Source organism: Prosopis cineraria, unplaced genomic scaffold (assembly GCF_029017545.1).
Source record: "Prosopis cineraria cultivar Desert tree isolate PC_DT_omini unplaced genomic scaffold, ASM2901754v1 PC6, whole genome shotgun sequence".
NCBI lineage: Eukaryota > Viridiplantae > Streptophyta > Magnoliopsida > Fabales > Fabaceae > Prosopis > Prosopis cineraria.
Genome location: NW_026555337.1, coordinates 6,968,327 through 7,026,278, shown reverse-complemented (window position 1 = coordinate 7,026,278; position 57,952 = coordinate 6,968,327). Strand labels below are relative to the sequence as shown.

Genomic DNA, 57,952 nt, shown 5'->3' with positions numbered 1-57,952 from the left:
TCTTAATGATTCATGAATCATGAATCTTGTGATTATTTCAGATGATTCACGAACTTTTTGAAGAATTTATCTTTCCAAATTAGGAGTGAATTTTTATTCAAAATTAATTACCCTCAATAAAATCAAGTTGTGATTTTGTGCAGTGAAAAAGGGAAGTAACTTTTCACTGAGAATTGTAATGTTCAATGCAAATTCTATCATTAGTAAATTTAGCTGAGCGATAGCACGCTAACCAAAATTTTCATAAAGAACTTAAGAGGAAGTATTAGATGGACATTAGTATTATATTGTAAACTGGAAAAATTAAAGCGGGAAAATTTTAAAAGACGAGGATCTTGATACAATTTTTTTAGCCAGAAATCTCGATACAATTTCAAGTACTAAAAGAGTATACAAAATTATTCGAATGAGACTCTGAATGAATTGAATTCAATCCCTAACCTTGTATATATGAGCAATTTCGGACATATTTACCTTTTGAGACTCTTGTAATATAGTTAGCTAAAAGCCCAAAACGAAGTCCATATATACTATATCAAAAAAGAAGGAGTCTGTGTATGTTTTTGCTGGGGGAAAAAAGTGTATGTATACTTCAAGCATCCCAACTTTACAAAGTTCTGTGTAACCATTATTCATGCATGCTCATTATTTTAGGAAAAGTGACAGCTAGATCTAAAAAATGCCAATTCAATAACATTTAATTTCTTAACCAATTTTTTAAAAAAAATAAGTTACAAATATTAATTTAAATAATTGTAAATTTAGTTGTTTCAATTATAAATAAATTATTCAAGTTTCAAATGTAATTTTTAATTTATAACTTAATCAATTTGTGAAAAGCCTTATTAATTTTAATATGAAATATATTTATATAAAGAAAAATAATCTATCAAGATCTATCAGAAAATAAAATAGTTATAACCACCCTAACTATATAGAATAATATATATATATATATATATATATAAGGGTTGATATGTAATTTAAATCCTGAACTATAGGTTCAATGATAATTTGAACACTGAGTTTTTAAAAAGTATATTTTAAATTTCAAATAATTAAAATTAAAATAATTTTGTCCCCATCGTTAAATTTACACAAATGTTGGTTATTTTTTTTAAAATTGGAATCTAATGTGGGATTTTTTTCAAATGAGGATGGGGAGAGTTGGAGAGTAAAATTTGATAAAAATTGTACATTTGACCCCAATTTTTTTAAAAAAACTAACAGACATTTGTGTAAATTTAACAATGGGGACAAAATTATATCAATTTTAATTGTTTAGAATTCATAATATACCTTTTAAAAGTTCAGCATTCAAATCACCATTAGAGAATTTAAATTGCATATTAACCCTTTATATGATCAAAAATATAATATTGTTCTATGTTGCCCCCAATAAGTTGGAGAATGTATGTCACACATGTTCAACTTAGATAGGAGATCATTGAAGAGACCAGCTTGAAGAGGCTTGGTGTAGATATCAACAATTTGATCTTTTGAGCGAATAGGAAGTAAATGGATAATGCCAACCTGAAGCACATCACAAACAAGATGACAATCCAGCTTGATATGCTAGCACTCATGAAAAGTAGGATTAGAGGCAATATGAAAATTATATTAATTATCACAAAAAACTAATGTAGGAGAAAGATGAGATATATGAAATTCTTGTAATAAAAATAGCAATAATTGTAACTCATAGGTAACAGAACTAGGAGCCCAATATTCAACCTTAGAATAGGAACAAAAAATAATGTATTGTTTTTTCAAGCACCAAGAAATCAAAGATTTGTCAAGAAAAACACAAAAACTAATAATAGAGCAGTGAGAATGAATATAACCACTCTAATAAGAGTTAAAGAAAGCCTTCAACTTAAGATCAAAGTTAATGGGAAAAAATAAGCCCTTGCCTATAGACGATTTAATATAATGAAAAACACGATGAGTAGCGCATGCATATGAGTGCAACGTGAATCAAACATAAACTAAAATAATTGCTAAACAACAAAAGCAATGTTAGAGTGTTTTATTGTCAAATAGAGGATACAACTAATAAGACGCTGATAAATGGATGAATTGTCAATATGAGTACTATCATATTTAAAAAGCTTGGCAAACTTATCCATAAAGGTAGAAGTTGGTTTGTAAGCAAAATAACCACAATGAGAAAAGAATGTCTAAAGCAAATTTCTATTGATAGATAGATATATCAAAGGATGTTTGGCCTATTTCCATACCAAGAGAATAGTAAAGCTGACCCAAATCATTGATTCTAAAAGAATGATTCCGAGTGAATGTCAAAGAGACAGAAGATGAAGACTGAGCAATTCCATCCACAACTACAGAAGCATTTAGAGTAATGATAATAGTAGAAGGTGAAACTATGGGTTCAAGTGCCAAATAAAGCAGAAAGAAAAAACAAGGAATTGGCTATGATATCATAATATAATTTGTGAAAATAATGATTATCCTATCAATTCTAATATGAAATATATTTATACAAAAGAAAAGAATTTATTAGAAAATAAAATCAAGATGTATTAAATAATAAAAATGTAAAAAAGTTATGACCACCTTAATTATATAGAATAAAACTTATATTGTTGCTTGTATTTAAATTAATATTTACAAATATTTTTAAAATTTTTTAAGATGGAATTATCTATGAATGGATGTTTTGAGTTAATAATGACGTTTTCCCCGTTTCCTAGTCCCGTACTCTTGTCGCTGACATTTATTTATTTCTCTTTTTAAATTTAATATTCGGTCTCAAATGACACAATTCCATCTCACCTCCACTGTTTTACTCTCGGTCGTCGCAGCCATCCTGAAGAAGAAAAGAAGAAACCTTCCTCTTAGCCTTGGTCAAAAACCTAAACCCATCACTTAAAAATTCTGTCCCTCTTTTTAATTAAAGAAATTCTAAACCTATTGACTTCATCGGACCGCCCACGTGGCCCCCATCAACGAAATAGTGTTATTTTTTAGGGTCAATAAAAGAGTATATTCGAATCCCGTCCAAATGTATCCTCATCAAATTTTTAATTTAAATAACCGAACGAATTACACTCGATTTAATAGGATCATATTTAATATATATTTTTCCTAAATCCAAACTTTACTGGCCCATGTTATGTAAAAACAGGAAAAAAATGTGTGTGTATTTAAAAATGGTCACATATATTTAAACACAGTTCAAATCCAAATAATATATATATTCACTACTCGAGGTTTAAAAAAAAAAAAACTCAATTCCACGCTTTTATAACGCAAGGCTATGTGGCCAAAAATATAATATATATATATATATATATATATAACCCCAGGCTCGCCGCGGGAGCAAGCCCGAAAAGAGAAGCAGAAATTGTAGCGTTTCGTAAACCTAAGCCAGACTCCGAGATGCCTGCCACCACCCATGGCTCGAACCCCGAGCTTCGATCGCCGCTGCTACCTCCGACGGACTCGAAGAAGTCTGCCGGTTATTCCGAACCGGAGATGGTCTCCATTGACGAGATGCTCCAGCGGTACTGCGGCGAGTTCGGGCCGTGGCAGCTTCGGCACTTCGTGCTCACGAGCCTCGCGTGGGCTCTCGAGGCCTTCCACACCATGGTCATGATCTTCGCGGACCGCGAGCCTGATTGGAGGTGCACCGATGGCTCGGGCTGCGGCTCTCCGTCGACGAGCGTGTGCGGACTCGGACCCGGGTTGTGGGAGTGGGTCGGGGGCCTGGAGTCCTCAACGGTCGCAGAGTGGGGTTTGTTTTGCGGGGAGAAATACAAGGTCGGCGTGGTCCAGGCCATCTTCTTCGGCGGCTGCATGATCGGTCAGTTTCTGCTTCTCTGGTTCACAATTATCTCTATTTTTATTATTTAATAGCATTTAATATTTTGAAATTCAGTTGATAGTATAACATGACAGCGAGAATTGCATAAATAGAAAAATAATAATACCGATTTAATGATATTTAGGAGTAAAATAATCCAGCCGTGGCTGACGACACGGTGACAGTAGTAAATTGAGCACGTTTCGAATGTTTCCATGCCTATGAAAGTATCCAGCTGATCGCAACGAGATAAGTATGTGGGCGAGGGCGTGGCAGTGACATTTTGCTTATAGATTTTTAGAGAGATATAGTTAATAAAATAATAAAGAAACGGGGATTTATATTTATGTACTGCCAAGCACAGACTTTATAAGCTCTGGATTCTTCTTTATAACAGACTGGTCATGAATTTTTCATGAATGTCTATAGAGAGGCGGACATAGCGTGGTAGGCATAAATGAGTAATATAAGTTAACAGATAAATGAACGAAAATAATTAAATTTATGTATAATGGTCAGAGTAGTCACGAAACATGGGGCTTCACAATGACAATTGTAGAATTAATTGAAGTTTGATCTTTTTAAAGTTACAGGCAATTGAAGAAGAAAAAAGTTGAGTGGAAACTAAAAGAAAGAGGTATAGAATAGAGTGATTAATGGGACCACAAAGGAAGGGGGGAGGAAAAGGAAAAGGATGCTTCTAGGGGAAGGATGAGAATGGCACAAGGGTCCAAAAGTGGGTTGTCGTCTTCCTCGCCTTGCGGGAGAATTCAGTGCATAGCCAGGATTTAATTATAAGAAAGGACGACAGTAAGAAACATAGATATTATTAAAATTTCAAAAAATAAAAAAAAAATGTAAAGGTGCTGAATGGCTTAGAATTACGGGGGTTGTAGTTTAGACCCAACTTTTCTTCTTCTTTTTTTTTTTTCCTCTTCACTTTTTATTTCAACCGTTAAATTTATTTTTAAACGATTGAAATTTGATATTTCATAAAATTATTATTATATTTATTTTTTATAAAATTTTATATTTTAATAATAATTTTATAAAATATTAAATTTTAATTGTTTAAAAATAAATTTGACAGTTAGATATAAAAAGTAAAGAGAGAGTGAAAAGAATAAGAAATGAAGAGAAGCCAAGTACTAATTTTGAGGTTGAGAGGCTTGTCGGAGAGCGCATCGATGCGTGATGACTCACATGTTAAGATCCCCGAATTAAATAATGACAGGTTGATTTCCGTGTCGGCTAAACTAATCAATTAACCAATCAAAAGGAGAGGAATTGCTTTTAGTCAATTTTTAAATTTTGATTAGTAAGTCTGCGTGGTGGGCTGGCTTACCTTGCTAGAGAGCTTGGTTGGTCCGGTCAGTAGCCACGTGCTTGTTCTGGATAATGAGGGGCATAGCTCCTGCACACATACTATCGGACGTAGGGTGTGTAGGGGCAGGGCCAGATCTGGATTGCAAGATGATTTAATATAAAAACTAATATTTTTTTAAAAAATAATTAAAATAATTAAAAATAATAATTACATTTAGACTAAAAAGTTATAATAACATAAATACATTGATTATATTTATCTTTTTAAAAAATTATACTAAATATGTTAAGATGGTCTTTTATATAAACATATTCTTCATAGCTTATTTTAATCATTAAGAATAAGGCAAGGAACAAAACGGAGACACGTCCTTCTTGAGAGCTCAAGGCTAGTAGGAATGATGGCAGGAGCAGCGGAGTGCATTTGCTTTTTGAAAGGTTTGCACTTTGCAGCATGTTTGAGCTTCTCTTAGCGTGTGCGCCCATAAAGTGCCTTGCGTTTTGCCCTTTTCTTCTTCGCAATTGGCTTCCCTCCTCATTTAAAAGATGATCCAAATTTAAAATATTATTATTATATATTATATTTATTAAAATAAAATTTATAAAAATTATAAAATAATTTTAATAATTTTTTATTTTTAATTTGGTCTAGGTTTAATTTAAAACGTTTAATTTAATATTAAAATTATGACAATTTATGTATATTTAAAAATAAAAAATTTAATAAAATTATTTTATAATTTTTATAAATTTTATTTTAATAAATATAACATATAATAATATGAAAAATCTTGACCCTGGATGGAACTGGATCCTTTCTTCTTTGTTATTGTGTCTCTCATTCGTTTCCAGAACAACACAGCTTTGAATGCACTCCACCTTCATCATAAAAGCTTCTGCACACAGGATCCCCTCAAATGTTTAGGTTTTTGTAAATGCAAGTAATGATAATTCCTTACAAGTTAGTGGATGTACCACACGATGTATCATGTTTTTTAAAAATTTTGTTTGATTCAATTTAACTGTTTTTTTCAATTATATTCTTACTTCATAAATAATACATTAAAATTTTAATTATCATTATTAATTAAGGTATAATTTATACTTGCTCAATTAAAAAATGAAAAAGATTTTTTGAGGGTTTAGATGCTAAAAAATGTGAAAAATTTTTAGTATTTTGAGTATAGACAGCAATTTAGGTCAAATTTGATGGGTTAGCTCAAAAAATCTTAAGAGCAAGACTTGAGAATTTAAAAGATTTTCTTTAGCTGCTTGAATAAATTCAAAGAAATCTGGGCTAAGCTCAAACTCAAATGCCTGAATTCTTTTTTTATTATTAATAAAATGATATAAAAATTGAAAATATTAATTTTTTAAAATAAGAATTGAAATTAAATAAAAATAAAAAATAAAATGAAATAATATTTAACAATTTGAATATATGGGTGCCTGAATAAGCCTAAAAGCTTGAGGAATTAGGGCTAGATTTGGCTATATGAACTTTTTCTATACGGTAGAATACTTTAATCTTAATCTAAATAAGATTAACCTGAATTGATCCCCGCCCAAATAAGCTCAATTATTGGCTATAATTTTGAGGTATACTTAATGTGCATTTTTTTCAAAAGTGCTACTAGTAAATAAATTACTTTATATTTTTTAAAGTAAAACACCTTATTAAATAGGAATAAATATAAAAAAGCTATGTTAATTTGAAGACAACTAATTACTTTATTGAAAGTTTAATTTAATTAAAAATGTTTTATATTTTTTAATAGAGAGAGTATATGATATTTAATGATAGTATAATTGAAAATATGTACATTTTTTAAGAGATTAAGATTTTATGTAACTTTTTAAAAGCTGTGAAATAATTATCAATGTTTTATATTGTGGTTTAGAGGGAGTAATATTTTTCTAAAAAACAAATTTTAACCTTTCAAAAAATAATATTATTTTTTAATTTGAGTGAAATTACTTCAGGAATTTTTTTGGAAAGCTGAGCTTTTGAGAATTTTTATTCTTGTTTTTTTAATCAAAGCACATGTTTATTGGAATGTTTTATTGTCCCCTTAATTTCCTCCATACCAAGCTAATATTTCGCATCACATTTGCTGAGATTCAGCAATTTAATTTTGGTTATTATGATTACTGTTGAGATTCACATCTTCTACAGTGCTCGTACATGAATTCTTTTATAGTTTAGCTAACCAAATACAACTTGAATTGTTTTTTGGACTGATGATAAATAATTATGAATGAAAGATTAAATTAAAAATTTGCAGACTTAATTTTAACGAAGACATTAATTTATTCTTGTCCTGTGTTTTCAGGTGCTGGAATATTCGGTCATCTCTCAGATTCCTTTCTGGGAAGGAAAGGATCTCTCACCGTGGTGTGCCTCCTCAATACCATCTTCGGCTGCTTGACTGCTGTCTCCCCTAACTACTGGATCTACGTCCTCCTTCGCCTCCTCACTGGCTTCAGCACTGGCGGCGTCGGCCTCTGCGCTTTCGTCCTCGCCAACGAGCCCGTTGGCCCCACCAAGCGTGGTTCCACCGGCATGTCCACCTTCTACTTCTTCTCCACCGGCATCGCCCTCCTCTCCGGCATTGCCTATATCTTCCCGGAATGGCGTGCTCTCTACATCGCCTCCTCCATCCCCTCCTTCCTCTTCCTCGTCATCGTTATCCCATTCTTATCCGAATCCCCAAGATGGTACCTCGTCCGAGGAAGAATCAACGACGCTATGAAACTCATGTCCGACATCGCCACCACCAACGGGAAGGACCTCCCGGACGGCGTTATTCTCGCGCTTGACGAAGAAACATCACACGATGACGTTTCCAGAGGCCATGCTCTAACCTGCAAGGAACAACAACCGGAGACCAAAGATGCTGTAACGGGATCCATCATAGATGTTATTCGATCTCCACTAACACGAATTCGCCTATTTCTCGCAGTGGCCATCAACTTATTGTGCTCTGTGGTGTACTACGGTCTGAGCTTGAATGTCGTAAATCTGGAAACCAACATATACATGAACGTTTTGCTGAATGCGGTAGCGGAGATGCCGGCTTTTACGATAACGGCGTTGATGCTGGACAGATATGGGAGGAAACCTTTAGCGATTGGGACGTTGTGGTTCAGTGGGTTCTTCTGTTTCTCGGGGAGCTTGATGAAAAACGTGGGGTTGTGGAAAGTCGTGAGGATGGTGTGTGGCGTCCTGGGTATATTTGGGATGGCAGGAACGTATAATTTGCTGTTCATATACACGGCGGAGCTATTTCCGACGGTGGTGAGGAACGCCGCGCTTGGATGCGCGACGCAGGCGGCGCAAATGGGGGCGATACTGGCGCCGTTTGTGGTGGTTTTGGGCGGAGGGCTGCCGTTTGCGGTGTTTGCGGCGTGTGGTGTCGCGGCGGGGGTGTTAGGGTTTTACCTGCCGGAGACGATGGACCAACCGCTCTATGATACGTTCACCGGAATGGTGAACCGAGGATGTGCCTCCACTGTGTGAATTGTGGCGACGATGATACTCTTTTATTTTCTAACTTCGCATATTAGTCCTTTATTTTTGTCAAACTTTTTTGGCCTTTACTATATTTAGTTTTGTCCCCAATGATGTATATTAAGAAATAAATTTTTCTCTCTTACAATCAAATATATGGGGAAAATGTTATCAGAAGTCAAAAGGTTGTACTCATCAGATAAGAGAGTTGTTTTAACAGTGAAAAAGCTTGATAAAAAGGTAAATTTATATATGATTCGATTACTCTTAATTACGACAATTTTATGTTAAAAGAAAAAAAAAATTTCTTCATTACTTTCAAATCATTGGCATGGAGAAATATTTAGATTGATCAAATACATTACATTTTTTGTACTCTATCTAATTAAAATGTTTTAAGTAATTTAAACAAAATTTTATGTGATATTTTTTAAATTAATTTTATTTTTATAACAAAATACACATTTGATTTCTTTTTGCCTATACTTTCTCTATTATTATTAATATCATAATCAATTTATATTTAATACTTTCTCTGTTAAAAAATATAAGGCATTTTTAATTAAATTTTACCTTAATAAAGTAATTATTTGTCTTCAAATTAACCTTATCTTTTTAGATTTATCCTCATTTAATAGATTTTTTCACCATAGAATAAACATAAATGATAAAGTGATTTATTCAATAGGAATATTTTTGAAAAAAAGATAATGATTACACCTTAAAAGATTAAAAATATTTTATATTTTTTAATATTTAACTCCTTAAAAAAGATCTTATATTTTTTAATGAAGAGAGTATCATCTAAATTTTCTATTTTTATTAGATAGTTTATAAATAATGTGGTGCATTCAATCTACTTAAACATTTCTTGTTTGGTATGACTGCTAAATAAATTTGATCTTAAATTTTAAAACCTTTTTTTTATTTCCGTTTTTTTAAGGTAGAAGTTATTACCCACCATCTCAAACAAATTATCTTATGCTATAGATAGCTAACTTCATTTAACAATATTTAAATCCACCATTTAATGAGCATCTTACATATGACATGATAAATTATTCAATTTAAATGAATAATTATTAGAGATCTTGTTATATGATACACATAAAGTATTGATTTTAAATTTTAAATTTTTGAAGGGGACAATGTCTATAAAGACTAAGGAGTATATCCCAATCCTGAAAATTGTTTTGAATTTTTTGAAGAGAAATATATTTTAATAATTTTAAATATTAATAAAATTTAATAGCCGTGATATTGAGAAACTGACAACCACTCACCAAATTCTAATCCACAGTTAACTTGTTTTGAGCACGGGAGGAACTGGTCCATTTTGTTTTTAAACACATTTCTTATCTCCAAATATCCTTACACAATTTTCTTTTAGAGATACGAAGACGACAAAATTTGCAATAAAACATCGATGAGGTAATTCAAAAAAACTCGTATGCAATTTGTTACATGCCTTAATTAAGCCTTCCATTACATTTTATGACGATACATAATATCAGAAAGATGAAACAATACAAGATGGAAGAGATTAGAAAAGCAACAATACCACCATTACCATGCACATTGGGAGACTTTACAATCGGATCTACAAATAAACACCAAATATATTTACAATTTAGCTTTCAAAATGTTGTGGAAAAAAATTAAAGAAACTTCATTTCCTCTCACAAGATGAGATGATCAGAACATGTATGGCATAGGATAAAAGGCCGTTATAACCTTGGATGCACCGGCTCTCCTGAAACATGCAAGTAACCCTAATTACATTGTTCTTAATCTAATATTTAAACGTCGTTAATCAAATCAAATTTGTATATACATATGTACACACACACACACACACATATTACCTGGATTCGTAATCGTAATGAAGCGCCTCGGAGGCGTTGGTCCTCCTCTTCCCTTGTTTTCCCAATCGGGTGGAATCGCATCTCCGCGTCGCGACCTCGTCGTCGTCTTCTGAAATGGGTACCAAGGTGGGCTTCCACTGAGCCGGAGCAGGCAGCCTCCTTCTCTTCAGAACACGGCGGGGCCGACAAGAAGGTGGAGGCCTGGGCGTCTTGGTCGGGCGAGGCACGAACGACGTCCGTTTGGGAACCGGCGAGCGCGGGGGAGCGCAGCCGCAACAGGAAGTGAATTCCGATAAGAACCTCATGAAAGCATCCCCTCCCCCACGCTGGGCCAGGTGAGAGAAAGGTGGCAGGAGATGGGTGTAGGCAGTGGAAGGGGCTGAAGGAATGGGGAGAGAATTGGGATTGCAGAGAAAGCTATGCCATGGAAGACAGAAGGTGGAAGGTAGCTGGGATTGTCTCATAAAGAGATTTTGTGTGGTGGAGAGTCGGAGTTCAGGTGGCGAACACCTGTTAACAGTGGTTGGATGTGTCCGTTATATATGTCTCATACCTCAAGAAGCAAACAGGCCGTGATAAAGGAAGCAGCTCTGTCCACCTCCAATTTGATGGGTTGATGATATCTTTTTCCTACTTCATAGGATGTTCATGTCCTCATGCAATCTATCTAATCTACTTGCTACCCCTCTCATCTCAGTCCCATGCATTGTACGAATGAGATCGAAATTCCTCCCATTCCCGTCTCTATTGTGTGTGTATTAGTATGTGCCATGATATAAGATATGCTATAAGTAACATAATAATGAAGATTGAAATTCTAATACCTCTTTTTTTTTTAAAAAAAGTAATAAATAAATTGAGGATAGAATTGAAAAAAAAAATATCGTTAATTTGACTATGTTGGCACTTGGCATCCGCTTGACATATTTTAAAATTATAAATTTTAAAAGAAAAAAGAAAAAAAATTAGAGGTGATAATTTGAATTAAGCCTGATAAACTAGTCCAAATAAATTTAAAAAATTTTAGAGTCAAACTTATCATATTAGAAAAAATCCTCTACTTAGGTCATAGAATTTAGAGGTTTGAGTTTGGTTTGATTGCTCATTTGTCTGTGTGTGTTTTTTTAATAAAAAAAGGGAAAAACTTAGCTTTAAGGTTCTTACACTTTGCTTGTGTTTTGCTTTTGGTCTTTACATTTTTTAGACCATTTACCTTCCTTTATTTTTCAACTGATGTGAATAAACATGTAATCCACTGAGCCTCGAATGATTGTATCTGTTCTCTTAAGCATGATTGCCAATTGCCAAATGTATAGAATACACATCCTAGATAATTATATAAGAAAGGGCCAGACATTACTTGACATTAAAGACAACTCTGTCACAATATAATCATGTGTGTTAGCATGATTATAGGCAAGTAACTATCTCATAAGCATGTTAGCATGATCATACATTATTTTATATGGTATCACATAATGGTTAAGCAGGGGCATGGAAAGGTTATATTCATTTTACATGAAATTCAATACAAATAATACATAATTTTCGCACACCCAACTTTATTGATGGATTAATTTACATGAAATTTTTTTAGAGCACTAAATTCGGGTAATTAAAAGTTCACAATCAACCTCAATTATGATTGGAGATAAGTTAAATTTAAATGAGAATACAAACTTTTAACAAGTTTAGACGGCATGAAGAACAAAAGGAGCAACTTAGAACAAGTAGAAACCAAAACCATGCTCACTCAAATAAAATGAAAGCTTTGGGACACAATGCGTACCTAGTCATTGTCCCTCAGGTCGCCAGCACTCTAAAGTAGTTCGAAACTCATCACTAAAGACTCATTGATCACAAGTCATCCAATTAGGGTACCGTGCGGAGAGATAGGATTGTCTTTTCTCTATGCTAATCACTCACAACTCACTCACAGCTCACACTGCTATTGATAGTCCATCGAAAAAACTTCCCTCACCAGTACTCTAGTCTTCTCTCATTCAAATCGAATGAAGAAGCTAAGTAGAAAGGGTGGTCTTTGAGTTCAAATTCAATTGTTAAGATAGGGGTATTTTGGTCAACACAACACGAAGTAAAAACATGAAAAAATTGATCTTGGTCCTTCGACAAAATTTGGTCTTTAGGACTAGTTTCCCTTCCAACTAGGTGATTTTCACCAATTTTTCCTTTTTTATTTGTAACTTTTTATTTACTTTATCATCCATATTACATTAATCCTATTATTAAAGTGTAACAGGTGCCTACACAATATAGGGTTGCGAGTGTGAATATTATGTGGTAAAATTTATGAGAGAAATAATCACACAATAAAAGTTGATCATTCTTAAGAATGTAAACCAAGTATTTTAAAATTAAATTAATATAATGTTAATTACTTATATGCTACATTCATTTCTCATTTAGTATTTTTTTTGGGGGTAAATTCTCATGTGGTATTTTGTGAGAATAAAAACTTCACATTTTATCATGGAGAAAATAAAAGATATAATTGAAGAGTGGTCAATTAATGTAATTTATTATATTTTTGTGTTTATATTGTTTCAAAAAATTTTACTTTTAAATTTAAAATTGAAATTGGTTGAAAAGAAAAAAAAAAGTAATTTTCAAAGGTTCTGGGCATTGATGTCTGAATAAACTCAAAACTGGAGATTATTAGAGTCAAACTTGATTACATGTAATTTTTTGTAAGTTTAGATATTTTAAGTTTTTCGATATGAATAAATTCAACTAGTGCATTACCAGCTGTAGAGAAAACATATCACGTACATTTGAAATCAGTCATTCTTCTTCAATCGATGAACACTGTTCTTCCTCATCAATGAACACAAGTCAAGAACACATCTATAAGTAGAACAAAATCAATAATAAAATGATCATCAGCGTCGATCATCAAACTTGAGCAAGAATCAACCTGATGCTTGTGGAATCACAACACATGGCTTGGAACTAAGTGAATGCAAAATTTTTCCTGAAACCAGTAAGTCACGAGTTCCGTAAGCAAGAAAACTCTTCCATGCACAACGGTGCCTGAACCCAGAAATGATTTTCGTCCGCCCCCATGGCTTTTCTCGCCGGACATAGAACAACTCAAATAGATTCAACCAGATGAGCATTTCAACTCAGATCAAAACAAACATTTTCAGCCAAAAATATTATATACAATATCCTATTCAAACAAACATACACAGCCTCAGAATAAATACGAAGACAGAACATCAGAATAATTTCTCAGTATGAAAAGTCTGGATCAAGAAGCGAGTCGAAATTGTTTGGATCTAGAAGCACTAAGTATGCTGCGTCATTATCGTCAGTGTGAATCCCCTGGTATCGTCGAAATGAATCCCCATATTATTTCCTTCCCTTCCCTTCACTCAAATCTCGACTTCTTCCATTCCTTCGCTCTTCAATCATCGTAGCTCTCTTAAGTTGTTGCAGTTCAGAGGCCTTAAGATCAGACCAATCTCAATCACTAGGTTCTCCTGTTCGTCGACTTCCCCCTCAAGAATCGCTTGTCGCAGTGGGCGGGTCGAGTGCAAGGCTCAAGATACCACTGTTGAATGCCCGCTTCTAATTTTTCACATAGGGTTTTGAAAAATTAAAAAAAAAAAAACCAGGGAGGTGAAGAAATACATGCATGGAAAAGAAAGATACGGAAAAGAGCCATTTTTCTTGCTAGAGAAAGAAGGCCAGAGAGGCAGATGAAGGGTTTGGTGAGGTTGAAGTCGATGAAGGTTTCAGAGGGAGGATGGCATTCTGATGTGTCCAGAGGAATGAGGATGGGATTGAAGACGTGGCAATAATAATGGCGAGATTTTTAATTTATATGTCAATTAGATCTTAATGGGAAGGTAACAATGTACCAAATGGAAAAATGTTGAAACAAACGTTGCACCAAAAAAATGTAAAGACGCCAAATGCTTCAGTGAAAATTTTGAGAGTAAATTTATGCCTTAATTTAAAAAATTATTATAAGAACTATCTATTGACTAATACTTCGAACTAAACAAAATTTTAAAAAAATATTTTATATTTTCGTTCAGATTGAATACAAACACTCTATTTATATAGAACTAAACACTTTTAACTAATTTACATATTCAATAAGTTAGCTAGTACCAATTAAAATTACCTATTTTTTGTATTTATCATTATTTAATGTTATTTCTACTAAAAAATTTTATTAATCATATTTATGAACATTTTTAAAAAAATTATATTAATTACATGTTGAAAGAGATGAAGTGTTTTATATTTTTGAGTATGATAATTAAAAAGTGCTTAATAATGGTGAAAGAATGGAATACACACACGCACGCGCGTCGACGTGCCAGTCTCAAATATAAATAAAAGGATGGCATTTCTGTGACAATAAATATTGCTTTTTGGAAAGAGAATGATTATGATCCTCTTTGACCAAAAACAATTTTCTGTTTTTCAAAATAAAAAAATAATAAAAATAAAATATTATTTTAAAAGTAAAAAAATAAAAATAATTTTTAAATGTCTTAAAATTATTGTTTTGAAGAATAAAAGAGAATAAAACAAAATATCTATCTTTATTATTTTTTTGCTCTCAAAACATATTTTATAAAACACTAATTTTTAAAACAATAAAATAAAAAAAATTTTAAACATGTCCTAAGTTCCTTGAAAATAATTTCCAAAATCTGGTTGGTAAAAAAAAAAAAAAGCCCAAAACCTGAGGCCCAAGTGATTAGTTTTGTCATTCTCACAACCCTTGATGATAATGGCTGCCACTCTGGCAAAAAATGAATGTTGTCACTCGTAACTTGCCCACGGACATATAATGCAAGCTACTAAAATTGAACTGTAGTTTGATTATAAATTTTTATTTTTATTTTGATTTGATTATTATATACTGCCCTAGCGAATGTTTACATGACATTCTCCAATTTTTTTGCACAACACTGCATTTTGCTTATCAGACCACAGAAACTATGCCTTTTGCAACTCCATCGATGTTTACTCTTCAATACATGCACACATAAGTCCTACTAAAGTTGAGAAGAGAAATGGGGTTTTCTGAACTATATTTAGATTTTTGCAGAGATTGTCGTAAACAGAAAGACATGTTCGGATTAAAACACCACTAGAAAAATCATAGCTATATATAAGCCATGGCTTCTTGACCGAGTGGCTGGGCTCCCAAAATAATAATACATGTTCCTAGACTAGAAATGAAGCAACCAATCATCAGTTTTCAGATCAGAATATTATTGACCTGGTATCAAGATAAAGTTAATACCACAGATATATATCCACCAAAGGTCCACTATAGCCATGTCAAAACTATTGCATTCCAATGAATATAGTTTATAAGGTTGACCTCCCACAACAGACATGTAAAAACTTAGGAAATAGAAGATTTCCCACGATTTTATGAATAATGTTCTTTGTGATCAGCAAATGCAACCAATTCAATGAAGTACAATCACCAGGTAAATGATAGGAATCACTACCGCCCATATGGAGGAGGCATAGGTTGTCCCGGCGATGGTCTTGGTTTTGCATACTCTGCAAATATCACCCAACCATCCAGAAACTGCAAACAAGGAAGGAAAAAAAAGTGAATCAATTTTCAGATGAGCAAGTAGCAACCAAGAATATCAACATCTGCCTAGCATAGCCAGTGATAGTTTGTTTAGTAAGACATGCCAAACTCAAAGCTAAGACCGCATCAAATATGCAGAACAACACAAAAGAAGTACATCAAATATATTAAAATGAGCAAGGCCGTAAAATATTATGTTTACAATCACAAAGCACAAGTTTATATCCGTTGTATTACCATTGCCATGTCAAACTAGCATATGTGACCTAAAACGTTCACATTATGATACCAGAAGCAAAAATTGTTGTAGAGTTTGAAGTTAGACATTGAATTCCAAGTGATGGTAGAGAAATGACGATTCTGAGGAAAACTCATATTAAGACTTGGATGCATATCATCATAGACGAGTGTGCAAAAATTCTGCATCAGTGGAGGGAAAGCAACGTTGCCATCTTCAGGCAATACGACTTTCATCGTCTAAGGCAGTGTGCTGAAATCTTAACTCCTATGTTTATTTATCTAGTCCCAGCTGAGTCAAATTGCAATTTTGTTAAAATTAAAACATTCAGACATACAAAAAAAAAAAAAAAAACAAATCCAGACATAGACACAGTAGACTTAAAAATAAATTCCTCATATCATCCCCATAGTAGTCCACCTCAAAGCACAGAATATATTCTTGCAGCCCAGCTTACCTTTCCATCCATGCCCTCAATGCCTTTTGCAGCTTCTTCTACAGTAGCATATCTTACAAAGCCAAATCCTTTAGAGTAACCTGATACTCTGTCAGTTACCACTCTAGCTGAAAACAGCCCAAAAAAAAAAAAAGGACCGTTATGGTTACAAAATGTAGAGTTTTGAACAAAAGTACATGTAGTGATACACTAAAACTGGTCATAGCTTAAATTGTGTAGGGAGGCAGCACAAACCACTAACAACTTCACCAAACTGGGAAAAAGCCTCCCGTAGCTTTTCTGTAGTAGTACGTTTGCTAAGCCCTGAAAGTGAGAAATATAGAATATTACCATACCCAACTCAAGCATTTGAAATGATGAAGTGTGTAACCAAGATAGTGACAAATATTATATAAAGAAAGCCATCTTAGCATAGCAACGGACAACTGTAACATCTTTAGCAACTCCTAGCAACACAACTACGTAAAAAGCTAATTATTTCCCCTAATATATCAAAACAAGAAAGTCAAAACTGAAAGGTTTGTCTTGCAACTATCCTAACTTCCTCTAAAAAAAAGGACAAAAAGCATAAGGTAATAACAAAATTCAGAGGTCACAAAGTGAACAAACACGTGATATTGTTGTGAAACGAGGGGGGAATCATAACAATTTCACATTTTTACAATAACCAGCTCGTATCTCATTAATTCAATTAGCCAACTTGATTATTTAATCTAATAGTAGAAATACCCATCAGGTTCCATAAATGGCACTCTCCAATAATTCATGTTAAAGCTATGGCAGCCTCCTGGTGCCGAGGAAGCTAAGGATGTGGGGAAATCTTGAGGTTAAACCCTATCAAAGGGGGAAAAAACAAGAAGGAAAACTGGAAGGAAAACATGGGCACACGCGCACAGAAAGTTATTAACAGCATGCTGTAGCTTACACACTGTTGCAGGAAGCTCGTCGACAGGGCTCTTGGCGCTAGGCCATGTATTTAACCTTGCAACTTTCAATCTTTCATGTAGCTTCATTACAATTATGCTGTATGAGCTATGCAGCTGTAATTCAGACTGCAGATAAATCAGACAAGGACAGCCCTAATTTTGCATAAGCTACTGCTTAGGGTTCATTATTCCTTGAATGATTAGAATTGAATGATTTAGCATTCATCAAGTCCCAATATAATAGGGCTTTAAGTAAAGAGGGCATAGGCATCTCATCCTCACTATTTGGTTGCCGAACAAACAAAAACCTCAAGATATTAAAACAAAGATTGAGGGATTGCTTAATGATGACAATGATGAGGATGTTGCATCTGAAAAAAGCAATTATTTTAGATATCATATAAAGATTGAGTTAAACATTGAAGTTATTTATTATTTAAATACTTCATAATGTGATTTATAGATTTTTGTGTGTGTGGTTTTCTATATATCAGTCATTATGAATAATGTCATTCTTTACATCAACATGCGCTAGAACTATGCATCATAGCAGTTTTGAGCCCTTTGCGCTATAAGTTCGTTATGCTGTAAAAATGACTACGCGCGCGCACAAATGGAAAAACGCCCTCAAGTACCATTTGGCATGTGGATAACTAATTCCCCAAGTATTTGTAAAACCTATTTGCAAAACCTATTCATATTCTACGTGCACGCAGATGATAAACCCAGTTACATTTTATATGGTACACACACATCTCTTGATAAATTTTCTCATATATGACATTTCAAGTACTTGCAAAATTAAGCTTTAAGCTTTACACTAACCAAATATCACCTCACGGCTTTCACTAAAACACTGGGAAAACAGAAAAAAAAGTACAATCTTTGAGGAAAATAAATCTAATCCATTAATGTTGATTCTTGATTGGAACAAAACGTATAATCAATTAAGAGTATATATCCAATAACTTCATGTAGTTTGACTAACTGCATTTTTCGCCTAGATTTAAAATGCGTCACGCAGTCTCCACTTCATGTGCTTCGGTAGATAACTGCCTTCAGCTATTTTCCTCAAGAAGAGCTAATTACAAATGATAAAGGGCAAGCAAAACCGACTACAAAAGGGCCACGGGCATAAATCAACAAAATATTACGATACCCTTTAACCAAAATTAACTCAATATTGAGTGGTGAAAGAAGTCACGATGGAAGACAAACCAGAGACGAAGAGGTTGGGGCTGGGCTCGGCCATCTCTCGAGCAGGAGCCGTCGCCGAGGGCGGTGGAGGAATGAAGGTTGAGGTTGGGGTGGTTGAGAACAGCCGCCTTAGACCGCGAGGCGCCGCTACTGCCGCTCTCATCGCCGCCATGTCCTCGGGTTTAAAGAAAATTGAGCTAAAACCCTGCGAGAGACAGAAAAATATTTCCAGTGTGAGCTCGAGGGAGATAGGGAGAGACATGGTGCGTGGGCCTTAAAGCAAATAGCGCCAAGTTTATATTTCTTATTTACCAAAATGGCCCTTCTTTTTGACATAGTTACCGAGAACTTTGAAAAAATGAATTCTCTAAAAAAAAATTGGGAACATGACAATAAAATTTTATTAAATTATATAAATAATAATTATATATTAAATATTATAATTTTTTTAAATTATTTAATTTTTTTAATATTAATATTTTAAGTTAAATGATTAAATTATTTTTTTTAAAATAAAAAATAATGTATGTTCTTATTCAATTTTTATGATTTATAAAATAAAAGATATAATTGCTTAAATAAAAATTTAATTAAAATTTTTTTAATTATTTTTAAAACTTAAATTTTAATTATAAAGAAATATCATGTAAAAATTTTTGATTTATAGAGCAATTTTTATAATTTACATAATAAAAATTGTGATTATTTAAATAAAAATTATAGTTAAAATTTTTTATTTTTAAAATTTATTTATGAATCATTAAAAAAATTTAATATGAAAATTTATAATATTCTGTTCAATTTTTATGATTCACAGTATAAAATAGTTATTATTTAAAAAATTATAATTAAAAAAATGAAATTAGACTTATTATTTTTATTTTAAATTGAGAATTTAGTTATTTAATCAAAATATTAACATCAAAAGGTACTTAAAAATTAAAAAAAATTATAACATTTTAAAATTTTATTATTATTTATATATTTTGGTAAAATTTTATTATATATTTTTTTTTACAAAATTTACAACTAACCTAAGTACCTAAGCATTTCTCAAAAGAAAGAGAGACATCTACACACGCACACATATTAATGCTATACTCAAATGTGGAGAACACGCTGCTAGTGACAAAATAAAAAGATGGTATTTTGATCCTAAATAAAAAAGGAAAATGCTAGCTAAAAAAAAAAGGAAAATGTCAATTCCAAAAATTAGAAAAATGATTAAGGATCTCAGCCATTTATTTGCTGATATTTAAAAAAATGTTTATATTCATCAATAAATGAAAATTTTTGTAGAAAAACTTATATATTTAATTTTAAATATTTAATGTGATTACTTTCAGTTAAATCAAGACATATGATTAATGTATGTAATGCTTTCTTTTGATGATTAATAAAATGAGTTTTTTTTGCAATTTTTTTTAGATTTGTTACATATTTTTTATATTTTCAATTTATATATATTACTAGTTTTTTTAAACTTAGTTTAAAGTATTTTTAAATTAAAAAAATTAATTAATTTTCTTAAATGGAATTCACCATTCACAATACCGAATGAACCCCTCTTAACGACAGCCGTTGGTTTCTCAAACTTGTGTCAACCGGAAATGCTCTCATTCTGCAGTCCCATGATTTAGAGATCCCCACGTTCTAGCCGATCAACGCACCACGCAACAAACAACTTGGCTTTCTTCCTGCCCTCTTAGGTTCGAAATGGATTGGGATTCGATTGTCACTGACAAAAACTAAAACTAACGACTCCTTGAAGTATCAAGATAGACTGGTAATTCTGGTGATTCCCCATGAAGCGTGGATACCAGGAATTTCCTCCTACCTCTTCCGGGCCACCTCAATCCAAAACTAAATATAACCCAGAAGGTAACAGTGATATTGAAAGGTAGTTCCATAATATATATATATATATATATGGATTCCCCGGTTTTGACTCTTCAGGCTTCTTTAGCTTGCAAATAAACCAATGACAAGGCAGAATTTCAGTCGAAGAATGGGGGCAAGGGGAAAATTGTGGGCTTTTGCATTTGATTATTGTCTATTTGTCTTGGTCTGGAATACTGTTTTAAGTTAATTCAATTGATAATATAATGTTCATTCTTGTCAAACTAACTCTGCTCTAGTAGGTTCTAGGCTTCTAGCTAGTAGTGGCTCAGTAGAATTCATTGGGGGTGATGGAAAAAGCACTAGCTCTACTTCTTAAGTGTATAATTAAGAATCCCAAGTTTCAATTCTCCATCTTTCTTTCCCTTTTCCATGCTTTTCTTCTAGAAACTCTGTAATACTCCGCTCCAGCAAGCAAAAGATGTGTAAAATTCAATTGTTGCATGTAATGGAAAAAGCACTAGCTCTACTTCCTAGCCGTGTATAGTGGAGCATCCCAAGTTTCAAATTTCTAATTCATTCCTTCCTTTATCCTTGCTTTGCCTGTAGAGAGTTGTAATTATCAAGTTTATCTTCTAGTTAAATTGTGTGTTTAGGTGATTCACAGTTTCTGGAGGATGAAAGCACGAAAGATTTTGTTCAGAAAGTAGCAGAGCATTACAGTTCAAGATCCAATCGGACTTTAGAAGAGCGGGAGGCTAGCCCAATAATTCATTTGAAGAAACTCAACAATTGGGTATATACTGCATTTTGTAACCATTAATTTATTATCATCAAAATATTTACAATAGTCTTGTGATTTCTGTATGTATTCTTTTGTCCTTAAACAGATTAAAAGTGTCTTAATTCAGCTTTATGCTCGTCGCGGGGATGCAGTCCTTGACCTGGCTTGTGGCAAGGTGTTAATGATTTCCAATGCCAAAATTCATCATCAATTCCTTTGATGAGCATTCTTTCTTTTAATGTTTTTCAGGGTGGCGATCTTATTAAATGGAACAAGGTGAAAATTGGTTATTATGTTGGCATTGACGTTGCTGAAGGATCGGTAAGTGTTACAATTTGCTGAGATTCTTTTATCTTTTCACTGGTTTGTCTTGCCAGATTTTTTCTTGACATATTCCTCAAATCACTCTAAAAGGTATTTGACTGAGGTGCTTTAAACTAGAGTCACCAAGACATTCTAGCAATGACATCTTTAAATTTATCTGGACAGGATTTATCATGTTTACCTCTCAATGCTGACCTCACTTTCAACAAATTTGCATTTACGAAGCTTTGACTATGTCTCCCAGATAATATAATTTTCTTCGTGAGTGCATTCATATTGCTTTGCTTTTGCCATTTATGTACTTACAGGATATAAAACCTTGTCACTAGTCAGCATCTCTTTTGGAATGATGATGATTTCATGCAAATGTCATCGCTCTAACCAGTGATAGTGAAACAACCATCATAGCCTTCATTTTATTTTTGGTGATATGTTTCTAAGATGTTACCACTCAAGTCCTTGCTCTTATGCAGCCAAAGTTTACGTACCTAATTGCATCAAACTGTTTGCAATTCTTCCATGTTGATAGTCCTCTGCACCAGCTCACTGAAATAACAAAATCTGTCCAGATTGAAGATTGTCGTATACGATACAATGGTGATGCTGACCATCATCAACAACGTAAAAAGTTCACATTTCCTGCCCGCCTCATATGTGGAGATTGTTATGAGGTAATTATTATTTGTGCTTGTTTATCTTTTAACTATGTTTCTTCCTTTTGTTTTATTCTCGGCAACTTTGTCATGTTATGAAAATAAAACCTTCACTTCTTAAATATTTAAATAACTCTTATTTAGCTTTAAATATCAACTCAGGTATTCTTACCGTTAGAAAAATTGAAGCGAACATTTGGATACTTATTTTATAATTTCATTAATAAAAAAATATAAAAAATATCTCAATTAGGGCTGGAATACGAGCAATTGCTTTGATGGTAATAACAGATATATAGAGAGATTGATCTTACCAAAATAACAGATACATATATTTTTTTGGGTCCAATTTTATAGTTTATTTTTTTTTTTTTTTTACATATTTTGTACATGTGTTCTTCAACTTTTATTGCAATTTTTGTTTTTTCCCCTTAATTTGAAATCAAGTTTCCTTGTTCTAATAATTTGTGGTTTCAGGTTCACTTGGATAAAGTTCTTGCAAATGATGCACCTTTTGATGTTTGCAGTTGCCAGGTGAATGATGCACTCCTATGTTAACATAAATCATTTTAATATTCATTTACAAATAGAATGTATTCAATATGAATGTAATACTTTTATTTGGTTTCTAACTTTTATTCTTGCCTTCTTGTTTTTGCCTCTTAAGTGATTTGTGCTTATCATGAAATTCAATATCTTGGTTTTGTCCTCTTAATGTAAAAACGAATGTTGTAAAGATGTCATTTTGTGGTATTTTTACTGTATATCCTGGATGCTTGCTGCTTGCTCACGTGCCTAAACTAGACCGCCATACCATTTCATTACCTTTTCTCACTTTGTGATATTTATAGTGATCGTCTAAGTGCTGCTAGGTTACAAATCTGTACTTTTGAATTCTGCAGTTTGCTTTGCATTACTCATGGTCCACAGAGGCCCGTGCTCGACGAGCCTTGGCTAATATATCAGCTTTACTTCGTCCAGGAGGCATTTTCATTGGAATAATGCCAGATGCCAATGTGATTATCAAAAAGCTTAGAGAAGGTTTTTAGTCCACCTACAATTTTAATTTCGTTGTCATAAATCATACCAAATTAATCTCTGGTCATTAAGGTTTTCAGGGAATAAAGTGTTCCTTATATGGATGAGGAAATTATTTAATTTACTATAACCATAGCATATGCAGGAGCTGATCTTGTTTTATGATACATTTCACATTAGCAGGAGGTCTTTTAAACTTTATATGTTCAAATTATTTTGTACCATTTTGTATGACACATCAGGTGAAATTTATCTTTTTATTTATAAGCTTACCTTTCTTGTCTTTAAAGTCAGCATGCTTTGTGAAAATCCTTATGCATTTTGCATTAGGGTACTCTGGCTTTGTCATGAACTTTTTCTATCCTTGCTACAATGTTGTGCTGTGGTTGCTCAACACATGATTGTTTGTGGGAATATATATCTCTGATGCACAGAGGGATTGATTAGCTTTTTTTGCAGTTAAGTCCTTTTGGTGTCTTTTCTTCTTTCTTGGTTTTGTTTTGGAGGGTTTCTTATGCTCTCTTTCTCTTATAACTCCTCTCTCTAATAAGTTTCCTTATTTTGACCAAAAAAACAGGACAGAAAAATGCTGTTGCATGGTATTTGTTTCATTTCTTTGAAGGGGAAAAAAGACTCCAATGAATATGTTTATCTTGTTTGACATGGTAGAACATTTCTGTAATTCCTCATTGAAGAATCTATATTCACTGTGAAATATGCAGCTGAAGGATTGGCTTTTGGCAATAGTGTCTACTGGGTGCATTTTGATGAAGAATTTTCAGATAAGGTGACTTTATTGTCTTTATCCTGTAGCTTCCTTTTCCCTTTTTTCCTTTGGGTAAAGGAACTTCTAATATAGGGAATAACTTCCTGTGTTTTGCTGGACTGTATATCTAATCTGACATGCTTCGTGTACTTCAGAAATTCAAATCTTCTAGCCCTTTTGGCATAAAGTACAAGTTTCATCTAGAGGTATCATACATGTTACATCCCTTTTTTTGATTCTCAATTAAGAGTTTGTCTTAGAATATGGGGATGATTTGATATTTCCATGTCAAAGTACATTGTTAGATGAGTGACTTGGTCATAGCAAGTGAACAATGCCCATATAAAGAAAGAACCTGCCCATATAAAGAAAGAACCTTTGTGTGTAATAATTGTGAACAGAGCTGTTAGTTGTACTTGTTTCAGGATGCAGTTGATTGCCCTGAATGGATTGTTCCCTTCCCCGTATTCAAGTCATTAGCTGAAGAGGTATTGCTTTCTGCAATAGTTCTAGATATAACCAGCAAGGATTGGATTGTATAAGCTTGAGCAATCTGAATAATTAATTCATTTTTGTCCTTAACAGTATGATTTTGAGCTTGTCTTTTCAAAGAACTCGCATGAATTTGTGCACGAGTTTATGAAAAAACCAGAATTTGTAGAGCTCATGCGACGGCTCGGTGCCTTGGGTGTTGGCAACCGAGATCAGAGTAAGCCTTTCTTTCCATCTTTTTCTGGCTCTTCATTTTATCTTATATATTTTTCAAAAAAACTTGTCCTGCTTTTCCAGCTATCATGAATTTAAAACCTATACCTTTTTTTCCTTATGTATATCAGGCACACTCTCACCAGATGAATGGGAAGTGGCATATTTATACCTTACATTTGTGTTGAGAAAGGTCAGCAGAAAACAATAAGTAGCCTGTTTATCATGATAATCCTGCCATTGTCAAATGTCAATATAGTGAAGGGAAAAAAATTGTTCATAAGTAGTTAATATGGTTTTTTAATTTGATATTCTAGCGAGGCCAACCAGACCAAACTTGGGCAAGTGGCAGTAGAAGAGACAGAGGGTTGATGCATATTTCAAAGGAAGACATAATGCATGTTAGGACCCATCATTAACATAAATAAATTGAACAATGATTGGATTTTCAACGAAGATAATGAATCAACACAGGTGAGGGAATGGTCTGCCCGGCATTGTAGAATACAGATCAATTCACATGTCAACTTTTAAGCTCTCGCCAATTATTTACAAAGCATTTCACTCATTGAATTTTGAAGTTCACAATATTGAATATTACTTTCACTGAAGCAAAGTGTTCTCATCAGGATGAGAAAAATCATAATTGAATTATGACTAAGAGGGACACGAAAACATAAAAGAACTATGACAGATTAACAGTTTTCTTTGTATTACTTTCCTGCAACACACTAACACTAAACTTAATTGTCGTGGGATAGATAAATTGACATGACAGCTTTCTATCATCAATCCCTTTTGAAAGTGTAACCAAAGTTAAATGTTTTGGTTTTGGTTGTTCATAACCTGGCCAAAAGTTAAAGAACAAAAAGGGGAGGGTGGGGGTGACATCATGATGTGCAAGTTGCCAATATGGTATGGTATCAGTACGTTTTGAGTACTGAAAAAAGTTGTTAATTGCATAGAAAATCCCTCGAATGAATATGAAAAAAAAAAACCCTTAAATTCTTTTAAATTTTGAAGAGATATCTACCAATGGCAATGTACGAGAGGTGAAAAACTAAAAAGTGAGATCGAATGCTAACTTGTTTATTGATTCTATCTTCTTCTATATGGTGTGGGTTGTGACTCATTTAGTAAATTTTGAGTATTTTAGAAGGAACTAGGAAGGGCATTATAAAATACAGATAGATAGAAGTCAATTTTCACATGTAGCAAGTTGAGGTTTCTTTTATGATTCTCTGATTATTTGCTACTAAGCCTCTTGTCTTCATTACACTTTTCAATTCTTTTAGCCGTTATGCTGTACATCTGCATAGCATTGTATCTTCTTATTTTTCGCATCTTTCTTTCTTCTTCTTTTTGCAGCTATTGTTGCAACTGATTTTGATATTGAGATTCCAATTGGATTCTGTTTCATAAAAAACAGTGTATATAGTTTACGCACGATAGATAACTGATATATGACCTCAATAGTGGAAAATACATATTCACGTACGCCCACAAGTTCCAGGAAAAGCAAAATTCAAGACACAATTTACATAATATTAATACTTAATCAGTTGGATAAGAGGCATCCATAGCAATACCACATAATCCCTCTTTGGCAGTTATATTTCTCTTCATCCTCATATACCCTTGCTCACCCCATTCAGTTCCCCATGAGTTCTTTAGTAGCCAATATTCAATCCCATTGTCAGCAAGGCCATAACCAACAACTGCTACACCAAGGTCTAACTCTGTACCACAATCTCCAGTGAAAACTCCACTAGAGTAAAATTGGAAAGAAGATTCTCCAGCATCAATGGCGGCTGACACAGGTTGGCCAGCGACAGCCTTCAATAGTGCCTCTTCATTATTGGCAGGTACATTCTCATAGCCCTTAATCTTGGCTACATGAGAGGCTTCCTTTTTAGTTTCACAAGTGGCTTCAACCCCCTTGTAGGGGTAGTTTGCCTCACTTGTAATTCCTCCATTTTTTATGATAAATTCAAAGCCATCTTCTATTGAACCTCCCACACAACCTTCGCCAATAACTTTATCACAGTCTATCACCTCCTGCACTGAGAGGGACACTAGTTTTCCTGTAGTTATTTGGTGAATTCCCTCAGTTGCTGCTACACTTGAAAATGCCCAACCACCTGGTTTTGTGCAGGCCAAAGTAATATAACTACACAAGCATTAAACCAATAATTCATAGTGTCAAAATGAAAAACAGACAAAAACACGTGGCCAAACATGACACAGGCACTAACTTACTGAAGAAATGAACGAAGTAAGGGTAAGACCATCTACTGTTGTGTGTTGTTCATCTTACCACATAAGCCTTGTGCCTTGACTGGAGTGACAGCACCTTTTTTCCTCCAGTCCACAGAAGCAGGAACATGAGTAACATTCTTGTAACTAAATGATGTTTCACTCATGGTCCTCAGCCCTTGGGACCTCTTGTAGCCGTTATGGGCAGCTTTAAATTCTTCATTGGTTTGATCAGCAAATTGATTAATGCTAAGCTGGTAGGGTTTGTTCCCAGCAGCATTGAAAGACTCGATAAACTCCAAGCTGTTCTTGAATATCAGAAAGCGTTTCCGCTTCTCTTCAGCATCCATGTAGACCTTACCATATCTTGCAATCCATTGTTCATATTTTTCTGATAAGGATGCCTCTTGGAGGGTCCGAGACATTACTTTAGACATCCAAACTGCAAGAATAAAAAACAGAGAAAGAATATAGTGATTTTGGCCTTCGGATTTCATCTGTTTGCGTAAACAATAGTTCAGCCTTGTTTGGGATGTACTGGAGATAATGTGAATTTGTGTGGAAAAGGCTAATTGTTTTTATAGAGATGATATGCTCTTCTGAGGAAATATTTTAATTTGAATAATCAACGGATTGGTTTATCACTGCAAATCATTTTTGATTGAGAAGGACATGTTCTGTTCCGTTGAAGATGATTTGCTTAATTTAAGGGCAGCAACAGTAAATATATAAATTATTCTTTTTCCACTTGTTTTTATTAGAAAACAGAAGAGGGGCTCTTGTAAAAAGTGTTCCAAATTACACGAGATCCTATAGTTTAAATTTTCTTAGTTTTGAATATGCCAACAATCTACTTAGGAAAGTTAAGCACCCGTCCCAAAGTTTCCATACAGTGACAAATATTCATAGTGCAAAGCTTATCTCCTGAGCTCCTTGACATTTCAGTATTCTTTGTGTTGGACATAAAGATGATGTGAAATCAATTTTCGTTTTCAGCCAACGAAGATTATTGCAGTGAGAGAGAGAGAGAGAGAGAGAGAGAGAGAGAGAGGAGGGGGGGAGGATGTGTATATAAAGAGACAAAGTTGGTTGGGTAGACACTTCATGTCTTTCATTTAAGTTGGTCAGCAAATTGTTTTATGCATCATAAGCCTATCTCTTTCTGAAATTAGTTTTAAACTTCAAAGAATAAAATGAAATAAAGAAGCCATAATCCATGAACTCAAAAGTAAGTCGGGCCCAGGGCATGGGAGTGAGGTTTGCAAGTTCAGATGGTGAAAGTCAAACTATGAAATGCTTTATTCCATGGCTGTCATTTTTGTTTTCTAAAGTTTGTTGTATGGAAAAGTTAAAAAAGAGTTCAAGGCTGTGCGCATTGAAGACATGAAAGGCTCGAAAGTGCAAAGGATAATGCTAGACACATCATTCAGGTTCAAGAATGTTACTATTATGTTTAAGGAGAATGACAATTAAGAATTTCATGAAAAAGTTAATATCAAATTAAGATTCCATCACAATTTAAGCTTTCAAGTTCAATATTCACTTCTTTCAGTTACCCATAGGTATTGGAGGCAAATTATGTTTTTGAATTCAATATTAAAGGCAATCATATTCAAGACATTATTTAGCATTAAATATAAGTTTTTCTTTTAACGAAAATTTAAATTTTGGTTCACCACGTTGCAAGAGAACAGTCTCTGTTGTTAAATTTAACTTCTATTATTTGGTATTCATTTTTTTTAGCACTGAAGATCTTTACATAAAAAAAAAAATTGGATTCAGCTTTCTTATGAGATTTTTAGTGATCATTCTCCTCCACACCACCACCAAAGGGCCAAAGGGGAACATCGCAACATAAAGCTTCGTTCCCACATTATTCCTTATGCATTTTCATGCCTTGGCCAGAAGCCCCCACCAACTTCTTAATTGAAACGTTGCCCCAAATTTTGAGCGTAATAGTAATTTCATTTCATTTCATTTAATCGTAATGGAATCCACATGCATAGAATTGGGATTCTTTATTTTACCCTCTCTTTCTACTTGAGGCGATCCATTTTTCCCTGCTAACCTGAAGAAATGCAATCCATCATTTCTAAATTCCTTCGATAAAAACGATGCTTCTCAGGTATTTAAATCTTTATGTCAATCAAGCTTGATAGTACACTTGCGATTCTAAAGATGCGCAGATTGATAGGATTCTCTTGATTATTTCTCCAAACTCATCACCGTCCCTGGCACTGCATGTTACTATAGCCAACCCTTGACCAAATTATTTGACAACTAACATGATTCAGCTACCAGAGGTAACTACCAAGTTCGCATCAGCATGCAGGCGCGGATCGGAGAAAATGTCTAAATGACACCCAGAAAAGTGTGCTGGAAGAGATTCTGCTATTCCCAGTCCGAAGATACATATATTAGAGAGTTCTCGAAAAAGGAAAGAAATTGCAAGTTCCTTACCTAACCAACCTTTTTCTTTTTTTTATTTTATTTTGGAATGAAACTTGAAACTATATCACTAACTCAAAAGGAGTACAAAGAACAGAAAACTACATCTAAAATCTCTCATCAACTACCCCCATCATAGGAATGGTGGTTTTTGATCAAAGACGTACAAATCATTATCATAAGAATGACAAGACCTAGCTAAATTATAAGCAATACAATCAGCATCCCTAATCAACCTTCCAAAACGATTCTTTTCCTCCTCTATGGTGCTGCATCGGACTAAAGTCAGAAACGGACAGAGAATTTTGGCAAATGGGGAGGGCTACAGGAGAAATAAACAGTTAAAAGATGAAACTGGTTTCGAACCAAGATATTGTCATAAGCAAGAGGATAAAACAAGGACACAACATTGACTATGATTATGTAAAAAGAAGCAAGCGGTACTAACATCACCGAGGCCCTTAATATTTGGTGGACTCTGGCAACCCCTACCTATATAGACACGATTCATTTTATGCTCCTAGCTTTCTGGAATCTGATCAAAAACAATGTACAGATGCAGGGAATAGTTTTCTATAACTAAAGTGGTAGACAGAAGCACCGATTTCCAGGTAACGCTGAGCAGCCAGTACTTGCATACATCTTCATATAAGGAGGGACTCTGAAGAATATTAGGCCATAACCTTTAGTTATATTGATCAACGATAGGCCATCCTTTCATTACATTTTGATTACTCGAATAGCTGACTCCTTCAATGTCTTTTTACACCTATGTTCCAGCCAAATGAGGGAAGCTGAGACCAATCTGCCGCCTAATATGCTCTGGGATGAGCCTATTTATCACTTCAGGCGATTCTCCAGACAGCTGCAATTAGAATACCTCAATTCATGTTCATCGCAGTAAAGAAACTTGTTGAGTATGTTACATTCAAGGGCAAGCTATAGTTAGTGACATGAGAAACTTTACGTTGAAAAGACATTCACAAAGATGCATTATAAGGATGAATGGTAAACATTGCAATTGCCTTGCATATGTCACACGTAATAAAAGGAAATCAGCTACATACTTCCTGTTTGAAATTGAAAAGTGGCGGCAGAGGACGACCATTGGGTAGTCGGGCATTGGGCTCCCGGAGCTCATCAAAGAAAGGATGCGCACATGCTTGCAGCTGAAACAACAAAAACCATCACTGAGATTTGAGAATCAAGCGAATTTTAGAAGAGTAATTTAAATCAAAAGACGTGCCACGACCTGTTTGGATCTTTTATCTTTTACTTCCTTTTTTTTTAATTTTTTCGCTTTTCCCCTTGAGAAGGGGAGGGAATAGTATGAGTTGTCCTACTCACCGCAGTGTAGCGAAGACTTGGCGAATATTGGAGAAGCCTTGATATAAGGTCGATTGCTTCTGGAGGCATTCGCTTGTGGAAAACCTGAACCATGGAAATAGCAATTAGCGCAATGCACCAAACACCAAAAACAAAGGAAGAAGTTCCAAGAATATATCTTGCTTTTAACAGCCAATGTATGTCATGGATCATGTTAATCCTCAGAATCTGTAGGAGATAGTTTCACTTATATAAATTGATTTCACATTCAGTTTGACAGCTTCCCCCCCCCCCTCTTCATCTGCATTTTGAAAACCGCATTTCCAGCATCGCATATCAAAAGAAAAATGAATGATCAAATAGCAAATGCCTTTACCTTGTGCCACGGATGAGCTTTAACCTGAGGGAATCTAAAATCTGTATAATTAGGGTTCATGCAACGAATTTCTTCTCGAGTTGGAGTGCCAAGAACCTACAAGAAGACACCCAAATAATGAATCACTCTAAAACTAGACCCACCCAACCATGGTGTCATCAACATAGAGACCAGGTTACCTTGATGATTTCAACAAGTTGGTCCACCTGATTTTCTCCTGGAAATAATGGCTAAAGAAACATTCAAAACTATCAGAAGTCAAATCAATATAACCAAAAATTCCAAATATGAAAAAATAAAAAATAAAAGGGAAAACAGCTCTTGAGTATAATATTACTAACCTGACCGAGAAGAAGCTCAGCAAGGACACAACCAGCTGACCAAATATCAATAGAAGTTGTGTATTCAGTTGCCCCAAATATTAGTTCTGGAGCTCGATAGTAACGTGAACATATGTATGAGATGTTTGATTCACCCTTGACCTGGTATTAGTTACAATTGATTAAATGAAATAAAATAATATAAAATATAAAACTATAGCAACCATACAATCCACAAGCCACGAACAGAACAACTCATTTCTCATACTTGTGCAATGTACAAGGGCCCCACCTAATTTATACACAACACAGCAATTTCATCATGTTGGTAAATGATTAAAGTACCAACAAAAATGCAAAAGTGATCCTGGCCGATAACCTTTCCCTCATTTACTGTTCTTATGACACGGAAAAAATGTCGGCTCGAATGTTCAGCCAAAAAAAAAAATGTAGGGTCAAGTTTTGTAGCAGCATTCACATTTCAATGGCCTTTTGCTCACAGGTCATCATCACATATTCACAGACATACTTAATTACAACTGCACAAACATACAAAGGTTAAAAGAGCTATGGTGACTGAGCAGCATATAAGATTTTATAACCTACCAGAACTTTTGCACTCCCAAAATCGCAAAGCTTAACTTGATGAGTGAGAGGATCAACCTACAAGCAGATATGCGATACATTTAGAATAACTGTGAGGGGAGCATCAAGGAGGTACATCTCAGAAATAACATACCAAAACATTTTGAGGTTTCACATCTCTATGGCAAACTCCTGGTACTGTATGGATGTATGCTAGTCCCCTAAAGATCTGAGCATCGTGTGCCAATTTTTATAAGAACAAGTATGAGCAATAAAAATAATTAAAAATAGAAAGGTAACAAGGAAGAGTTCATACTTGATATGTACAGAGTTTCACATAGATGAGAGGCATCCTTTGGTTCATACTAGTATAGTGTTTTAGAACTCGGTACAGTGTTTCAGGGACGTATTCCATAACCAAATTGAGAAAAAGTTCATCTCTGCTTGTTGTAGAGAAGAAACAGTGCTTCAGGGAAATGACATTTGGGTGATCCATCAAGCGCATTAACTGCAGCTCACGGTTCTTGTACCGCCTGTCCTGCAAGACCTTCTTTATAGCCACAGCTTCCCCAGTCTCCAAACACTTTGCCTTTATTATGGGTCAAGGAGAGCACAAAATGACAGAGAGGAAGCAATATGAGATATTTGACAGCAGAAAAGGCTTATAAGAATAACTGATATCCAGAAATTGATCTACACAAACCTGGAAAACAATTCCAAATGAACCAGTGCCAACAATGCGTTCTGCCATGTAACTTATGGTCTACAAACGCATCAGAGGAGATCTTAGTACATATGTTATGAAGAAATGAAAAGGAAAAAAGAATCATGGTTTTTTTTAAAAAAAAAAGAATAGGAAAAAAAGGAAAATGTCAATCCACAAATATTATCATCAATTTTCAACTTTATCGAACTATTACCACGATATATCAATTCCTTCACAACTTTCAAGACCCAAAAAATGAGGAACAAGTGATAAATCGTTGAAGGGAGAGGGGAAACAATTAGTACCGTACTACTGGAAATATTCTTGAACTTAAAGACTAACGTATTAACTTTAGATCCCCCCACTTGCAAAAGTAGTTCAGCCCATTCAAATAAGGAACTGAATAATTATTTAAAATAGGAATTATTAGGTCCAATCATTCATGCAATTGAAACAGACAAGTCGAGGATCGGCGATATATTTATTTCAAAAAATTGCAAGGTTCCGAACACATCCCACCTGCTTAGGTTCACCATTTTTCCCTCCAATTGTGGTGGAGATTATGTGGCCAGTGACTGCATCATTCCCCTCAAGGACTGTAGCTGACATTTCCTGAAATTTATAGCAAGAAATGGATTTTTCTTTATTATTTTTGGTATAGCAATTCTCCAAATATAGAATTTAGTTTGCAAGATTCTTCTTGTTACAATGTTTATAAGAACCCATTTCAGTTTAGCTAACTGTTACATTTTACTCCTAGTTTCTCTGAAACAATCAATTTGGTTATTTCATTCGGCCAAAAAAAACATTCTCTTGATATGATATATAATGTGCGTAGTATGTGCCATAGATTTGGCATGGCATAGCCACCAATGGACATGCATAAACTCAGCTAACTGGTAGTCAATATTTTCAGCTCCTGCTGAATTGCTGCATGATAACGTGAGATGCTGCAAAGAAACTTGGAGCAATATCTTGCCCAAAAAGAAAAAACAACAACAACAACAACAACAACAAAATAATAAGATAGAGTATTTAATCCTTGATCATAACTGAAGAAGCTTTGTATGATCAAATCAATGCTCAAGAATTAACGTTAGCTATTAGAATCAAATGAATACCAGAAAAATTCAGGCAGAATTCAGAAGACGAAGTTGAGGAAAGGGAAAGTATATAGATCACAAAGGGTGTATACAATGATAAATCTAAATCAGGTGTCAACAGGTCACAAGAAAGCATCACATGCCAAAGAAATGCTTTCATATCAACTACGACAACAAACAGAAAGAATCTGAGGACATCGATTCGCTTAAGCAAGCTAAAACATTCTGAGGAACAATCCACGACAACGGTAAGAAACGGAAAGGGCACAAAAAGGTAGACCAATACCAAACAATTTGACAGGAGAGTGCTCTTACGGAAAACGTGAAAGTGAAGTAACAGGAGAGCAGACGGCAATATAAGGGTAGCATATTTAAGATTTTAGAAAAGGAACTGAAGATCTAACTGTAATTATACCGTATGACAGACAAGATATACAGAGCCAGCCCTAAAACAAAAAAATCACGGCAGAATTAAGGTTGAGAGAAAGAAAGCTGACTGAAAATTAACAAAAAGCTAAATTATCATACTCGAAAGACGGTAAAGAATTTTCTGGAAGTGGAAGAAGTAGGCGATTCGAGATTCAGGAACACATCGCCTCAAGGCTAAGACGGCACTACTCTCAGCTCAATATATTCTAAATAGTAAGTACCTAGTCAGAATCTCTCCTCTATTATTTGTCAAGGGAAGAGAGCGTGAATAAATGTACAGGAATCTGCATTTTGCGCTCCTTTTGATTCCCTTCTTTTTCATCAGGACCATCAAACTAAAAGGCGCGCTAGCTGCATTTTAACAATAAGATCTCGACCTGAAGCATCAACTAAAACATGCCAGATAGAAAGAAAATCCAACCCCAATTTGTCTCTTCTCACAATCTCCTTTGGATAAAAAAAATATTAATAATAACCATCACTCTTCAAGGAATCCGTGCAATCACTCCGATCAGGAATCTCGCCGGCGAAAAGTCCCGGCGAGCAAGCTTTGTTCTCTGAACAAGCTTAAATCACCAATAATCAGTAGATCACTCGAACATCAGCTCATACCGAAGCTAGTTAGTTGCACGTAAGACAGCCAAAGAACCGGCAACCACCAGGAGCAGGAAGGTAGAGATAGAGAGTACGACAACATGCGTTTCCATACAATGAGAATAATGCTTTAACATAAGTACCTTGTCATTCTCAGCTTGCGTTGGCAACGGATGTGGAGGTTGGGGAGCTGCCGCCGCCGCCAGCGGTTGGTGCTGGTGCGGCCCCAACGGCATGGAGGACATGAGACTACTGCACAAACACTCTCTTCCCTTCTCCCTCTCCCCCTCTCTCTTTCTCCCTTCTTTCCTCTGCTTCTCTCTCTTACCCTGTCAAATTTTCTCTCTCCTGTGAGTCTGAAGGGAATAGTGTTGTTGAGGGCCAGGCTTGGCTTTAGATTAGAAAGAGAAAAGAGAAAAAGAGTAGACGCACTCGAATGCAAGGAGCGTGGAAAACACGCCTCAATCACAGTGGTCTACCTGTCGCCACCTTTGTAACGACCACTGTAATCTGTGATCTGGTGTGGTTGAGTACGCGGGAAGATACTCTACAGCCTTGCATTGAAAATCAAAGAGAGACAAGGGTCACATGGAACCTCCCTTGAAAGAGCGTATTATTAGTCAGCAAAATTAAATGAACATGAAATAGAGAAAAATTAATTGATGAGTTTAGGAATAACCAAAGCACAACTTCTCTATTGAAAAACAAACAGATTAAACATGTTTTTTTCTACAGGCCAAAAGATTTGTACGTTTGTAGGTCAAAAATAAAAAAATATTTTTATGTTTGTTTAATTTTTTTTACAAAGATTGTGAAATTTATTTATCTTGATGATCCTTCAATCTAATTATACATTTATCATTTTTCATAGAGTAATAAATAGTGACTCTGAAAGGCTAAGTCCTAATTAATCCAATAACCTTCTTTTGGGCTACACATTATGCTATTGCCAATGCCAATGGAATCTAAATATTTAAAAATAAAATAAAATAAAATGAATTGCACACCAACAACATCGTAGAGAATTGATGGCTGTTATAACAACTTCGTATTAGGATTTGTTTGTATATGAGATAAAAGAGTGAAAAGCCACACTTCCACCGAGTTATTTCGGTGATCATATTTATTAAAATTTGTTTGTATATATATATTAGAAACGAGAAAAATCACATTTCCACCGAGTTACTTGGGGAAACATATTTATTGAAATTTGTTTGTATATGTACGGGTAACGTGAAAACCACATTTTCGGCGAACACGTTACTTTTCATGTTTTTGCCGCATTTCCAAACACAACATTTGTTGGCTTCTTGAAACAAACTAAGAGGATAATTGCATCTCTAGTATAGTTTTGATAAATGTTCATATTAATTTAGTAGAGGTAAATATGTTACGAGTAAATTTGAAGTCTCTTGAAATTCAATGTAAAGTTCAAATGAAGCGGCCAAAGACTTATTACTTTTTGTCTTTCTTTAGTATATTTTTTCAGTATTGATATCATAAGGGAAGTTTTAAAAGAAGGGCTACATGCCCACTTTAATACGACATAAATGAAGGAATGACCTCGTAAGAAATAATATTAAAATAATTACGGTCAAGTTTCTTTATAAAACAAAATTAGAAATTTGATTCGTACTCATGGAAAAAGGGTTCGTTGCCATTTAAAATACATTTGGTAATCATTTAGTTGGTCTCGAGTTTAATACACAGGAATTAATTATTATATTTGACACTAGTTATGGAAACAGATTGAGTAAGCGTGATATGGATTGAAAAAGAAAATTTGAAATGGCATCCACAATGAAAGTTAAGTTTATGAGATTGAAAAAACATGTCGCAAAATAATTTTGGACTGGATATTATCCTGTCGGGGAAAGAAGCTGGGAGATCGTAGGAATAAAAATTGTCAAAAAAGTAAACATTTGGGAGAAAAATGACAGAATAGAAAGGCAAAAGGTGCCTAAGCCTTTGACAAGGTGCGCCTAGGTTGAGACCCCCAAAACCCAAAAGTAATTATTACTTTCCCCTATTGTAAACATAAGTGTCATAAATATTAATTTTTTAGAAAAAATGATAAATAAATATAAAAAAGAGTAAATAATAAATAAATGTAAAAAATATGGTGATTACTTTGAGATTTTAAACACTTATGTGACAGAATTTTGCAGCTCTGACCCAAAGCAAAATAATAATATAAAAAAACATACTCCCCCAATTTCAAAATAAACAGCTTTTAACAGTAATATACATATGAATAAAAATTTTATTCTCATAAAAATATATATTAATTTTTTATCTCTAGTTTCAATTTATGATGAACAAGAAAAATATCATAAATTTATAAACACAATAATATAGGTTAATAAATAAAAAAAATAAAAAAATTATAGATATTAAGTTACTTATATTTTGAATGAAGATTAGTTAAAAGAAAATTTTTGTATTTTGAACCAGAAGAGAGTGGTTGCTAATGCCTAAACTCAAGTTATTAATAATAAAAATAAAATTGTTAATATAAGATGAAACATTGTTGTTAATACAAGTATGTTCCCAATATTGACAACTTCAACAATTAACAACTTCAGTTTAAGTATGATCAAAATAATTGGTTATGAATTCAATTTAATCATGCAATATTAATAATCATGCTTTTTATATTAATAATATTATTTTTGTTATTGATAACCTTAGTTTAGGTTTAAACCATGCGTTTTATTATTTTGTAATGGGTCATTAACATAATTTTACAAAAAAAAAAAATAATGATTGACAAGTTCTTGAGACTTCAGAGTAATTGTTATATTTTGTGATACTGTTCTGTGAGTTGGTTATTTATAAGGAATTTTTTTTTCATTTTTTTATTTTTTTATCTCTATTATTTGATAATTTTTCATTCTATTCTCATTAACTTGACAATTTTACCCACATTTTTGTCTCAAATATATATTTTAAGAAAAGTGACATGTATTTTTTAATATAATAATGACAAAAACCCACCTTAGCTGATTTATTCAATTTCCGTGAGTCAGGCAACAAAGTCTTGCATTCATGACAGAAGTAATAATTAAAATGGTGTAATGTGATGGAGGTAAAATGCGTTGTCATAGTGAGATGAAGCATCTTTGGAATTCTCGGCTTCATTGCTTCATTTTTTGTTTTTGTTTTTGTTTTTGTTTTTGACCTTGAATGCTGCATTGCCTTGCACTTTGTTAAACGATTGCGTCAATTACTCAATTATATATTTGAGAATATGGTTTTCTATTCATAGCAATGCTAGAATAAATTTCAACAACACGTAACATAAGGCCATACTTGTAATTGTTCAACAAAAAATGATCATGTTATTTAAGGTAGCCTAAATAGATGGTCTATCATAGTGTTAAGGTCTTAGAGCTTTAAAAAAGTGTAACTGTCATGAAAATCATGATGTGATTCCTTTAATATAAATCACATTTAGACTCATTTGTAAAATTGCAGTGATAAAAGCATCTAAATTAGTCTATTTGTTAGCTAATTATTTTGTGAAGCCCAATGATTGATAGAGACTTTTTAGATTTCAAGGATTGGATTTGTGAGTGGTATCACTCATTCAATAAGCATCTTATGTAATACAATAATAATTATAATTTAATCAAACAGCTATCAAAGATTTTAATATTAAAAAATTACTAAATCTCAAAATTTTAAAAGGTATAATGTATATAAAAAGTGTTTTGATGATGGAAATTATTTTTAATTTTTGAAAAATATATATCTTAATAATTTCTAAATATTGGTGAAATTTAAGAAGTATAATTGAGATATACTTATTGAGTACGTGAATTCACTAAATCAAGTCCACTCATTTTTTTAATAAAAAATCCTCTTTTTAAGTTTATGAGTGCACCGATGCATGAATTTTGTTTGGGCAACTTTTTTCTTTTATGTCTGCATTTTTTGTGTTAGTTGCCCTTCATGTTAATTCAAAAAATAAAACTAGATATTGGCCAATTTCTCCAAAGTCCTTTCGTATTTTATCCATTAAAATAGTAAAACATCACTTATTCATTTTTTTTTCACATAAACTAAACTCATAAAAATCTCCCCTATCTTTTCCTCCCCCTCTCATTATAAAAATCTAATCACTTTTCATTAAAAATGAAGAAATCAAAATCCAACGTCTAAAAAATAAAAAATAAAAAATAAGAGTATGTAAAATGTCTAATCAAAAATTTTTAGTTATTTTGATAAAATAAACTACTTATAAGTATGCCCAATATAAAAAGTTTAATTCATACTCTTGTAAAGTTTAAAATATGATTTTTCTGAGTCTTTGGAATAAATTATTCCCGAGTCTCATACAATATATTTAATTACATGAATGAATCATGAAATTCATAGAATTACGCACAAATCGTAAGTCCTTAGAGTGTAAATAAATTATCAATACAATTATAAAAATACCCCTTATCCTTTAAGAAAGGAAAGTATCCCTCCACTAAGGGTGTTGGCTTCCCTCCTCGGCACCTCCGCTGAGGACATTTGAAATGTCTAAATTTAATATTTTAAATTTTAAATTTTTTAAAATAAAAAATTATATAAATTTTCAAAAATTTAATAAATTTGTTTATTTGTCTATACATTCTAGATTTAATATAAATAGTTTATATTTAATATTAAATATTTTATAAATTAAATTTTCTAACATATTTAATATAAAACTTTTTAATAAATTTGTTCACTTGTCTGGACAATTTAAATTTAATATAAAAAGTTTTAATAAATTTGTTCACTTACCTGAATAATTCAGATTTAATATAAATGGTTCATATTTAATATTAAATATTTTATAAATTGAGTTTTCAAATATATTTTGAGCCATCTAGGTTCAATATTAAATTTTTTATAATTTTTATAAATTAAATATAAACTATTTATATTAAATCTAAATTATTCAGACTGATAAATAGATTTATTAAAATTCATATAATTTTTTATTTTAAAACATATAAAATAAAAAAATAAAAAATATTAAATTTAAATCGTTTAAATATAAATTCAGATTTAATAAGAGAGTAGGAGGAGAGGAGAGAAACCGAGTCCTCCACCATGGGCCGTCGTCGGCGATGAAACGGGAAACCAGTGCTGTGGCCCATCGAAAAGCCGACGGCTGGTAAACTACAGTGAGGAATGGTCATGGGGAGATTCGTAATTGTCAGTTTTCCTAAAAAAAAAACATAAAATGCATATCAAGGTTTTCCAATGGGCTCTCACTTTTACGTAATTTTCATTGTGTTGGGCTCTAGTTGGCCCCTTTACCATCTCGCAACATTTGATGAGCTCTCTCAAGTCTCAACTGAACTCTCGCGCGAGCATCCATGTAGTCATCCAGTTCCGAAAACAAAAACACACTACAATATATCCATATCGTATCTACAATATTTTAAAAATATGTACCTTCTAGTAAAAACATAACTAGATATTAAATATATGAAATGATATTTTACTAAACAAATCTTAAAATATTGATTTATCTAATTATTAATGTTCAAATGAATTAATTCGATCATTTTTACGATTAATTAGACGCATCTTTTATTATTTAGGGTCTAGAAGATGAATCATATTTTAATTAATGAATAGCTTTGTGAATGGTGCAGTTTTTATACTTTAGATCGATATTGATGATTATTAAAATTAGAATTATAGTAAAAAGCTTGTTGATATAAAAAATCATTCTAATTAACCGTATAAAAAATAAAAAAGCAGACACTTGGAAATTGGAATCATTCATTGATTAAAAAAAAAGACCCCCAGCTTACAGTACTTGATGGACTGTGTTATACATAAAATGCATATATGATATATATCCAAGATCCACCTAGTCAAAGCTTGTGACTAATAGTAAGACCTTGTATAATAATCATAGTTGATTAAATAATTAAACCCCTAACCTTAAATACAGCCCTTGATTACTCAATTGCTGTTCATGACCCAAAAAAAAAAACCAAAAATCACGGACGGACCAAATCAGTTCACAACCCTACAATTCTTTCTGATCTCACCCCGGGACCCAGTGAGAGGAGTGATACTGCTCATCTTCACCATAGCAGAAGCAAAGTCCCTGAAGAAGAGCGCACTGTTGGAACTGTAGGTCCTAACCAGAGCATCTTGAGAGCCACCATTGAAGAGCACTTGGTCCGAATGGAACAAGCCACGTCGAGCCACGAGGTCCTTATAGTAAGTGTTGTCAAATCTGTTCGGGGTAAAGTCAAGGGGTGCCAATTTGGTGTCCCCACCAGTTCTAGGACATGTGGCCCTTCTGGTGGCTGCAAAACTCCGGTCAATGTTCTTCTCGTTGTAGATGCGGTTCCTGAAGAAACTGCACTGTCCCTGACCTATGCTGTGGGCGCCGGAGAGCACCGTCATCTCCCGCGCGGTCAGACCTTTTGCGGCGAACATGGAGATCAGGGTCGACAGGTCCGACGACGGCCCAGGGATCTCGCTGTTCGCTTTGCTCTGGCTGGCCGTCCTTGCGTCCCTCCGGCCCAGAGGCACTGCCCATGAGGGTCCTCCTAGCTGCAACCCAACGACAAGGCACAATTATTGAGCGACAAAGACGTAATTTTTATAATTAAATTGTACAAAAATCTTATCCGGTTACTTATCTCTTACAAAATTTAAATAACGAACATTAATTTAAATATGCACTGACATTTAATTTATATTAGTCAAATTTATAGATGAAGTGTGACACATGAGAACATTAAATATTATAAAGTTTTTTTTTTTGTATATAAGTAAACAATTACCTTAATTAAATATTTGGGCATATAATTCATGATATGTCAAATTTTATAAGCAAAATAATAAATTGACTAGATAACATCACACATATATATGGACAAAAATAAAGCATGATATAAGAAATTGACAACAAAAATATTGAATTCATATAATTATTATATATCATATAAAGTTTCCTTAAAAAAAATTATGTGAATAAGTACAATTTATGGGGGAAAAAAAGACCAAGTGATAGAGAAGACACATGCACGAAGGATATATGAGTATGACATATTCTTAAGTTACGTTGCGTGTTAGATTTTGGAGGACCCACTCTAACGGAAATATAATTAAAATATAATTAATTTTAAAAAAGAAAGAAAAAGAAAAGTGACGATGGCAAGTGCGGAACAAAGCTCATACAGATGGAAAATGTAAGGGAAAAAACAAACACCAGTTAGATACTTGTAATGTGCTGTGAAAATGACCTGAACGTACTGGAATCCACCGATATTAATATTGTAAGATCACCATTCATTGAATCCTCAGCCAAACTTTTAATTTAATCATACTTAATCCATTTTTTATTTTAAATTAATAGATAGACTTTTTATGCACCCATCGTCCTTCCACGTCGTCATCATGATCTGAAAGAAAATTTTGACATATTGTGCATGGATTTTACATGCATGCAGATAAAGGCTACAGCTACATATTGTTGTATAAAATAATTAATATATTCAATTTATCCAATAAGTATTATTAATTACCAGAAATACACCCTCCCGTGCAGCGAGTGCCAAGATATCAGCGCAAGACACAGTGCCCTTGCAGGCAGCTTCGACGTTGGTTTTGATAGCATCGATCACTTCATAGCCTCTTGCCGACAGGTTGGGTCCGGCGTTTTTCTCTCCGGTGAAGCTTCCTGTGTCGTCTAGTAGGATTCCGGCATCGCAGCCCTGAAGAAGTAAATTAAATCAGTATCAATATAATGTTAACATGAAAGCGTTGATATATGATAAAGAAGATGCTTGGTTGATTACATTTACAAAGCAGTCGTGGAAAAACAGGCGGAGGATGGAGGCGCCGAGACGGGCTTCTCTGGCGAGAGCCTTCCTCATTGTGCTGCGAACGATGGCCTGAAGGTTAGGGCAAGATCTGGCGTAGAAGTTGGGAGAGAGCTGAGCATTGGAAGAAGAAGCCAAGAGAGAAAGGATTGAGAGAGCAAGTAATAAGAAATGTGTGAGGGAAGCCATAGCTGGAGCTCGAAAACTGATAAGAAGAGAAAAAAGAGAAGATGAAGATTTGAGTGAGTAAGCGATAGAAGGAAGAGATATATTTATAGGAGAACAGTGTCAAAGTTGCGTGCTGGTTCCACGCGGTTTTGCTTCCTGTGCTGTCTGAGAGAGCAAGCCAAAAGCAAGAAGGCTGCTGATAGATAATGTCAAAAGAAGGCTTTTTTATAAACAAAAAATATTAAATATTCTTTTTAAAATAATATAACTTTTAATTTGTATCTTTTCAATCACCCATTTAATTTCAATTCAATTCAACTTAATCTTTATAATTTATTGAGTTAAAAAATTATAAAAATTGAGTGATATTAAATTAAAAAATTATACTCCCTTCGTTAAAAAATATAAGGCATTTTTAGCCGAATCTCACTTTCAATAAAGTAATTACCTACTTTTTAACTAATCCTATCTTTTCATATTTACCCCTATTAAACACCCTATACTCAATAGAGACACTTAAAAAAATAATGATTACACCTCAAAAGATTAAAAATGCTTTACATTTTTAAATATCAAACTCTTTAAAAAATGTAAAATATTTTTTAAACGGAGGGAGTAAGAATTAAGTTATTTTGAATCAAGAAATTTCAAAATGGAGTTGTATCAAATCAAAATTCAAAAATTGAATAATAATAATCAAGAAGAAGTTGAGAACAAAAATATATATATATATATATATATTTATATATTTCTTTTTTTAAAACAAAGTAAGTTGCTGACGCGTTAATTAAACCATGACCGCTGGATTTAAGTGTGGATGAGTTTGTGAGTAGACCCTAAAGTTACATTTGGGCTTGCTTCTAATCTAATTTCACGTTTGGTACGGCGAGAAATATATGACGGGGTAGTATGACAAAAACTCACGGGGAAAAAAAAATTTATAATATATTATTAAATTACTTTTGTGTCTTTTCTTTCCACCCCTCCTACCTCTCATGGCTAACTATGGAGAAAGAGAAATTTGAGAAAACAAGGAAAATGAGATTTAATTAAAAATTATTTAAGTGAGTCTCGCGCTTTTTTCTTATTATAAAAATCATGATGCTCACTTTTAAAACGTTTGTAATCTGCTAGTTTTTCCTAAACATATTAAGAGTAATATTTTCATATAATTCACACGAAAGGAAGCTTATCAAATCGTGATGCTCACTTTTAAAACGTTTGTAATCTGCTAGTTTTTCCTAAACATATTAAGAGTAACTTTTTCATATAATTCACACGAAAGGAAGCTTGTCAAATTTGACTGGTTGACTCTTCAATGTAGAAAGCAAATTAAGATAATAAAAATAAATTTAAAAAGATGCACACATGATCCTTCAGCCTTCTGGGTTCATTGCTTCATGCTTTGTTTGGAAAAGCGTGATCTTATTAATTAGGTGTGAAGATTTTCTTCATGGAACACGCTAAAGTCTAAACTATATATATTCCAATTAATTGCCAGAGCAGGTTTTAATTTTATTATATATAATATATAATTATCACATGGTAGCAAAGAAATTAGGATAAGTTAGCTGGATGAGGAAGACGTTTTCGTTAATATAAGCTAAATATACGTGTATAAAACTTAGCCAATGCCCCCTTTGTTAATCTTATATTTTCTACACATGCACACACATTGTGTGTATTAAATTATGAGACACTTTATAAAATAAAATTATTGTTTTACACTTTTTCACTTGTCATAATATAAATTAAAGGGTTAAATATCCATTTGACTTCTAAACTATATGTTTAGGAGCATATGGGATTTTAAACTCGTTTTTTGTTCAACACTCTTTCTATCATTGACAAAAGTTAACTTTAATGATTAGTTAATCATAAAATAACAGAAAAGGACTTCCAAAATTATGGAAAATGACCAAGAAAATTTTCTTGGTCCTTTTCTGTGTTTTTTGTCATTGTTTGTAATTTTTAGATCTTGGATTAAGGTTCAATTTTGTCCATATACTTATTTTTTAAGAGCATTAAATATCTTATATTCTTAAGTGGAACAATTTTATCCCTAAGTTATTTTTTGAAGGAGCAAAAATCCCTTTCCATTAATTAACTGTTAATTTTTTTGTTAATCATCTCTCCATTTTATTTCTTGTTAAATAACTTTTTATAGCATGTTAATAAAATAAGTGATATCTTCTAATATTAATGGTTGATTAATGAAAGGAAATTTTTGCTCCTCTGAAAAATAGTTCAGAGGTAAAATTATTTTACTTAAAAATATAGGGTGCTCAAGACTCTTAAAAAATAAGTATAAAGGTAAAATTGAACCTTAACTCTTAGATCTTTTGCTGTAATTTTCTTGATTCTTTCCTAACATTTTTTATCAACTAACAATCAAAATTAACTTTTGTTAAAGGTAAAGATTATATTATACTATTTTTAAAAATTAAGAGAAAGTATTGCATAAAAAAGAGTTTAGGATCCTGTACATTTATTAACCTATAATTTAAGAGTTAAATTATCCTTTAACCCTAAATTAAATAATTTAGTTACACGATGAAAACAATTATTCAGAAATAAAATGACCCGCGAGTCTAAACTAAATATAAAATTTTAAATGATTTTAAGAAAAAAAGAGAAGTAATTTTTAGTTCTAAACATTAATGGAAAAATGCTTGAAAAACGCCTTCTAAAATTTAGGATTGCCCCTTTGTTGATAATTTCAAGCGACTACTATTTTTCAGATGGGAAGTAAAAATTGGTCAATGAAAGAGTCTTTTTAAAAAATATATAAGAAAAGATGTTTTAGATAGATCTCTTTCCTTTTCTTTTCTTTTCTTTTTTTTTTTACAATTTCCCTTAATAATCTTTTTTATTTTTAGATAAAATTGTATACTTATTTTATTTAGATGTTATTTGTAGCTTTCTTATTCTATTTTGGATAACTTTTTTTTTTACAAGTTTTTTTTTCTATATTTTTGTTTCATTCCCTTCAGTTCATTATTTTGAACTGTGCATGTATTGCCGTGAGCTAATCTGAAAACGATGGCTACTTCAAAAATTAGTCAACGATGGCCTTCCATGAATTCACCTATGTAAGCCGCAGCTAAAGTTGAAAAAAATAAGTGCTTGAATACGCCTTGTACATAATTCAAGAAACATGACAAGTATAGGAACCAGTAAAAGTACTAAAGAAGCAAAGGTAAACTTTATCTGTACACGAGTAAACTTCCCTTCCCCTCTTGCTGTTCACATGATCTTTGACTTATATATAATCCTTCTTTAAATTTTGCAGGACATTTGTCTATTAGAAATGAGAGATTATTATACATGTTTACAAATCTCAAAGTCAATAAAATCGGATTTTATTGAAGAATAAAATGCTTTTAATCCTTGCCATGCCTAGTTTCACGCCTACGTGCATTAAAAGAAATATAATGAGATATAAAGGAAATGTAAATGTAAACATCTATGAGATGTACACTTCATTATCATGTTCATTATCTCTTTTCTTGTTCTCCTCTTCATGAATATATTAAAGGGATCTATATATAGTAGAATCCAGTATGCGCAGCTGTAGAACTGTAACTTTGGGAGTTAAAAACCCCTTTTAAAAATTTCAAGTCAACCAAACACGTCTCAATATTAAAAGTGGGGAATAGTACGTCTCCCTGCTTTTCGCCAACTTGTTTGCCTGTCTGTCACTGGTGGCGGCCAAGTTGATGACCAATATAAAAAAATTGAAAAACAATTATACTCACACGTGAATCGCTTACAGCTTAACCCGATTTTAATTGTTTTGTACATTATATATAAAAAAAAAAACAAGAAGAAGAAGAAGCTAAGGATGAATTTCATTTCAACTTATTTATGTTTGATATATACTAATCACAGATAACCATGTCGATGCATTGATGTTATGCTGCCCCGCATGTATCTAATTGATAGATACATTGATATTTGATGATAGAGAAAAAGAAATTGATTCGCTATCTAATAATACAAATATCGTTGAGAATTAAATAGACATCGCAATACTGATGGCATATCCTGATGTACTAATAATTCATGATTGATTAGTTCACAAAAATACAGAGCAAGCCAAAATGATTGGATGAGAAGATGAGTCAACTTATTTGTCTAATGACTTTATCTTTGCCACATCTGTTTCTTGAGACCATCATGTCACGGATGATATTTCTGTGACCGTGTAGAGACCAAGATAATGAACGATCCGCTGGTTAACTTCGCGCAATATGGGTAAAGGGGGCGACATTGGCATTGGGGGTGTTCTGCCTCAGTCTTCGGACTGAGTGCACAACTGGTCGGGGGCTAGTGCCGTCTCCCTGATGAGCCCATGGCAGGGCGAAACCAGTGAGATCCGTATGTAGTAAGGCTTGTCCTGAGGATCATGGGGTCTTCCAGGACGCCGCACGGGCGCCGTGTACTGCGCTAGACTCTCAACCCGTGACAATCAGCTGGCTTGCCGATCCCCATGCTCATATTTTATTTTAAACGTGATGTACGTTACATATTTTTAAATTTTTAAATTATTTTAATTTCTTTTTAAAAAGTCAATAATAACGAGACTGATCTTGTTTGGTGATCTGGTTATATGAATAATAGGATAACATTTAATAGATTAAGTTTATTTTGTAATAACATTTAATTCCATTTAGTAATATACTTCCTCTATATATAGGTATTTTTAACCAAGTCTTGCATATCAATAAATATTTATTATTTAGTTGAACTCATATAAGAACATAATTTTACCCTTAATAATATCATAATAGTGGTAGGAAAAATATACAATTAATAATATATTTTATTTTTCAAGGCAATGGTAAAATTGTCTAATTATTCAAAAATGTCATTATCACCTTTCATATTTAGAGATAAAATAAGTTTTTAAAAATATTTTATATATAAGAATGGAGGGAGTATTTAATATTTTTTTGCGCATCATGTTTTTCTTCTACTTAACTAAACATAAGCAGAGAAAACTATTTCTTAAATTTTCTTGTCTCTTCATTTCCTTTCTCTACCTGACCAAGGATTAATATTTATGAATATATCTATAATACACACAGACACAGACTCATGTAATTTGCATTGTTCTGGGCTCTTGTCTCCCGTACCGCTGGGGAAATGACCTCGATCATAATTCATGCCAATATCCATATAGTCTTAACAAAAAATAAAAACGCGCGCGCATGCATACATACATACATACATACATACATACATACATACATACATATATATATATATATAAAGAATGTTCTAAACGAAAACAAAGCATATAGTAGTCAAGCTTACGACTAATCCTAACACCTTTTATATACAATATTTTTGAAAATATTATTTTTTGGTGACAAATCATCCCGCATTCAAAATTAACCACATCCTTCTTCAATTAGTTAATATTTGAGTTGGATTGTGCTATATATAGTAGATCTTTTAAAAATTTATTTTTTAAAAAAATTAATCATTTGCTTCTTGAAATATTGATCCAATTATAACTTTGTTCTTAAATTTTAACTTGTTATAATTTGGTTTATATAATTTTGACTTGGTCATAACTTAATTTTTCAACTTTGAACAACTGAATCCCTATAGTTTTCGCCTTTTAAAATATTATATTGATCTTTATGTTTTAAAAAATAAAATTATAAAGATTAACATTATATTAAAATTTACAAATAATATTTTAAATTACTAAATGTAATGACCTCTATCATTATCCCACAATATACTCCTTGATTAATGTTCTTATCCAAAGAGCCAACCAAGGTTTATGTAACCTTTAAACTAATAAACTGGACTTGGTATCCCACGCATGGTCAATATGAAATTTAGAGTAATTAAGTTAAATGAAAATGAGTAAGGAAAATCATTACTACATTGAAATTTGAAGCAACAGGGTAAAAGAAACAACTCTAGGTCTCATTGTGCCATCTCGTCATGGCTAACAACATTGAACCACATTCGCTGTGATGAAGAGTATAGAAGCTACTCGCTAAGGCCAACTCCCTTTTGACATGCTTGCTGTGGCCAACGACTACCTTCATCATGGTGAGCCTTGTGCCAGCAGACTCACTTGATAGCATGCTCTTAATTATTCTTCATATTCCCAAACCTTACTACATAGACATCTTATTAATATGAAACCAAAGCCCATCTATTCAAAATAAGTAACTAAGCTATTAGATTTGACTTCAAGCCCTTTCAATGCAAGGTGAAGATCCTAGGTCACTATGTGCTAACTTGAGTCCTAAAATCCTTTGCACAATAAGAGTGCCTTACCTCTTAATTCCAGTACCTTCATACACAAAAATATACTCTTGCATAAATGTTCTACTTCTTAATATAATAAGCCATACAAACTCTACAATTTGGCATAGCACTTACATATTTACATGGTTGGCTTCCCTCTTAAAAATGGAGGCCAACGACCACAAAATTGTCCAAGTTGGAAAACTAATAATCTCATTACACAATAAATAAATTAGAGATATCATAAATTATCCTCTAGTTCTTAGGCATATAAGCCTCTCCTTTTCCCTTCACCTTCTTGTCCTTTGGAAAACATTAAGTAACGAGAGTGAGATCTAACAATCTTAATAATTAAGAAACTTAAAGAGAGCATATTAAAGTGTGACAATTACATTTAGAACAACCAATAACATAAATAAGCACATCATTTCATGAAACACACTTTACACAAGTATCATGCTCCTGATTATGTAACCACATTATATTCCTCCTCATATCATCTGATAGAACTCATGAGCTATTAGACCATATAGGCCTAGTTTATATGATTAAGACTAGCTCCGCTATCCAATTGTGAGGGGTTATTTAGCTAAAAGATCCCACACTCACTCTCAGAATAATGAGTTTCCCTTACTCAAATTCTAAGGTGTCATAAATTGCCCGACCCATACTATCCAGTTTAGGATTACTAATACTGAGCATCGTGTTCAACTCTTGCCATACTTGAAGGCAGTAGGCAATACTAAGAACATTAGTAAATATGTTTGCCAATTACTATGACAAACTCAGTGAAGGTTACATCACATGAATTTTCTCTAAGTCTAGCCCTCAGCTATCTAGAGTGAACTCCCACCCATCACGTGCATGTTCACATATCATTATGTAAATTACTTATACATAACACTATACAGCATGCTACAATTCAAGAACTATGATAACAAGTATTATACCATCATAATTATGTCTTAATTTCACTCATGCTAAACAACTTATACAAATTATACATGCTTAGTACTCAACAATCATTTCATGACTTCATAACCAATCCAGGTCCAACCTTCTAGCACAAGTTTCTTAACATCACTGCATCTTACATAAATATGCTTTAATCACAATGTCATTCCAATATCATAATTCATAGCACGTAATCATAATAAGTCCATGTTACACATTAATCACATTAATAATATATCTAAATGATGATATTGAGGACACAATTACATATGATCATAAGTTTCAGTTACCTCAACTCTTGGGTTAACCACCCCAAGAGTGCAACTTTGGATTTTGGAGCAAGCTACCCACCAACTCAAGCTCTGGAGTACTATACTATACACATAAAGCCATAAAAACAACATTAATAACTAACTATTATTAATTAATTATCAATCATGATTAAGGCTTAATCTATCGCTAAGAGTAATTAAGCCTATTTAATTCCAAAACTAATTTCCATTAGCTTGTTAACCTACATCAAGCCTAATAATCATTGCCAATACCTTGCCTTAGCTTAAACTTAATTTCTTAACATTAAGGTTAATTCTAAGCCCCTCATTAATGGCATTAATTGCTGTCAACTACTAAAACTTAGGTGATGAACCATTAAATAATAATAATCACTTTCATTAATAACCTAAAAGTTGCTATAACTCAACTTTAGTTTTGATTCTCCTCCTTATAGAGACAAAACCACTAGAAATGCATAGAAGAAGGGAGGAGAAGAGTGTCTGAGACTTATCCAAGGCCTTGTATGCTTCAAACTACTTTTTAGAGCCTTAAGAATGAAACCCTATCAAAACTTCTCAGCCTCTGACAACTAACACCCTTAAAACTCAATTCAAAATGAAGTTTGATCGTCTTTTATGAACTTTCAAATTTTGGCATACTCACCGCAGCGAGGAGCATTGTTTGCTATAAGGAACAGTCTAAAATGGGCAACTTCACTAATCCTAAGATTTGGGCCCAAATCTAGCCTAACAATCTTTTAAACCCAAATTCAAATCTCCTTAGGGATCCAACAGGCTTAAATGGCCGTTCAAACTCAATAACCAACCCCTAGTTAACCTAATTAATCAATTAAACCTTTTTATTAATTAATTTACTCCCTAATTAATTCTTAGGATGTTACACTAAACCCTTTTAATCATTAAAAATATTAAAAATATTAGAATTTTAAAATAATTTTAATATTTACAATATTATTTTTTAAAATATAAGTCTTTAATATTTAAATATTTAAAATTATAAGGACTAATTTGCAAGAATCAAAGTTAATGGATTGAGTTACAAACATGTTAAAATTGTAAAAACTAAATAATAATGAGCCAAGTTAAAAGTTTTTAGAGGGGAGGGGAGGGAAAATGCCTCTTGCCCTCATTGGATAGAAAAATTTGGAGGGGAGGGGCCCCTCATATTGGTCCCTTTTAAATTAGGATTTTTTAGAAGGGAGCTAAATATCTTGATTTATTTGCCTTTATTGGTTATCTTATATTTCATAAAAGCCCATTGTTAAAAAAAATAAAATAAACTCCCCTGCTTCGTCTTGCCATGGATCTTTGCTTTTGTTACTTTTAAACCTACACAGACTGCGTATTCTCTAGCAAGTATTGTCCATGGTTCATCCAGGTCTTCATGTAGATGAGAGCTTTACTTTTGTTTTACTCTCCATTTGCATGTAGGCCTGTGAGAAATTGCAATATATATTTTATTATTTGTAGTTAGGCTCTCCGCGATCATTTACTTTGGTATATTTTTATTTTTTAATTGGTGTTGAATTTATTTTTCATTGCGGTTGACATTAGATTTAACATGAACTAACTTATTGCAATTGATAGAAGAATTAGAATTTTTTTATGGTGTAAATTAATTTATATAAGATAGAAGTAAAAGAAAAGAGCTAATATATGTGGGTAAAATAGTAAATTAGTTTAGTCATTACCTCCCCTCCCCTCAAACAAAACTAAATAAGATAACATAAAAACCTCCTCTCCTCCCCTCCGCTCCATCCCTCCCCTCAAACCAAATATAACTTTATGAATTGAGTTATAATTGAGTCAATTTTATAATGATTAAATGATTAATTTTTTCTTTAATTTATTAAAACATAGCTTATTGGTTGAGACAGCATTTTCCCTCTGATCCTTTTTATATGACATATGTTGGAAGAGATTGATACTCCTTTTTACAAGTCACTTGATAGAGTATTTGTTATATATATTTTTTTCAATGTTGCTCCTATTGAAAGTCTTCCTGAAAATATTAGATAAAGCAATATTTTTCATTATCTTTTCAATGCATGGGTTTAATTATCAAAGTTGAAAATCATTTTTAATTTTAGATAAAGTTAATAGTTCAATCATCTCTCCTCAGTGCTGGCAAGAAGCATATAAGGGTCCTATAAAAATTAAAGGATGGAGCAAAGTATTCCTCACTAGAGGCATCATAATTAAGTATTAAATATAAAAACGATATTCTATTAAATAATCCTTAAAATATTGATTTATTTATAACAATTAATGTTAAATGAATCAATTTGATTTTTAATCAAGTAGACGTTATTAAACGCAAAGACAGACTTAACAAAGAATACTTGAATGGATAAAGTAGAACAATTTTGTCAAAAGATAAAAAAGCAGACACTGGAAATCATATATCATTCGTTGATAATTAAAAAAGGGACCCACAGCTGACAGCACTTGATGAACTATGTCATGCAGACAAATACACATATCCAAGATCCATCTCGTCAAAGCTTATGACAAATAATAAGACCTTGTATAATAATCACAATTGATTAATCTAAACCCTCTAACCTTACAGCCCTTGATTACTCAAATGCCGTTACCCCAAACAAACCAAAAATCACGGTCGACGGACCAAAATCAATTCACAGCCCTGCAATTCTTTCTGATCTCACCCTGGGACCCAGTGAGAGGAGTGATACTGCTCATCTTCACCATAGCAGAAGCAAAGTCCCTGAAGAAGAGCGCACTATTGGTGCTGTAAGTCCTAACCAGAGCATCTTGAGAGCCACCATTGAAGAGCACTTGGTCTGAGTGGAACAAGCCACGTTGAGCCACAAGGTCCTTATAGTAATTGTTGTCAAATGTGTTTGGGGTAGGGTCAAGGGGGGCCAGGTTGGTGTCCCCACCAGTTCTAGGACATGTGGCCCTTCTGGTGGTGGCAAAACTTGGGTCGATGTTCTTCTCGTTGTAGATGCGGTCCCTGAAGAAATTGCATTGTCCCTGACCTATGCTGTGGGCGCCGGAGAGCACCGTCATCTCCCGGGCGGTCAGACCTTTCGCGGCGAACATGGAGATCAGGGTCGACAGGTCCGACGACGGCCCCGGGATCTCGCTGTTCGCTTTGCTCTGGCTGGCCGTCCTTGCGTCCCTCCGGCCCAGGGGCACTGCCCATGAGGGTCCTCCTAGCTGTAACATACAACGACAATACACAATTATTATTGAGTGACCGCGTCTAGATTTTTTTAATTAAAGCGTACCGAAATCTTATCCTCTTAGAACACATCATCTTATCTTTTACAAAATTTAAACAATGAATATTTATTTAATTTTTTTGGCAAAAAATATTTATTCAAATTTGCACCGACATTTTCTTCGCCATTAGTTAACTTGTTATTGTATTGAAGAAGTGTAACGCATGAAGACAGAAAAATATCATAAACCGTGTTTTGTATGTTAAAGAAAATACTTTTAAGTGTAAGTGCATATCACTCTTGGTTATGTCATATTTTATTAGTAAAATAATAAGATTCATTAGATAATATCGTTTGGACAAACTAAAAGCATGATATCATCAATAGACAACATCACAACAAATATATATATAATTATTTAAAATGAAATTTCCGCTAAGAAAAAAATTTATTTAGACAGGGAAAGTGAGCAAAGCGTGAAAGCAAAGGTACTTTGTAATGCGCTGTGAAAATGACTTGATAATGTACTGTAATCCGCCGATGTAACATCACCATTCATTGAATTCTCAACCAAACTTATGTTAAACCATTGTTATTTAAGCCATTTTTTATTTTGAATATATTAGTATAATGTTTATGCACAAATCGTCTTTCCCATCACAATCAGACAGAAATTTTTTGACCCGGTACAGGTCTCTGTTAATTATTAATTAATCATTATAAGTCTATCTCGCGCATATGGATTATTTTACATGCATGCAGGTAAAGGTCACATAATCAATGCACAGTATATATATAAAATAATTAACATATTCGAGTTGGGAAACAAATATGCAATAAGCAAATTAAAATAAGCAGTATCATGGAAAAGATTAAGTAATAATATAATTACCAGTGATACACCGTCTCGTGCAGCAAGTGCCAAGATATCAGCGCAAGACACGGTGCCCTTGCAGGCAGCTTCGACGTTGGTTTTGATAGCATCGATCACTTCATAGCCTCTTGCCGACAGGTTGGGCCCGGCGTTTTTCTCTCCGGTGAAGCTTCCGGTGTCGTCCAGTAGGATTCCGGCGTCGCAACCCTGAAGAAGTAAACTGAATCAGTATCAATTTAATATTAACATGAAATTAAGAGTGTTGACATGTGAGAAAGAAGAGGTTTGATTGATTACATTGACGAAGCAGTCATGGAAGAAGAGGCGGAGGATGGAGGCGCCTAGGCGGGCTTCTCTGGCGAGAGCCTGCCACATTGTGCTGCGAATGATGGTCTGAAGGTTAGGGCAAGATCTGGCGTAGAAGTTGGGAGAGAGCTGAGCATTGGAAGAAGTAGCCAAGAGAGAAAGGACAGAGAGAGCAATTAAGAAGAAATGGGTGAGGGAAGCCATAGCTGGAGCTCGAAACTGAAAAGAATTAGAGACAAGAGAAAAGATGAAGATTTGAGTGTGAGTAAAGGATAGAAGGAAGAGGTATATATAGAGTGAGTGTCCGAGCGAGAACAAGCGTCAAAGATGGCTTGCCGCTTCCACGCGGTTTTGCTTCCTGCAATGCAAACAGAGAGAAAGCCAAAGCAAGTTGGCGAAGAGATAATGTGAGAGGAAGGCATTTAACTTTTTAGATTTTTATTTTTTGGGAAGAATTTCAATAAAGATCTTTTGAACACAAGTATTTAAATTTAAAGCTTTTAAATTTTTGAAATTATGTATACTGCAGTTAAGGGTACTGATTTAATATTAAATTTTTAAAAAAAATAATAAAATTACCTTTCATTTAAATTAATATTAAAACTTTTTTAGTTTACATGTTCATTGTTCTACTTTATTTGTTAATTTACTTACAAAATATTATTAATTGTCTCACTTAACTTATTTTCATTTTAAGTGTTTAAATTATTTTAAGACAACTTGTTGATCCCTATATTATATATTATTTATTTACTTACAAATAAGTAAAGTAGGGTAATTAATAATATTTTATAAGTAAATAAATAAGTAAAATAGGCAATTAATAAGTGAAGTAATTATATTAATTTAAATGAAGGATAATTTTATTTTTTAAAAAAATTTAATATCAAATCAATACCCTTAAACTGCAATAAAATTTTAAAAATTTAAAATTTTGAATTTAAATAAATACGATTAAGGATCTTTACTAAAATTATTCCTTATTGTTTTTAGAAGTAAGTTGCTTCCGCCGCTGGATTTATGCATGAATGAGTTTGAGTCGACCCTACACTACATTTGCATTTTGGAGAAATTACATATAAGTACTAAATAAGTCCATTGCTAAAACACTCTCAAGTTTCCTTAGATCTTGGTTGTACTTTGTTTAGCCACATTGTAGTGAGGTGAGGGTGGGCAAATATATCCCCCTTATTTTGAAAAAAATTATAAGTAAGGCATGTAAATTTTATAACTTTACACCTCCTGCTTTTAATATTTTGACCCTTGTACTAATTAAAAAATATTCGAGCTTAAAAACTTAATTACTAGATATATAATATTTTAATGATCGAGATAAATATGAAGAGCATATTTACATAAAAAGACAATATAACATATTTAATATAATTTTATAAAAAATGATGATTTATCTATTTATATATGTTATTGTAATTTTAGTTCTAGTATAATTATTATTTTTAACTATTTAAATTTTTATTTTTAAAAATTATTAATTTTAAAATTAAAATACCTTGCACTACTGATTTCGAGTTTTGATTCCGCCACTGTTTACTGTAGTTGTTCATGATAAACTGATCGACTTGGCCACTACTACAAAAAAAAAAAAAAAAGTCATTTGTAATGCTTATTTTTATTCTCGTGATGTTTATCAAGTGCTGCAAGAGTACGGGACTTAATTATTTTTAAATAAGTTCCTTGTTTAGAACTTATATGTAATTGTTTATAAGTTCCTTGATTAGGTAACCTAATCCCAAATTTGGTATATTTATATCATTAAATTAATATTTTAAAATTTACCGCTAACTTCCTTTCTCCTCATCTCTCTTAAATCCTTACTAATAAATATGAAAATAATTAAGTCTTGTCATTTAACTTTTAAATGACTAGTTCTTATGCACAACTGGACTCATATACCACCAATCACGTGCGCCAATTTAGCTCCTAGTCAACAAGTTTTTAGTAGTTTAAATTTTCCCGAAGACGTGAGGTGTTTTTATTACATTTTTTTTTTAAAATACAAATTTATGGACCTGATCGCCCGTCTATCAAATATTCACGTGCATGTCAAATGAACTTGATTAGGATTAAAAAATAAAAGTTGTTATATTAACCTTTACTAAAAAAACAGTCAATACCAAATACTTTATAATCTATTTTCACATGAAAGGAAGCTTCTCACTTTTGAGTAAATTGACTTTTTTAGATCTGGATTTAGTGACTGGACTTAGTACAAACACTTGTAACTTTTGAATTATTCAAATTCAAAACAATAATTTAAATAAACTTACTCATTTATTAATAATCTCAAGTGAAATTTGAATTTAAAATTATTAATCTGAATTTCAACAGTTTAGATGCTACATGCACTTGGTGCTTGCACTAAATATAGTCACTGAATCCAAATCCGACTCTTTCAATGTCCCAATAAGCAAAAAGAAAAATGATTTAAAAAAAAGACAAAAAAGTGCCATAACTAAAAGATGTGAAATGTATCTAAAACATAAAAAGGAAGAAATTTAAGAAGCATGGGATCCATCCTTCTGGGTTCAATGGTTCATGCTTTAGGTGCGAAGATTTTCTTCAGGGAACACGTTATATTATATTTCAATTTGCCGAAATATATATAGGTTTTAGTTTTATTATTGTATATTTATCACATGGTACCAAAGAAATTATTAGCATCACTTAGCTGGATGAGGAAGACATTTTCGTTAATCTAAGCTATAAATAAGTGTAAAGATTTATTTAGTCCCATTTATAAGTCGTGTTACAATTTTTTAAATAATATTTAAAAAATATTTTTAAAATTACCCTTTATAAAAGAGAAAAAAGTAATATAACATTACTTTTTGAATTTGTTATATAAA

At 32.9% G+C, this 57,952-nt stretch overlaps 8 protein-coding genes across 9 annotated transcripts; 2 read left to right on the top strand and 6 right to left on the bottom strand.

Annotated features, from left to right (window-relative positions):
• The first annotated feature begins 3,326 nt into the window (after positions 1 to 3,326).
• On the top strand, positions 3,327 to 8,916 carry LOC129312740 (organic cation/carnitine transporter 4). The gene is made up of 2 exons (XM_054955426.1): positions 3,327 to 3,826; positions 7,486 to 8,916. Exons 1-2 carry the CDS (start codon positions 3,403 to 3,405, stop codon positions 8,670 to 8,672), a joined length of 1,611 nt encoding a protein of 536 aa, XP_054811401.1. The 5' UTR covers positions 3,327 to 3,402; the 3' UTR covers positions 8,673 to 8,916.
• A 1,198-nt stretch (positions 8,917 to 10,114) lies between these two features.
• Positions 10,115 to 10,992, bottom strand: LOC129312541 (uncharacterized). The gene is made up of 2 exons (XM_054955195.1): positions 10,529 to 10,992; positions 10,115 to 10,416 (listed from the first exon to the last, which is right to left on the bottom strand). The coding sequence occupies exons 1-2, from the start codon at positions 10,990 to 10,992 to the stop codon at positions 10,359 to 10,361; spliced, it is 522 nt and encodes a 173-aa protein (XP_054811170.1). The 3' UTR covers positions 10,115 to 10,358.
• A 4,774-nt stretch (positions 10,993 to 15,766) lies between these two features.
• LOC129312976 (organelle RRM domain-containing protein 2, mitochondrial-like) lies at positions 15,767 to 19,199 on the bottom strand. Its single transcript, XM_054955782.1, has 4 exons — positions 18,964 to 19,199; positions 17,054 to 17,122; positions 16,820 to 16,926; positions 15,767 to 16,115 (listed from the first exon to the last, which is right to left on the bottom strand). Exons 1-4 carry the CDS (start codon positions 19,112 to 19,114, stop codon positions 16,029 to 16,031), a joined length of 414 nt encoding a protein of 137 aa, XP_054811757.1. The 5' UTR covers positions 19,115 to 19,199; the 3' UTR covers positions 15,767 to 16,028.
• Positions 19,200 to 20,570: 1,371 nt separating this feature from the next.
• On the top strand, positions 20,571 to 25,734 carry LOC129312963 (mRNA cap guanine-N7 methyltransferase 1-like). 2 transcript variants are annotated; one of them, XM_054955767.1, is made up of 13 exons: positions 20,571 to 20,823; positions 21,438 to 21,577; positions 21,672 to 21,740; positions 21,815 to 21,886; positions 22,363 to 22,560; positions 23,020 to 23,076; positions 23,445 to 23,583; positions 24,303 to 24,367; positions 24,502 to 24,552; positions 24,772 to 24,834; positions 24,932 to 25,055; positions 25,183 to 25,244; positions 25,369 to 25,734. In XM_054955767.1, exons 1-13 carry the CDS (start codon positions 20,748 to 20,750, stop codon positions 25,468 to 25,470), a joined length of 1,218 nt encoding a protein of 405 aa, XP_054811742.1. In that variant the 5' UTR covers positions 20,571 to 20,747; the 3' UTR covers positions 25,471 to 25,734. The 2 variants fall into 2 exon arrangements, with proteins under 2 accessions (XP_054811742.1, XP_054811743.1); XM_054955768.1 differs by having other exon boundaries at positions 20,572 to 20,823; positions 22,459 to 22,560; positions 25,369 to 25,732.
• Positions 25,735 to 26,605: 871 nt separating this feature from the next.
• On the bottom strand, positions 26,606 to 27,834 carry LOC129312964 (senescence-specific cysteine protease SAG39-like). The gene is made up of 2 exons (XM_054955769.1): positions 27,369 to 27,834; positions 26,606 to 27,192 (listed from the first exon to the last, which is right to left on the bottom strand). The coding sequence occupies exons 1-2, from the start codon at positions 27,802 to 27,804 to the stop codon at positions 26,606 to 26,608; spliced, it is 1,023 nt and encodes a 340-aa protein (XP_054811744.1). The 5' UTR covers positions 27,805 to 27,834.
• Positions 27,835 to 30,089: 2,255 nt separating this feature from the next.
• LOC129312961 (shaggy-related protein kinase eta-like) lies at positions 30,090 to 35,566 on the bottom strand. The gene is made up of 12 exons (XM_054955766.1): positions 35,338 to 35,566; positions 33,588 to 33,680; positions 33,066 to 33,125; positions 32,679 to 32,951; positions 32,517 to 32,591; positions 32,384 to 32,440; positions 31,799 to 31,939; positions 31,637 to 31,687; positions 31,458 to 31,553; positions 31,103 to 31,186; positions 30,823 to 30,924; positions 30,090 to 30,620 (listed from the first exon to the last, which is right to left on the bottom strand). Exons 1-12 carry the CDS (start codon positions 35,437 to 35,439, stop codon positions 30,525 to 30,527), a joined length of 1,230 nt encoding a protein of 409 aa, XP_054811741.1. The 5' UTR covers positions 35,440 to 35,566; the 3' UTR covers positions 30,090 to 30,524.
• A 5,380-nt stretch (positions 35,567 to 40,946) lies between these two features.
• Positions 40,947 to 43,267, bottom strand: LOC129313547 (peroxidase P7-like). The gene is made up of 3 exons (XM_054956763.1): positions 43,003 to 43,267; positions 42,730 to 42,918; positions 40,947 to 41,752 (listed from the first exon to the last, which is right to left on the bottom strand). Exons 1-3 carry the CDS (start codon positions 43,213 to 43,215, stop codon positions 41,204 to 41,206), a joined length of 951 nt encoding a protein of 316 aa, XP_054812738.1. The 5' UTR covers positions 43,216 to 43,267; the 3' UTR covers positions 40,947 to 41,203.
• A 9,839-nt stretch (positions 43,268 to 53,106) lies between these two features.
• Positions 53,107 to 55,362, bottom strand: LOC129313522 (peroxidase P7-like). Its single transcript, XM_054956719.1, has 3 exons — positions 55,077 to 55,362; positions 54,798 to 54,986; positions 53,107 to 53,900 (listed from the first exon to the last, which is right to left on the bottom strand). The coding sequence occupies exons 1-3, from the start codon at positions 55,287 to 55,289 to the stop codon at positions 53,352 to 53,354; spliced, it is 951 nt and encodes a 316-aa protein (XP_054812694.1). The 5' UTR covers positions 55,290 to 55,362; the 3' UTR covers positions 53,107 to 53,351.
• Positions 55,363 to 57,952: the final 2,590 nt, after the last annotated feature.

What these genes read in the sequence shown, in the direction of transcription:
- LOC129312740 (XM_054955426.1), top strand. Translation starts at nt 3,403, where the DNA reads ATGCCTGCCACCACCCATGGCTCGAACCCCGAGCTTCGATCGCCGCTG. An exon ending in CTTCGGCGGCTGCATGATCG is followed by an intron (nt 3,827 to 7,485) that starts GTCAGTTTCTGC and finishes CTGTGTTTTCAG; the next exon opens with GTGCTGGAATATTCGGTCAT.
- LOC129312541 (XM_054955195.1), bottom strand. Translation starts at nt 10,992, where the DNA reads ATGAGACAATCCCAGCTACCTTCCACCTTCTGTCTTCCATGGCATAGC. An exon ending in CATTACGATTACGAATCCAG is followed by an intron (nt 10,417 to 10,528) that starts GTAATATGTGTG and finishes TGCATGTTTCAG; the next exon opens with GAGAGCCGGTGCATCCAAGG.
- LOC129312976 (XM_054955782.1), bottom strand. Translation starts at nt 19,114, where the DNA reads ATGGCGGCGATGAGAGCGGCAGTAGCGGCGCCTCGCGGTCTAAGGCGG. An exon ending in CCCCAACCTCTTCGTCTCTG is followed by an intron (nt 17,123 to 18,963) that starts GTTTGTCTTCCA and finishes TCTCACTTTCAG; the next exon opens with GGCTTAGCAAACGTACTACT. An exon ending in GTTTGGTGAAGTTGTTAGTG is followed by an intron (nt 16,927 to 17,053) that starts GTTTGTGCTGCC and finishes GGCTGTTTTCAG; the next exon opens with CTAGAGTGGTAACTGACAGA.
- LOC129312963 (XM_054955767.1), top strand. Translation starts at nt 20,748, where the DNA reads ATGAAGCGTGGATACCAGGAATTTCCTCCTACCTCTTCCGGGCCACCT. An exon ending in TTGATGTTTGCAGTTGCCAG is followed by an intron (nt 23,077 to 23,444) that starts GTGAATGATGCA and finishes TGAATTCTGCAG; the next exon opens with TTTGCTTTGCATTACTCATG. An exon ending in TGTTGGCAACCGAGATCAGA is followed by an intron (nt 25,056 to 25,182) that starts GTAAGCCTTTCT and finishes TATGTATATCAG; the next exon opens with GCACACTCTCACCAGATGAA.
- LOC129312964 (XM_054955769.1), bottom strand. Translation starts at nt 27,804, where the DNA reads ATGAAATCCGAAGGCCAAAATCACTATATTCTTTCTCTGTTTTTTATT. An exon ending in CAAGGCACAAGGCTTATGTG is followed by an intron (nt 27,193 to 27,368) that starts GTAAGATGAACA and finishes GCACAAAACCAG; the next exon opens with GTGGTTGGGCATTTTCAAGT.
- LOC129312961 (XM_054955766.1), bottom strand. Translation starts at nt 35,439, where the DNA reads ATGTCCTCCATGCCGTTGGGGCCGCACCAGCACCAACCGCTGGCGGCG. An exon ending in TTGGGAGTGCAAAAGTTCTG is followed by an intron (nt 31,940 to 32,383) that starts GTAGGTTATAAA and finishes AACTAATACCAG; the next exon opens with GTCAAGGGTGAATCAAACAT. An exon ending in TTTTCAATTTCAAACAGGAA is followed by an intron (nt 30,621 to 30,822) that starts GTATGTAGCTGA and finishes TTCTAATTGCAG; the next exon opens with CTGTCTGGAGAATCGCCTGA.
- LOC129313547 (XM_054956763.1), bottom strand. Translation starts at nt 43,215, where the DNA reads ATGGCTTCCCTCACACATTTCTTATTACTTGCTCTCTCAATCCTTTCT. An exon ending in TCCACGACTGCTTTGTAAAT is followed by an intron (nt 42,919 to 43,002) that starts GTAATCAACCAA and finishes TTACTTCTTCAG; the next exon opens with GGCTGCGATGCCGGAATCCT. An exon ending in CACGGGAGGGTGTATTTCTG is followed by an intron (nt 41,753 to 42,729) that starts GTAATTAATAAT and finishes GTTGGGTTGCAG; the next exon opens with CTAGGAGGACCCTCATGGGC.
- LOC129313522 (XM_054956719.1), bottom strand. Translation starts at nt 55,289, where the DNA reads ATGGCTTCCCTCACCCATTTCTTCTTAATTGCTCTCTCTGTCCTTTCT. An exon ending in TCCATGACTGCTTCGTCAAT is followed by an intron (nt 54,987 to 55,076) that starts GTAATCAATCAA and finishes TTACTTCTTCAG; the next exon opens with GGTTGCGACGCCGGAATCCT. An exon ending in CACGAGACGGTGTATCACTG is followed by an intron (nt 53,901 to 54,797) that starts GTAATTATATTA and finishes TGTATGTTACAG; the next exon opens with CTAGGAGGACCCTCATGGGC.